This window comes from Setaria viridis, chromosome 2, assembly GCF_005286985.2.
Source record: "Setaria viridis chromosome 2, Setaria_viridis_v4.0, whole genome shotgun sequence".
Classification (NCBI taxonomy): Eukaryota; Viridiplantae; Streptophyta; class Magnoliopsida; order Poales; family Poaceae; genus Setaria; species Setaria viridis.
In genome coordinates this window covers 7,978,668-8,039,615 of record NC_048264.2, presented here as the reverse complement: position 1 = coordinate 8,039,615, position 60,948 = coordinate 7,978,668, and the positions used below count along the sequence as shown (strand labels likewise).

The following is a 60,948-nucleotide window of genomic DNA, read 5'->3' as shown; positions in this document are numbered from 1 at the left end:
TAAGGGTGTACATATTGCTTTATGTTGATGACATCCTTATTGCAGGAAAGAGTTGTTCTACCATTGATGAAACAAAGGCCATGCTCAAGGGTGAGTTTGCGATGAAGGATTTGGGTGCAGCAAAGGGGTTGTTGGGTATAGATATTTGCCGTGACAGGTCTATGGGCAAACTTTGCCTTTCACAGAGTCAATATATTGAGAAGGTTCTGCATCGGTTTCACATGTCACAAGCGAAACCTATTGCTACTCATTTGGCACCACATTTCAGGTTGTCTACTTCATCAGAGCCATTAGATACAGAGGAGGAAAGGTACATGTCTAGAGTTCCTTATGCTTGTGCTGTTGGCAGTTTGATGTATGCTATGTTTGCACACATCCGGATATTGCACATGCAGTTAGTGTTGTGAGCCATTTTATGTCAAATCCAAGCAAAGAACATTGGAAGATAGTACAATGGATCCTAAGATATCTTAGAGGCACAAGCAAATATGGTTTGATGTTCGATAAGAGGGCAACAAATCCAGGACAAGTTGTTGGTTATTCTGATTCTGATTTTGCTGGGGATCGTGATGAGAGGCGCTCCCTCACTGGTTATGTGTTTCAGCTTTGTGGGTCTTGTGTTAGCTGGAGGGCAACCTTGCAGCATACAGTTGCTTTATCTACCACAGAAGCTGAGTTTATATTTTTAACTGAGGCAGTGAAGGAGGCTATTTGGTTGCATGGTTTTCTTGGTGATTTGGGCATTGAGCAAGTTGATCGTGTTGTCTTTTTTGATAGTAAAAGTGCAATTCACCTTGCAAAAGATGAAAAGTTTCATGAGAGAACCAAGCATATTGATGTGTGAAATTTCTTTATTCGGATTCATGTGAAAAAGAAAGCTTTGTATGTTGAGAAAATTGGTAGAAAAGACAACACGGCTAATATGTTAACCAAGGTGGTCCCAAAGACCAAGTTTGAGCATTGCTTAAACTTGGTTGGTATTTGTTCTTGCCCAAGTTAGCTCCCAAGTGGAGCATTGGTGGCGGTGAGTTTGTTGCATGTTGAATTATTCACTTGAAGATGAAGCATTTGAAGATTGAACTTTTAGCATCAAGGAGCTTGATGTGTTTGCTCTATGGTTCATTCGTCGCTGAGGTGGAGAATTGTGATGTCCAGCTCCTAATTTCACAATTTTGGAAGCCCATTAGCTCATTTGTTATGGCAAACATTGCCTATACATGTTGTATGTTGAAATTGGGGTTGTTTGTGATAATCTGCAACTCTGGGGCCTCTTTACAAGTCTGCCATTTTAAGGGGCAGCCCCAACTCAAACCAGAAGAGAGTGTTTTGTTATGTTCTTCACCTTGGGAGGGAGCTAGGGTTAAGGAGAGGAGAGGAAAGGCTTAGATCCACCAAATCCATCCAATAAAAAGTGAAATCTGTGGGGGATTTGGAGCCTCCCCATCCTTGTTGGCTCCCACCTCCTGTATTGTTTCTTCATACAGTGGATTGCTCGCCGCCACCCGTGGTTTTTTTCTGCTAGGGGTTTCCACGTAAATCTTGGTGTCTACCCTCGATTTGGTATTTTCTTTGCCATATGTGTTGATTAAGTCACCATCTTGCTTGCTATTGATCCATATGTGAAGTGGTTGCTTGTATAGATGAGTTGGCATGAGAGACATATGTGTGTTCTTTGATATATTGATATGAGATGATGGGGATTGATATTCTAGTGAGCTAGCTGCTGCAAGTATTTTGTTATCAAATCATTAGACAGCTTGTGGTTTAAAAGTTTGAAGCATAGTTGCTGTTTTGTTCATGTTCATAAGGTGTTCGGTGAAATGCTTGTGATAAGTTAGTTTGCTAATTTGATTATTTCGCTGCTGCATTGTTATCACTTTAAGTAATTTCTAGCATGGTGTGCAGTAGGCACGCATGAGTGTTTAAGTGCTTTGCGTCCCCCAAAATGATCTGATAAAAAGTCTTGTTTTCTGCGTGTGATGAATTAGGGAAAATTTTCCTCACAGTTTGGGGTTATGACTTATGAGCCGTTGTCAGCGTCTCCGGCATCATCCAACTAGTGCAGTTTTGGTGGGAGAAAGCGTTGTTTGCCTCCATCTTTTTTTCTCGGCAGACCGTGTGTTAGGTTGGATCCGATATCATCGTGGCGTGCTTACGTGTTCGCCAGGCCGAGTCGCCTGCGGCTTTCTTGCACTGGCAGATGTGGACACTTGGACAGTGTGCACCATCTGTACTTCCATTCCATGCAGGAAAGTAATAGTTGCATGGATAACTGGCTCAGCTTTTGAGACCTTTTTTACGTTCGTATCTTGGTCGGTTGTCTTCGTCACTTCATCCTTGCGTCTCAAATTAACGATTATGGCTCGGAAAAAAGTGCTCGTCGTCCATGGAATCTTCCTCCAACAGTAGGTGGGGTACTGTACTGCCAAGGAGGAAGAGGAATCGATCAGTTGTGGAATGGTCCTTGGATATCTGGCGCAGCTCTGGCCTGCAGCAAAGCTACTAGAATGACATGAAAAAGGTATAGCACACGTTTATTATTTGGTTTGAAAATCTAAACATCATTTTGTATATTTTTTCCTTGAAAATGAATCACTTTCATAATAGTCTGATAATAAATATGTATATCTAGTAATATATTCTGATTAAAAAAAGGACAAAGTTAAAACTAGAAACCACAAAAGTTCGACGACATCAAGTACTCCCTCCGTCCCAAATTATAGGTCATTTAGCTTTTATAGATTAATAGATTTTGCAATGCATCTAGATATATATTATGTTAGCAAAATTATGAATTTAGAAAAGTTAAAACAACAGGAAGTAGTTATGATCGAAGTTAGGACTACACCCTCCGCCCAAAAAAAAGTCGTACCAAGAATTTTAGGACAGATTAATAAGATATAAAATGACTTTGATTACCCCTATTTAGGACATATTTGTTTGAGCTGCAGGTTTTGAGCTTTTCTAAAAAGCTAATGCTGGCTTTTTGCTTCTGAAAAACTAACACTAGTTTTTAGAAGATGCATTTAGCTTTCTGAGCTCAAAAAGCTACTAAAAGCTCACGAAACTGAGTTTTCCAACTTTCTATGGCCCTGTTTGGAACCGCAGCCGGGAGAAGCGTTTCTTAGATAAGCTGTATAAATATTGAAATAACGCTTATTTAAGAAGCGGGTCTGAACTAGCTTCTACGTTTTTAGTACGAATGGATGTGGTGGGGAGAAGCGCGGCCAATTCCATAGATTAAAAGAAATATACTCATCAGGGCTAAAAAAAAAGGAAAGACTAGCAGAAAGAATATCGAACCCCCTCGTAGAGGATTATAAAAAAAGGAAGAGACTTCGAGTCAGCGTATAAAGAATGGAATGGTACATTACCATCATTATTAGTTAGAAATCCATACCATTAACTGAAGCACAGGCCCAAGATCGAGCGCCAGGGTCAAAGCCTTGATGACCGGAGGGGTCGGCATAAGATTCTATAAGACTCGCTTGGTCCATCAATGATAGAAAGAGAGAGAATTAGGCAGAACCACCTATCAGCATTCAGACTTAAGAACACAAAAGTTCCTACCAAGATGAGGCATCTTTAGATGGAGAAAGAGAAAGTCTGGCAATGACCAGGCTTATAATAAAAGAATGGTTAAAAGAGTGAAAAAAAGGTCGAAGGACAAAGGAGTGCAATATAAAAATGCTATAGATGCATACATCCAACTTTACATGCAAAAGGCACGCCGTCTAACTTCTAGTTTCAGCTTATTTTAATCATAAGTTGGATTTAAATTGTTCCAAATAAGATCTATAAAAACTCAACTTTTCTGGACTTCCTGCTTTTCGGAAGGTACACGAGAAGATCGTTATTTGTTTGAGCTTCTGGCTTTTCACGCTGAAAAGCTGTCGGGAATCTCAAACAAACATGACATTATTAGCCATATTTGGTGTTAATTGACTACTGAATGCTCACATGCACACGCACACATGTCAAATTAAGGGGGTGTTTGGATACGAGGTGTTAAACTTTAACAGTATCACATCGAATGTTCGGATGCTAATTAGGAGAACTAAATATGAGCTAATTATAAAACTAATTGCAGAACCATGTGCTAATTCGCGAGACAAATCTATTAAGTCTAGTTAATCCATCATTAGCAAATGGTTACTGTAGCACCACATTATCAACTCATGGACTAATTAGGCTTAATAGATTCGTCTCGCGAATTACACTCCATCTGTGCAATTAGTTTTGTAATTAGCCTATATTTAATACTTCTAATTAGCATCCAAACATCCGATGTGACGGGTGTTAAACTTTAACACCTTGTTACCAAACAGGCCCTAAGTATAATGACTTATTTCTTAGGATAAATTTTGAATCGAATAATGATTTATTTTTGGGACGGAGGGAGTATATCTTAGCAACGGAAGAATAATGCGGCACGATCATCCCACTAAAATTCCTTAAATCTCGGATTCTGATTCCTAACACCAAGGAAAAACACAAAAGATTAGGCTACGTAGTGATGGGCTGATTCCTTGATGGGCCTGTCAACAGCCTGCTCGCTCCCTGCGCGTTTCCATGGTATGGCCAGGGCCCAAGGCCACTTCATCTCATCTCGCTCTGGAGTCTGAGAGTCCTGGACTCAATAATGAGCACTCTGAAATGGACCAATATAGCATATGCACATATGCTGATCCAAGATAGACTACATACAGTCAAACAAAAAGTAGTGCACTCATTTTAGTTCATTATAAACCAAAGACAGAATTGAATCTCTTGTTACAACCATATATAATCTTATCCTAATCCAGCACATGGTTTCCTAAAGAATCACAATATTCCTATAAACAAGTATTGCAGGGATCAATTAGTGTATATATAACAGGACAGACGGATAGTACAACCAATTTATACAAGTACAGTCTAGTTGGATGTATAGCAGGGTTCCACAGAATTATTTAGCTTGATCAATGGACTAAATAACGAATACTTCATGGTAGATGGTTCAAGTCACTCATCACATTAGGAAAGAGACCATTTTTTTCTACCAGCCGAGGCAAGTCCTAATAACAAAAAGAAAAGAAAGAAAAATTCTGTACATGCTGCTGCTGGACCAAGAGAATAACGAATAGGATTCGCAGCAAGTCTAAATCTCTCAGGGGATCGATCTGGCTCTGCACTCTAAACTGGCTACCACCAAGGAATACCTACAGTACAAAATGCAATGTCCTCTGGAAATGCAATTGCCCTTCCTAACTCTACCAAGTACCAACCATCCTGTGGCCTCAGGCCTGCTCTATTGCATCGACCACCTTCGAGTTATCCACGATCCATCCACCCCGTGCTCAATTCGCTGTGCTCTCATCAGGAGTTAGGACTGCGACCTCGCGGACAGTCCTGACTCTCTTCGATCACTGCTTATCTCGAACTCGCTTGAGCTTGCCTTAGACTCGCTGTCCGCATTGCTGCTGTGGCCCCTCCGGCTCCGACGGTCCTTTGCAGGATTAAAAGACAAGGTTCAGACTTAATGCACAAGAATGGTTGTATCAGGGGGGGTGGTCATCAGAGGAGAAGTGAAACCTCTCGCGACGGGACATCTTCTGCCTCGAGCATCCGTACAACCTGACCCATAGTGGGTCTTTTCTCAGCATCTGGGTCGACACACCGCAATGCCACCAGAAGAGCACGCTTCAGAGCCCGAGTGGCTGGTTTCAACTCCATGTCCGGATCCACTGCTTCCTCAGCTCTCCTCGTGCCAACCATCATTTTGAGCCACTCCACCAGATGCACCTGCCATCCATGTTATAGCTGATTAACATTCAGAGCTGACAAGGCATTGTTGCTTACCCAAAAAAAAAAAACTTGCTATAAAATGGCTACTAGGCATAAAGAGAAAATTCCTTATTTGCCATCGAAATTTACATCGCTTCCTTATTTGCCACTGAAAAAGTTTGGCTTCCTTATTTGCCATCGGCTCAAAAATGCATTCCCTATTTGCCATCAACAGAGTTAAGTTGACACAAAAAGACAGTTTTACCCTTATGATATAGGGACATATTGTTGTAAAATTTGACCGGCTGCATATGCATGGAATCAACATCTTTAAGAAACATTGGGCTGATACAAAGAAAGCAAAACCAGTTGCAATGCAAATTTTACAATGATGTGTCCCAATGTTGGGTAAAACCATCTTTTCATGTCCAACTTAACACTGTTGATGGCATATAGGGAATGCAATTTTGAATAGATGGCAAATAAGGAATTTTCTCAGGCATATATGCAAGATTATCTGTACAGCTGTAATATAGTGTCTCCCACTCCCTCTCCCCAGTCGATAGATGCTATTTTGCTGTGAAACAAAAGGTCACAGTATGGGCTGCTTTACCATGCATGACATGATAGCAGATGCTCACCTCATTAGCAGGTCGAGCATAGTCAACTGGATCCCTCCCAGTCACTGCTTCCAGTAGTAGCACCCCGAAACTGTAGACATCGCTTCTTTCATTTAACAGACCTGTGTTGGCATATTCAGGGGCCACATACCTGAAACAGTAACAAAATAAAAGATGGATAGTTGTTCCATGTGAAGCTCCATAAACCTAATCGCTCCTAAAACATTAAAAACGAAGCTCTCAACTTGTAAATTTTCCTACTGTTAGTGAATATGGCATGTTCCAATTAGTGCGATACTACAAAAATGAAAGAATAACAAGCAAACAACATACCCGAAAGTTCCCATAACTCGAGTTGTGATATGGCTCTTCCCTGCACCCAGGAGCTTGGCCAATCCAAAATCAGAAAGTTTGCCATTGAATTCTTCATCAATTAGGATATTACTTGATTTGATATCACGGTGCACAACTTTTGGTTCTATGGCTTCATGTAAATAAGCAAGCCTGTATATCATCAATTATAAAAAATGCCTTAAATAACTAAGCATATGCATAATAGAAGAGGCAAAGTGATGAGTGGTTCATTTCTTACGCCTTAGCAATTCCAAGAATGATTTTCATCCGGGCTTCCCAAGTAAGAACACCGTGTTGACGCATGGCACCATGAAGCCACTGTTCTAAATTCCCATTATTCACGTACTCATACACAAGCATCCTGGAGTAAGAGGATATGATGAGGAGAACACTCAAATAGATGAAAAAGCTACATATGATGTGACATATGAAACAGATAGATTTTCATAGTTTACATTAACCACTTCAAGTGTTCAACGGAACTGAATCTCGATCGATAATGCAAAATAAACGTTAACAGCATCAAGGTTTTTTTTCAATACCCAAACTAAAATCAAGTGTTCTCGTAGAAAAATGTCTAACACTACCAAGAATCAAAGGCCACTGTTAAAAGCTGAAACCAAGGACAGGAGTATGATTCTTCTGCCTTCAATTCACATAAACTGAATAACTAACACTGTTGTTTACAACAGTTCTCAGCTCATTGCCATGAATATACATTTTCTTTTGTTTTTTGAGAGGTGGAAAAGCATATATCATTAGAAGGCACAGCAACTTGATTCATTTATTTAATCAGATGTGAAGCTAAAATTAGAGAGTAAAAATGTTGCCAAATGAGAATTTTTCTTTAAAAATAAAAATGGTGCCAAATGAGAATTTTTCTTTAAAAATAAAAATGGTGCCAAATGAGAATTTTCTTTCAAAAATTAGAAATCAGGATATCACAACTTTAGTTGTAAAAAGCCATGTAACATGTGGTAGCAAGTAGTAAAGTGCAGCAATATGTGTGACTAACTGGGCTGCCTGGGTTGTGTAGATATGACGCTGCCAAGACGCGTGACTCCTATCATCCACACAACATGGAGTTTAGTTCATCGATTCCATGCCTAAGGCTGGCACCGATGGCCGGCGTGGCCTCAGTAGTCACTAGAAGCCTTTCAATTGCATAAAACCTACACCAACATTGGCTGGCAATGCAACATTGTCAGTTTGGGACACATGGATGAAGGAGATGATCCATGTCCTATTAATTGGCTGGCTTGTGTAGATAGTGCCAAGAGCAGCAATAGAGACAAGATGCTGTGGCCAACCTTCATACATCTCAAATGCCAGACAAGAAGTTATATATGGCATCGATGCACCTCTCCTTTAAATTATCAATTTTGCTTATCTACCAAATTAGTTTCCTTGGAGCATGTTCTCATGGATTTGCTCTGAGATTCATTGATTTTTGTTGTGCCCACAGGGTGCAGTAGTATAAAAGCATACATGGTTTAACATAAAATTCCATGATTCCATTTAAAATATTTAGATACCACAAAAGCATCAGCAGGCACAAACAAATCCAATGAATAATACAGCTGTCAGTGCTTTGTATATCTGCGCAATTTGCTTGGCTGATTGCTATTTCTATGGTGTATTAGAGCTAATCCTCTGAGCAAAGCCCTGTCATACTTAGGGCCCAGTGGTAGGATTAACACGAGACACGGACAGAGTGTAGGAAGAAGGCACATAAAACACCTGTATGATAGGTACTGAGTGGGAGGTACAGAGCAAAATTGGGAAACTAGGCAATGCTAAACTAGTAATATGGGCCAGCATTGTCATATGTTTGCAAACCAGTTTGTCAATAGTACTATAGAGGCAATATTCCCTAATGATTGTGAATTTGTGATCTGATGGATAAAAATCATCCTATTAGAGCACGTGCACCCAAAGTGATGAAGTGTTAGATTTTGTGAGGGTTTAAACTTTAAAGTTCAAGATTTTATCATGAACCTAGAGTGAAATTATATATGTACCAGTAGTCATCCTATGCAAGTACATATATATCATAGTTGAGACAAAAGCTTAGCCACAAAGTCAGTGTGATGAATCAGAAATTAGCTTCACCTGTGGATTCCCTCAACGCAATATCCTAGAAGGCGCACAAGATTCTTATGCCTGACATGTCCAATTGCCTCAACTTCAACCCTGAACTCCTTTTCTGCTTGACCCCTACAGTGACAAATCAAACACAATGAATAGGCTGAGACAATGAAAGAGGGCAGAACAGTATTCGAGTTCTATATGGAAGGTGTCCTTTAGGTAAAAATAAATTTCAGAGGTCCATACATGTTATTAAGAAGCTTTTTTATTGCAACATCAGTCCCATTTATGAGCCGGCCACGGTAAACTACTCCATATCCACCTTCTCCAATGACATTCTCCTTAGAGAACCGATTCGTTGCATGCTCCAAATCCCTCAAAGTAAACCAATGGCCCCAACCCAGATGCGAAAACTCCGGGAGACCAACTAACGGAGATGCAGAGACAGTTGCATACTGAGGATACTGCCTCCTAGCATTGCCCGAGCTGCCCTCATCGCCAGAATACGAACTCCCAGCCCTTTCACAGTGGTACGCGGAGCTGCATTGGCTCATATTATCAGCATCACTCGACTTGCTCCTGACCAAGTGCGCCAACATTTTCCCCGAATCCTTTTCGTAGTGCTTCTCCTGCACTGCCACTGCCAGCGCATGGCTTTCTTGCACTTGGAAGCTTTGAACCACAGCATGCTCACGCACTTCGTCGACCGCAATCTCCTTGGAGACATCCGGAATCTGAGACACCGGAATCTTGTCGAATGACTTGCTCGGCTTCCTCCGGTGCACAGACCAGAAGCACAGGAAGCCTAGGATAAACAAGATTACAACCCAGATACAGATGCCAATCACAATCCATAGCCTCAGGCCGAAAGGCGGCGTCCTGGAAGATAGCTCTGCCCTCAAGATTTCCGCAGCGGACATCTTTATTCCTCAGCAACCTACGCACTAGCAGCAGTAACGTAGTGTTAATTTAGCACTTCACCAAAAGACGGAAACGAAGACAAGCTCTTCACCAATGGACGGAAAACAAGACAAGCTAAAACTAAGACAAGAACAAGGGTAATTTCTGAAAAACTCGAAGCTAGTAGGTATTACTCAATCGGGTCAGATCCGAATACAAGTAGCTCGCATTAAGGTTTGAGGCGCTCGATTTCGCAGAGAGGGAAGGGAAGGGAAGGGAAGGGAAGGAGACCGTGTACCTGGTGGACGCTCGTCGCCGGCGAAGGGCCTGACGAAGACCTGGGCGAAAGGGCGGCGCGCTCGCCCGGTCCGCCGCCGCCAGGAAAGGAAGCCCACTAGAGAGGAGTGAGAGTGAACGGGAGAAAGGAAAAGGAGAGGAGGGGTGAACGCGGACAAAAGCCGAGTAATCCTCTGCAGTTGCAAGGCAATGGCAACGTGTGGCGTTCTCCCCAATCTAAGCCATCCACATCTAAATCAATGGTTACGGGTAGGACTCCATCACGCATCAGCCGTCAAACTTTGAGCTTTGTTCTTCTCACCTCCTGCAATCGAGGCGACTGAAAATGAGATGCTTCTCATACGATCAAACTTTAATTGAGCTTTCTTTTTAGACTTGTTACAGGATAGTATGTATATATATAATCGATGTGATTGAATGCGCACGTTTTCCCTCTTTAGCGCTATTGTTATTTCTAGGCTTGAAAAAATCACCAGCCAATAAGTTGGTTTGACGGTGAGGAGGTAAGTCAGCCAGAACATTGCTAGCCACATGTCACAGAGGATTATTGGATGGACTGAGTTGGGACGAGAAGCAATGGCGATGCAGTTTAGTGAAGTAACAGACAACAATGACACATAGTCGAAGATGGTAAAAGACAAGAAAGGAATTCAATCCAACCTATCTTAGAGGAAAAGAAACGACATCGGATAAAAAAAGAGTCTACGAATAAGTCACACGATTTAGGCCGTAGTGCCTTCCAAGGCGAAGCATCCTCAATGTGAACCAAAACCAAAAGAAAGCTGGGATTTTTGGCTCAGATCATCTGCTTAGTTAACATGTGAAAAGTCCTTTGATGCCGCCTAGAGGGAGGTGAATAGATGTTTCTAAAAAATTAAACACAATACACAACGGATAGTACAAACCCGGCTCAGCCGGGTCAAGTCGGCTCAGCCGACTTTGACTTGGAGCGCCGGGTGGTGAGCTGACTTTGTCGTGCGGGCACTAGTTCAAAACCGGCTCACTTGATTCAACTTAGCTCAGCCAACTTTGAACTGGCGCAGCTGAGAAAATGATTTCAAAAACCACAAAGATTTAGCCAGTAAAATTTAGATCTACGAGTTGCCACGACCTTATGAGGATGTATACTTATAGATCCGTGGAACACTTATACTTAAATCACACTCAATAAAGAGATCGTGCTATGAGTCCTAAAGTCAACTAGAGCAAGAATATGAATAAGATGAACTACAAGAATTCAGAACAACCAAACTGAGAGTGGAGACACGTCGATTTGTTTACCAAAGTTTGGCTACTTCCACGGAAGCACCTACTCTCAATTGAGGGGCTCAGTAGCTTTTGAGCCGGGTCTCTTTCAACCCTTTTCTTCACTTCAATATCTTGATCTTTTACCTTGCGGAAGGCAAGATCGATGCCTTCACAAACTTCCCGTAGCTCACCACAAAGTTTGGGAGCTCATGAGCAATGCCTAGCCGTCTAGGAGGCTTCACCTCCAAAAGTAACAAATGCTTCACGAATTTCTTGATGAAGTCCACAAGTGCTCAAGGATGGGAATGGCTCACTCTTACTTTCAATCACCCAATTTTTCACTCTCTCAACCCAACTCGCAAGATTTCTCAAGGGAACTCACAAAGAGAGAGTGGGGAGAGCTCTAATGGCCTCCAGAGGTGTGTTCTTCGTGTTAGAGTGGCTACCAAAGAAGGAGGGGGTGAGGGGGTATAAATACCTGCAGCCCCCGAAACTAGCCGTTGGTATACAAACCCAGCTGACCCGACCTGCAAAGGTCAACCAAAGTCAACACCAACCTCAAAAATATCTTCAAAGACGAACTAGTCAAAGTTAATTCAAAACCGGCTCACCCGATAATGTCGGCTGACCCGGCTTTGAATGGACACCAGCACGACCAGAGCAGCGCACAACCTAGTGCAGCAACTCAAAGTCTGACCCGAGTCATCTCGGCTCACCCAACTTGACAGCATGGAGCCAACTTAAAATGGTCATAACTTTTCGTTCCGGAACCCAATTTAGGTAATTTTGGACTCTATGAAAAGCTTATTCAGAGAACTATCCAACCCAAGCAAGAACAAGCACCAAGATAGACAAGTGTATGTGTTGTGCTAAGTGTTTCTCTCAAGTTAGCACTTGGGTTTTGTTAGTTTGAGCACCTGAGACTAGTCAAACCATTCAATGTCATATCCCTCTTGATAGAGCGGCATATCTGTACTCAAGATTAAAGATAAAATCTAATTCAACCACTTGAGAAAATTGAGTCTTGCCACTTTTCTTCAATTCTCACTTCATGAGGGTGCAACCTATCTTTCTCTTGAGCACACCATCCTTGAGCTAGTGACTTAAAATTTTCCATCGTATATGACCAAAGTCACATTCTCCAATCCTTAAGTCACTCCATTTTATCAACCATAATAGATTAGATGCATTACATTGCTTCCCTCGGTAAGACTTAGATATGATACTTCGAAACTCCCCGGATACTAGCCACTTCACCTTAGCAAAATGCACATGGTCCAAGCCGTCGCTTAACCAAAGCTTGCTTAGTCCCTCGCTCTAGTATCTCACTTGATTTCTTCACCTATTATTGCCACTTTGAGTTTAGCTTTGCTTTTGACATCAACAATGAATTCTCATTTGAAATCCTCTTCAAATGCTTATTCTTGATTGATAATAAAATGTCCCATGAATTGCAAGCTTCCAATAATTGAGACCGATATGTAACCCATAAGCACAAGTCTCTATCTATATCATGTACACAAAGTCTTGCAATGTCCATTTGTAAATCTCAATATTCTTTAGTTAATGATCCTTTTACTTATCAATCAAACTATCACACGGTTTGAAGGCTTATAGATCAATCATGATAACATATCCTCAATTGCACTTTACTCTTGCTTGTCATTGATCATACGTTTGCATCACGGGATCATATACTTGCTTGCTATCTTCATTGTGAGCCATATAATACACATTCAACTTATGAGATAATATCACATAAAAAATGAGAATAAAATCCTTCTTACAATCTTAAACAAACAATTGTCCTTTAATTATTTTATCATTAATTCATCAAAACCCACTTAGAGGCTTAGATGCACTTTCAACATGGGGTAGAGATGAAATGGCAAGAAGATGCTAGCTGGCTCCAAGGAGAGGAAGGCAATGCTAGGATGGATGGGCAGGGAGGAGAGAAAGGAGAAATCGTGCAGCGAAAGGAGGTAGAATCACGTTGCTATACTAAGTGCAGAGAGAATCGCGAGGCAATAAAACAAAACAATTGTATACGGGAATGCGGATGGCCAGCGCATGGTAGCTAATTTGGATGTTCTTTATGCAAGGTTCAGATAGTCTTCATTATTTTTTGCATTGAAAATGTAGACACATATAGCGACGATGAACATGTGGTTACATATTTACAAGTCAAATTCATAGTATATTTAACTAACACCCATAATAAGTATTTTAATAATTTTATTAGAAATGAAAAAAAATAAGTGAGCAGTGCCCCTTCCAAGTCCGAAGTCAAATAATAATTTAAATGCTCATATAAAAAGAAAGTTAAGGCGTGAACAAAATAATGCATGGCTTTGCAGTACATTATATATTTTGTTAAGAACATAATATTTAGGGCTACAATGTGATGTTTGACGCGGTCGAGTGCGGTAACATGGATGCGTATACAAAAAAATCCGAAAAAATTTGATAGGCTCGAGGAAATCTTATATGTATTTGTGAGAACTTAGTGCAGCCACAATGGGGAAGTATATGGGCTGGCTCACCACAATGGAGCATGACGGTAAGAAATGAAATAGCTAAAGGTAGCCATAGCGCTATGACCTAGCCATATGGAATAAAGTAATATTTCTCTCTCATCTTCTCTCCTGTACCCAGCGGAAGCTCAGGGCAGTTGAACTGCCGCGGTTGCTCGGATCGATGTCGCGCGGCCTCCTTGTGCTCGCAAGCTCATATAGGCCGGTTGGTCTAGATACATTGTTGCTGCCACGCTGAAGTACATTTCATAACTTGATGATACATTTTCATCCATGTCATCACGTGGCTAAGGTGGAGTTCAAGGCTGCACTCTACCGGGTGCACGGAGCTATAAAAGTTGGGCTTTGCCGCAGGGATGACAGAGAGCAACACCGACGCAGGCGAGGAAAAAGGCTTTGGGCACCACACAGCTCGCTCACTGCTCACGCACACGCAGCGTGCTGTGCGCACGCAACCGACGATCAAACGGTCCACGCGCAGCGGAAATGACAAGAAGGCCCATGGTTCGCAACGGCTAGCTCCCGCCTCCCGGGTTGACGTTGTTGGCTGGCTTCCTGGGCTCCTGGCTCGGCGGTCGGCTTGGCGCAGGATGCTGCAAGTTGTTTCCATCCACAAGTTTAATCCGGACTACGAAGCGAAGGGGAACACGCATGCAACAGAGCAAGCGCAGCATGCAGAGGCAGGTGGGCACCACTCACAAGTCTGCATGGGACACGTGTCGCAACAATATAGGAAGGGGTTGGATGGGTGGGTAAACGAGTTTCAAACTTCAAACGATCTTTTCTCTTAAATCCTGTATTCAATTTTAAATCCGTTTGAACCATAGTGTTTGTTAGAATTAATGTAATAAAATTAGATCCAATATATTATTTTATATTTTTATTTTTAATATTTTAACATTTCAATATACTAGTTCAACATTTTCAATATGTTGTTTTCAACATTGTTTATATATTATCTCAACATTTTTCAAAAAAAATATTGAGTTAGTTTTTTTATAAATTTTTAAAAAATGTTGAATATGTTTTACAGGATTTAGATTAAAAAACAAAAGAAAAATAAGAACGAGGCTTATTCTCCCTCTCTAGTGATAAAACGGGGATGCAAGTGAGTACGTGACAACTGATAAGGAGCATCGGCAGCTTGCTGCTTGCTTCTCTGCTAGAGTGCACTACCCGCTGCTGTTTGCTTTTGGGCCGTAAGCGACTGACCGCATATGGCTTATTGCTTTTGGGCCGTAAGCGACTGGATAGATGGGCTGTGATGGACCGCATATGGCTTGTGCAGCTTCCGGAAGCTACATAGGGACCCCTGCTGCACAGGCTGGAGTAGAGTTCATGCTGACTCGTTACCGGCTGGAAAAAATGGTGAGGAATGCATGAGGGTGTTCGGTTTTCCTGCCACATTTTTTCATGCCTATTTTTAAGCAAGTTTGATCAAGTTGGGAACAGTTTGATTGGACAACTAACATTTAGCAAGATTTTTTAAGCTTCACATGTTATAGAAACAAAAAGTATGGCAAGATTTCTTTTGCCATGGTAAAGTGTGGCTTCAAATTTCTTTACCACACTTTTTTAGCTCGCCACACTTACCAAAGGTTAATTTAGCAAATGGTGGCTAGCAACCAAACATGTTGTATTATTTAACAGGATCTGATCTATAAAATGCAAATTTATGGATAATTTTTTTCTAATTGCATATGAATCTATTATTTGAAATATATGAATTAACTTCCCATCAATTACTAGCTTCCATCGCATTATGATGTCAAGTTCGATGAACCTCACCTCTTGGAGCCTAGAGAGGCACCTCATCTTCCTCTCACACGTGCAAAACATTAATACTCTCAGGTAGTCTTGTTCAGGAGACCTCTCTCTTTTCTCCCTCACTGTTTTTTTGCTGCAACCTTGCATTCCCATCGTTAGCACTGCGCGCACAGTTCTGGCAAGAGCAAAGCCTCCGTAACCATGATCGTCACTGAAGATCCTCCAGAACCACGACTACTCGCTCCCTGTTCGACTACTTCCTCTACGTCCTGGTAGGCGAACGACTATTTAATCTACGTCCGGCCGAATGACTACTTTATCTACGTCCAGTCGAACAACTACATCCTGCTAATACTACAATAAGGCCATTTGAGGGACTGTACTGCATTCCTCTTACTGCATTAGCTTGTACGACGACATCAATTGAGGTCACCCCACGATTAGTATGACTAATCCAGGTGGTAACGGCGTATCGATGCCTCCGGCACTAGCTCCGCCCTAGGGTACATCCTGAACCTCTTTTGGTTCCGTTTGTTCTTGTTTATTGGGAGATTAAACTTGAACACTTACACATATCATGCTGTCACTGAGTCACTCAACATATTCATGATAATATTTTACATGGTTAATTTTAAAATTAAAATGTACTGACATATACCTAAATTTCTAACATATTTCATTGATAAAAAAAGATACATATACACACTACCAGAAAATAGATGGTTCATGTCGACCATGGATAAAGACATACATGAAGAATCTTCCATGATTTGTAGATCTGCATGCATGCATGGAAGATAATTACTATTTCACAAGTAACAAATCTTTTTTGTTTTTTATTTTTTAAATTGATTTATCCCTAAAAAATCTGGTGGCTCGGCTTCAGTTGAGATCTTACCTCCTACAAGGTAACGTGAGTACCTTAGCATAACCTCTCAGTAATAAGTTTTTACACAAATTTGTGTTATTAGACTCATGCAAAAAAAAATTTATGGCTATGGTTACGTATACTGTAAATGCTATATTGATCGAGCCTTGTGTTAACCAACGAAATACGCCATGTAATTAAATTTCAAAGGAGGGAGCAGCAAATGTTTTACTTTTGTAACACTATATTTCAGGATAGATCTACTCTTATCATTTTCGAACATCTTTAATTGACACCTAGAGAGCGTAATTTATAACCAACCATTATTTTTTGAATTGTTGACTTGAAGGCAACCCCAAAGTGAGTCTTAATTATGGATAGGGTAGTATTTCGTCTGATGGTAGTAAGGCACCGACAACATGCAACATCTCGATGAGCAACTGGTTTTGATCAGGCTGGGGATTAGATTAGCCATATAGTCAATCATCAACCGTCTTGTTTCCTTCAGGACGTGAGGCAGAGGGAGAAACGTTAAACCATCGCGTGCAGTGCAGTGCAGCCGTGCGGGACTCGCGCCTGCGATGGCGGATCGATCTAGCTGCCCGGCGCATCGCATCGCATGGGCGTCAGCGTCAGTGGCTCACATTCATCGGGCGTGACTGCAACTGCAACCCGACGACCCCGGCCGGCGAACTCTGTCCTCCGTCCGAGGAAGGATCATCCTGGAGCAGCTTCTTCACCCACGCACGCTGCCGGTGGCGCCGGCGAACCACTGCCATGTGTAGTGCCCGTGGCCGGCGGCAGTCAGAGGTGGCCCGTTCCTGATCCTTCTTACCGAGCTTTGGATCCACCTTCAGTATCCTCAGCACACATTGGCCAATCAAATTCGTCCGCTTCTTCTGCTGCATTTGAGAATGAGAGAGAAACCGTGAAGCCTGGCCCAATAACACTAACAGGCCTAATTGATGAGTTGAGCCTTTTGCCCACGCAGGAAATTTGGGCCCAGCAAAGCCCACACTCGCGTCTTCGACGTAACACGTGTCCCCACTGCCCCCCGCGCAACGTCTCTTTCTCTCCCTCCTTCCGCAGACACACTCCAACGGTCAAATCATCCCCCACAAATCTCCCCCTTTCTCTCTCCAGAAAAATCTGCGGACGGAATCACACGCGCCGGCGGCGCAGAGAGGAGAGAGAGAGAGAATCCAGAATCCATGGCCAGGAGGGGAGGCTGGAGGCCGAGGAGGAGGAAGGCCTCGTCCTCAGCGGCGGACGGCGACGGCGATGCCGGCGGCGCGGCGGAAGGCGGGCGCCCGCCACCGAAGGGACAGGGGGCCGCCACAGCTGCCGGCGGCGGGTTCTTCTGCTGCTACCTGCTCCGGTCCCTGTGCCCGCGCAGCAAGAGCCGGACGTACATCGGGTTCACGGTGAACCCGCGCCGGAGGATCCGGCAGCACAACGGCGAGATCGCCAGCGGCGCGTGGCGGACGCGCCGCGGGCGGCCGTGGGAGATGGTGCTCTGCATCTACGGCTTCCCCTCCAACGTCGCCGCGCTCCAGGTACGCCCTGCTCCCGTTCTTGCATCGCAGCCTCGAACCGATTGGGATTTGAGAGCTCAAAAGATCCCCTTTTTTTTTTTCCCGGGTCGTGAGCGCGGTTGCTCTGTTCTTGCTGATCTAACTGAAAAGCCCTGTTTCTCTGTGTCCGCTTGTGCAGTTCGAGTGGGCGTGGCAGCACCCGGCGGAGTCCCTCGCCGTGCGCAAGGCCGCGGCCGAGTTCAAGTCGCTCGGCGGCATCGGCAACAAGGTCAAGCTCGCCTACACCATGCTGAACCTCCCCTCATGGGAAAGGTAAGAAAAGCCACTTCCTTTATTCTTTATTGGATGGTGTTGATGTGAAGTGCGATGTTTCTATGTTTCAGCTTGAACCTGACGGTGAATTTCTTCTCCTCGAAGAACACCAAGTTCACCGCCGGCTGCCCGTCGCTTCCGAGCCAGATGAAGACTGTCGTCTGCGCGATGGAGGATCTGCAGTGCAGTCCCGAGGGCCCCTCATCTGAGGACGACGACTTAAGCCAGGATCCTCAAGACCAGCAAGAACAGTCTGATTCGCCTCTCCAAGATGACGAACACTCTCAACATTGTTGGCAGCAACCGTCTGATTCACCTCTCCGATACGAACACTCTGAACTTTGTTGGCAGCAACCGTCCTCTGATGAAGATGAACAGTCTGGACATTGTTGGCAGCAACCGTCCTCTGATGAAGATGAACAGTCTGGACATTGTTGGCAGCAACCGTCCTCTGATCAAGCGCAGCCAATGGTTGGGCAAACAGGAATTGCAGGACCTGATGTTGAGGAAGCCATTGACGGGTTTGGTCCAAGAAAATGGAGCGAAATCCTTGACATAAGAACAGAAGTGGATGAACCAAGAACATCGCCTCGATGTTCCTTGAGCCTGAGTGGCGATGATTGTGGAACAGCCATGGAAGATGAGCCAGGACACCTGTCCCCATTGCTGATGTTCGGTGCTGCTGGTTCAGATGATGGTGGTGGCCATATCCTCGATGGAAGTGCTGATGTGGTGGACCTGGTTACCCCAACCCCTGTAGGCCGGCTGCGGAGAAGAGGCTGCGTCGCCAGCGTTTGCCCAAAGATCATTGATCTGACGTCATCACCTGTTGTTATTCAGTTGTAGTGCCTTGCTGCATTCCAGATTTCCAGTGTGCTGAACCTATCTTGTAATAGTTACTCCTGCATTGTTACATGATGAATAAGTTAAAGAGTGTATGTTGTATAATTACGGGAGAAAGAGCATTCTTTTACGAGGATCTTGCAATTGGTGGTATGTTACTCAGCAAGGCATATGAGGGAGTGGAAGTACCTGGCATATTTTCCTTGAAAGAAATCGGATCATCGATGTTGTGAAAACAAAGATGGAGCATGATTGTTCTCCGAAAATGGTAATTTTCTTTTACGAGTTGCTTGCCGTGCCCAGCTTTTCAAGTCACTCAGCGGCGTCGGCAGCAAGCCCAAGCTTTCTCATAATGTCGTTTTCTTTATCGGTTCTCAACTTCATTACAAGTTGGTGGTTTCACAGAATTGCAACAAAAGCTTACTACTAACAGCGGTCCCGTGGTGAGATCCAAAAACCTTTGTTCTTCTGATAGTCCAGTTTTTCTTGAGTGGAACAATTTTCCTTCCCAGGTAGAACATTTCGTTCTGGAACCTTTTTTTCCCTCCAAAACAACTTCATCCTACATATAATAGATAAAAACATGTACTGATATTATGGATTTATAAAATATGCAGTGTACAACTGATTAAATATGATTGTTATGTTTTATGGTACATTTGCAATGTAAACATCTATTGGAGTGGTGCTGCTAAATTCTATATCATGGATGTAATTATCTGTTGGAGTGGCACTGCTAAATTCTGATTCCTATATTTTCAATCATGGTTCATCCATGAGGGTCCCAAAAACACCTTCATCCTACATATAATAGAAAAAAATTATACTGATATTTTGAATTCATAAATCTTATACTGATATTATGAATTCATAAAATATGCAATGCTCAAGTGATCAAATATGATACTCCCTCCGTCCCAGAATATAACTACGTTTAGATTTTTTCGAAGTCAAATATTTTCAACTTTGACTGCGAATTGAGAAATAATCACATAGACTAATAACATAAAAATAATGTTAGTAGATTTATCATGAAACCAGATATTATAATATGTAACATTTTCTATTTGAAAATTTATTTTTAGAGGTATTGTTGGTCAAAGTTAAACTGATTTGATTTTTGAAAAAGCTAAACGTAGCTATATTTTGGGATAGAGGGAGTAGTTATGTTTTATACTAGTTTGACTATGTAAACATTTATTGGAGTGGCACTGCTAAATTCTATCATCTTTGTAATTTTCCTTATTCATATAACCCAAGTACCCCATTTAGCTAATAGGCAGTTAGAATCCACCACAAGAGAGGTCCAGCGTACCAGGTGCTAACACTCATCATGGAAGCAAACTTGTCACTACCAGAGAAATGGCCTTTCGTCCAACCCCTTAGTGCCGGTTGCAATTGGACCCGGTACTAATGTGAGCATTAATACCAGGCCTAAGAGATAGTTCCCGAGATGCCCCATGACCCACTTTAGTACCGGGTGGAGCCTCCACCCGGTACTAAAGGCCCACAGGCACTTTAGTATCGGGTGGGAGCTCCACCCAGTACTACCCTTTAGTGAAGCTCCCACCCGGTACTAAAGCTCCCATTTGCCACCTCCCCCCTCCTCTCTCTCTCTCTGCCGCTTCTTATCCATCCATCCATCCGTCTCCCCCCCTCCTTTATCTCTCTCTCTCTCTCTCTCTCTCTCTCTCTCTCCCTCTCTCTCGGCACCCTCACCCTTCCTCTCCTCCTCTGCCTCCCCTCCCCTCACCCCTCCGCTCGCCCCTCACTGGCAGTGAGGAGCAGCGGTGGGGCGAGGCGAGGTGAGGCGGCGGTGGCAACAGCGGGCGCGCGGCAAGGAGGGCGAGCGGGCGGGGGCGGTGGGATCGGCGGCGGGGCGGGAGGGCGGTGGCGGCAGGGGGCGGCGGCGGGGTGGGGGTGGCGAGGGCCGTCGGGAGGACGAAGGGCGGCGGGGCCAGCAGGAGGGCAGTGTGGGTCGGGCCGGTGGGAGGCTAGATTTTTTTAATACTTTTTAGTACCGGCTATTTGACCCCTTTAGTACCTTTAGTATCGAACTAGTAGTAACAGTTACGAAACCGATATTAAGGGGGTTCCCAACCAATACATAAGGCCATTTCCCTAGTAGCGGGTGGTACAACCCTATAGGCTCCCTCCCTTGCTCCATTCCTGGATCAGCCAGTGTGAACTGATGGAACATAATTGGCTTTGAGGTGCCCACCTTGGAATCATAATCAGCTTTAGCTAGGGTGACGCTTTAAGCTACACTCTTCTTTTGTAGATATCACTATGGTTTGCCGGAGCGTGTTGTCAAGTTGATGTCCACAAAAGCTATATTCCTTTAGCAATTATTGCTAGTTTGCTCCAACCTTCACCCCAAGGCAAAGGGCAGCAAGGGAAACAGCCTCAGTCAGCTCCACTCTCCTTTGGATGGTCGCCGCTGCTGGCAGCTGGGTAGGAGACAGCGAGAGATCAACCAGCAAGATGGCTCCACTGGATGGCGTCGAGTCTTTTCAGTAGAGGGACGCACAGGTTAGCACGATTCCTTGCATCTCAGTTCTTTATTTATTTTTTGGATGCACATTTCCTCCGAAACAACATGAGTTTACTTGGATTTCCTCTGGATTATTTCCCAATGTTTCCTTCGCTTCAGAATCTTGTGCTAGATTAAACAAGGTAACGTTAGAGAGGTTATGTAGACTCTTTTCTTTTTATACTACTTCTACGGTGTAAATGGTAACTAAAGCGGAGTGTAGACATGTGGTGATGTTTTAGTTCAGCAGGTATTTTGTTTTATATTTGTGTACCTATAATATTTTCTGCATGATGATAATTTTTGTTTACTTAATATATTAGTCGATCGTGATAATCTTTACATCTATTGCCATATGGTTAGCTACTGTTTACAACCTTTCATTGTTTAGTCTCCCACTACTAGGGAAATGGCCTTTCATCCAGCACCTTTATACCGATTGGAATTGGACCTGGTACTAATGTGAGCATTAGTACCGGGCCTAACGACTAGTCTCCCAGGCCGGCCTCGTAGTCCCCTTTAGTACCGGGTGGCACCCGGTACTAAAGGGGTCACGAGTACATTTAATTCGCGTCTCTCCTCTCCCCGGGGTAGCTTATCTCTTTCCCTCTTCTCTCTCACGATAGCTTATCTCTTTCTTCTCTCTCACGCAGGAGGCGGCGGGAGCGGCAGCGGGGGCGCGGGAGGGCGGGGGCGGTGGGGTGGGAGGGTGGGGATAGGGTCGGTAGCGGCCGCGGGAAGAAGGGCGGGTAGGGGTGGCGGTAGGAGGGAGATGGCTTGACGGCGGCGAAATCGGTGGTGAGCTCCGGTGGCTGAAGCTTGGGCGGGACTGTGAAGAGGGCGGGTGAGCTTCCGGTGGGGTCGTTTTGGTACTTATCCGGAGCGGAGAAGGTCGGGAAGGGGGTCCTCACCGTGGGGTGTTGATGGTTGGCGGCAGAATAAGGGAGGGGTCACAGCGGCGCTGTGGTCGGGCGAGGAGTGGCTGGGGTGCTCGGAAGGGTGTCACGGAACGGCGGGTGAGCAGGCGGGTGGGGGCGGGAGTGGCGGGCGGGAGGGATGCCGGGGGCGGCGGTGGCAGGGGGCGGGTGGGCGGGCATGGGAGGCTGGGGGTGGGGGCTGGGATTTCTTTTTTTATTTTTAATAGCCATTTAGTACCGGTTATTTGAACCGATATTAAATACCCCCTTAGTACCGAACTAGCAGTACCGGTTGCGAAACCGGTAACCGGTACTAAGGGGTTCCAACCGGTACAGAAGGCATTTCTCTAGTAGTGCTCCCTCCCTGGCTTTGAAGCGTACACCTTGGAGTCGTATTCATGCTAAAGCTAGAGATATGGATCAACTGCTTTAGGGTGCCCCCACAAAAAAAGGTGTCACCACTTTGGGTTGCCGGAGCACGTTGTGAAGTTGACATCCAAAAAAGATATATTTCCTAAGCAATTATTGCTAATTGCGTCTGTCTTCACTCCAAGGCAATGGGCAGCAGCATCAGCTGCACCCTCTAGGGGGGGAAAAGAACTTGGCTTGTCTCTCAGCTGCGAGGTACGGTGGTGAGGTCAGTCACAGCCGCTGGCAGCTGGCTAGGATTAGCACGGTGAGAAACCCACCAGAGAGATGGCTGCACTGGATGGTGTCGAGGCTTTTCAGTAAAGGGGACGCAAAGGTCTGCATGATTCCATCCAGGTAAGCTTTCCCTTGCATCCCAGTTCTTTACTTATTTTTTCCCAATGTTTCCTTCGCTGCAGCATCTGAGGCTAGATTAAACAAGGTAATGCTCACTAGTATGTCTGCGTTCAATAATCGATCTAGTTTTGGTTTGATGCTGGAATCCAATGTTTGATCGCCTTTAATTTTGTCTTCCGCATGGTTTTCTGCTTTGTTTATTCAGGAGTTCAGTCGGCTGTAAATTAGTTATTCAAGGTGTGCAGAGATTCCAAAGTTGTGTACGCAAGAAGTGCTTTCCACAAAAGAAGCTGGGCCAAGATGGACATCACCACAGGGGCAATGAACACACCCTCCTCCCAAGCTTACGGAGCTGGTGGTGGGTGAATACAACCTGCAGAAAGGTGTCAAGGGAGAGATTTAGGAACTCGAGAAAGAGCTGACATGCATAACCGCAGCCCTCCGCAAGGTGTCTAAGGTGCCGGCAGACCAGCTTGATGAGCAGATCAAGATCTGGGCCGGTGATGCGAGGGAGCTATCCTATGACATCGAGGATGCTGTCGACACCTTCATGTTGCGCGGCAAGGGGCATGAGCATACCAAGTCATTCAGCTTCAAGGAGCTCATTGCTAAGACCACCAATTTGTACAAGAAGGCCAGGACTAACCATAAGGTCCATAATGTTATCAAAGACATCATGGACCAGGTCAAGAAGGTTAGTGAGCACCGTAATAGGTACAAGGTTGACAACATTGCTGCCAGGGCAACTTTGGAGCCTGTTGATCCTCGCTTAGAAGGTATGTACAGGAAGGCAACTGAGCTTGTTGGTATTGATGAGCCAAAGAATAAGATAGTCAAGAGACTTATGGATGAGGACAGCTCTTCGTTGCAGCAGCCAAAGATTATTTCTATTGTTGGATTCGGAGGCTTGGGGAAGACAATTCTTGCCAATTCATTGCTACATTGTCACATCCTGAAATTTTTGAATTTCAGGAGGTGATTAAAAAGAATAATTAAATAATGATTTTCTCATAATTTAAAAAATTTTCCAACATTTATTTTTTTTCTTTACAGGAAATTTAGTATAGGAAAAATAATTATTTATTTTTCTAAATTAAATAAGGTTGTTCCATGTGTTGCATTCATGCCGATGTATTTTGGTGTTTCATGAGTGCAAATATTTTAAAAAACGAGTATAGATAATGATTAGATTCTTTCGAGAATTTTCCAGCATTTCCTGGAATTTATTCTCATTTTCTAAGAGCTAAATCCAATTTTTGGAAGGATCTAGAATCCTTTTCACGAGCTCCGAGTATTTTATTTGAATTCCTGTGTTCTAGTCTATCTCTAGGAATTTTCCTGAAATTTTTGGGATTTTCAGAGTATTTTTTTCGTAGCTTAAATAAATTATCTAGATTTTCTGGATTTTTATTTACACGGGAAATGATTACTGAAAAAAGGGAAAACCTCCTAACGGGCCGATCCCGTGGGCCCGACCCGCGTCAGCCGTTCCGGCCCGTCCCAGCCGGCCCGCTCAGACCCAGCCCATCTGGGCCTAACACCGAGCGGCCGGGCTCACCTGGCGCCGCCTGCTCTTGGCGTCGTGCCACGCACGCTAGGGTGCGCCCCGCGCCTATAAAACTTGTTGTCCCGGGCGCCCGCGATTCCCTGCTGCATCGCCACCACCTGCGCCACGCTCGCCCCCGCTCGCCTCGCGCCGCGCGTCGCCACCTGGCCTGCGTCGCACCACCGCCGCCATCCAGCCTCCTGCGCCGCGCCGCCTTGCGTCGCTGCCTCCCCAGGCCGTCTCGCGCGCTCCTGCGCCTAGCGCTGCCGCCGAGCACTACAGCCGCGCGAGCCGCCCCGACCCCGGCCACCACCGCTGGCAAGTCTGTCCGGCCAAGTGGATAGGTGAGGAAGAAGATAAGCCCTTTTGTGGTTTAGACCCCGAGAAAAGTCATAACCCCGAGATCTAGTTTAAGTTTGTAATGCGTTTAAGCCCTTAGTTTTCGCAGTTAAGCCCCTAAATAGATTAGATCCTTTCAACCTAGCCTAAGCCATGATGTTTAACAAATCTAACACTATCCTTTGGGCTTTTTGCGAGCACTGTCCCTGGCAGGTGGTGGCGTGGGGGCGTGGCCGCGTGGTCGGCGGGGCCACGGGGGGTAAGGGCGACCAACGAGGCGGCGACCTGGCGGGTGGCGGCGGCGGGGCGCACGGCCGACGGGGGTGCGGGGCCGGGGGTGAAGGCGAGTGCGAACGGGAGGCGCAGGAGGCGGCGCGGCGTGACGAGTGCGGACGGGAGGCGCGTGGGCAGCCAGACAGTGCTAGGTTCCGACCTGCTGGGCTCACCTCGCGTCGGGGTGGGCTAATAGGCTGCTTGACCTTTTTATGACATTTTTATAAAACTTGTTCCCAATTTTTTTAGGCCTCGCCCCGAGCTGCAGCCCGGGGCCCAAATCCGCCCCTGTTACATTTTCCACGAGATCTATTGACAAGTTGGTGCTAAACTCAAATAGTTTTATAACTATTCATCCATGCGTGTCAGGAATAATTACTTTCAGCATCATGTACGTTTTATTGTAATTGAGGACGGATTATCAGCGTGACCTACTTTGGACATTTCATCCACATGCTGTATCAAGCTATTCAATTCGGAGGATCGAGACTGAATTAATGTTTTTCTTTCATAAGGAATTAATGTTTGATATAAACTTACCAATTCCAATTGTGACCCAATAAGTGACCATGCATCTTGAGGTAGTTTGAAATATTGCAAAGGGACAAAATTTACTCTTGGTTTGCATGCCCCGGACCACGGCCTGGGTGGATGCATCAGCATATCTGCTGCGGGTGACCCTAATTTTTTTTATGTATTGAATGCCTAATGTCATTTTGACTTTTTAAAAAAAAACCAAACTCATTTAATAAAAATGGTTACGGGTGATCTCATTTCTACTCCATCCGTTTTAAATTGTAGGTCATTTTGTCAAAACGATTTACAATTTGGGACGGACAATTTGGGACGGAGAGAGTAGAAAGTTGGCAGGAATACGCTACCTGGATCACGAAAGCGCTAGCCCAAAATTCATATTATTTTATTTTTAACTGTCACAACAAGTTATAATTTATATCAGTATTTTTTTTGAAAGGATCAATATTATTAATTGAACGACACCATAAATCTAAAAATAAATGGAGCAGTGAACTAAGCCCAGACCCCAGAGAAACATTAGGCCCACGAAGGCCCGGAATGGCCCGCCCCAGCGAGCCGCGATACAACAAGTCCACCCACTAGGCACCACCCTCCACCCGCCGTCTCGCCAAAACCCTAGCAGCTGCTAAGCTCCCTCCTCCCCTCCCAGGTGGCGGCGCGCTCCTGTCACTTCTTCTTCCTCCCATCTCTCTTGCTAATCTCTACTAACCTTTCGCTTGCCTGCTCCAGATCTACCTTCGCATCCGACCAGGGTCCCCTTCGCAGCGCGGGAGATGGCGTAAGTTCCCCCCATCGAAATCTTTGTAGCTGCCCGTTTCTTAAATCTTGGTTTCGCGAACGGTGAAAGAAGTTTTAGGTCCTGGTTGCTTTGGTGCGAGATCGTTCTAGATGTTTTGCGCTGAACTGTTGCCGGTCTTTTGCGATATGCCTGCTCTATTTTGAGAGTGTCGTGGTAGTAGTTCGGTAGATTTAGTTGCAGTCTGTGCCGAATGTACTGCTTGGGATGGAAAGTTTCTGTTTGGTCTCCGTTCCAACCGTGAGTGATTGAATTCGTGCACAACCATCGCACCGGTAGAGCTGTGTAATGGCGCGCTAGTCCTGTTTATTTGGTGGAAGCCTGGAGGGACGTTTTCTGGCAGAGTGCATCGATGTTTCTTGGATGTTGGGTGATAAGTATTTTATCTTGCTGTAGTTTCTAGCATAGAATTCCAAATCACTTCATTGTGCAATTTAAACTTCTAGTTGCTGGCACACAAGAAATAGCTGGTTTTGACTACTAATTGGGTGGCTGATTGGGTTCGATTTACACCTGGATCATGTTTACATATGGTAAGACTTGCCTCAAATTTAGTGTACCAGTTTAACCAATCGTGAGAGATGAATGTGGTATCTTTGTTGATTTGAGATAACAAGACTGGTAGCCTACTAATAAGTGTAGCAATGGGCTTAAACCATATATTTAAGTTCTTACCGCCCTGTGCCTCTTTCCCTGTTGCTTGTTGATTAGAGCTGAGCAGCCTAATAACAGATACAAGCGGTTTGAGTTATGGCTTGGCAATCAACTCACCAAGATTTTATGATTTGGCAGGGATCAGGAGGCTCCGGTTGCAGTTGAGGCACCTACCCCGGTTCTTGGAGAGCCGATGGACTTGATGACTGCTCTGCAGCTCGTGATGAAGAAGTCAAGCGCTCACGATGGGCTCGTGAAGGGTCTTCGTGAGGCTGCCAAGGCCATTGAGAAGCATGTCGCTCAGCTCTGCGTGCTTGCTGAGGACTGCGACCAGCCTGATTATGTCAAGCTGGTGAAGGCACTCTGCGCTGAGCACAATGTGCACCTGGTCACTGTGCCTGCCTCTAAAACTCTTGGCGAGTGGGCTGGGGTAAGTTAGAAAATCCTTCTGTAGAGCATCTGCTTCTTTCTACATAGTATTGCTATTGCTGCCTAGATGGTGTTACTGGATTATTAATTACAGCATTCATTATGTGGCTTACAATTCTCCACCTCCTATTGACAGGGGAATTTTACTAATTGTTTGTGAATTTCATGCTTTACAGTTCGTTTTTATTTTGTTCAGTTGCTTCAATTTTCTCAAGCATGCCATTCTCCGCCATGCTGTGTGCTGCTATTCTACTGCATTCTGTTGTACGAAGTTGAGTCTTGATTGTAACAAGATTCACCTTATGGTGCTTTGCAGCTTTGCAAGATTGACTCTGAGGGCAAGGCAAGGAAGGTTGTTGGCTGCTCCTGTGTCGTTGTCAAGGTAACATGTCAATCACTTACTGTCCTGTCCTATTGCAAGTAACTATTTTGGTTTACGTAGGCAGAAAACATGACATCTTGCTGCTTTGTTTTGATTACCAGGACTATGGTGAAGAATCTGAGGGCCTTAACATAGTGCAGGAGTATGTCAAATCGCACTAGATATAGCATGTTTCAGTGATGTTCTGCATTTTGGACCTGGGCTTAATGTTATGCTTGATTGCTTGGTTCTGGGGCTTGCTAGTTGCTAGGAGAATTAGAACACTTTACTAGGTGAGCCAAGAGGGTACGAGCAATTTGGACATCTGATTTTTTTTGTTTATGGTGCTGTCATCTGGTTTTGAATGAAAATCATCAAGAGCTAATGCTATCTTTTGGTCTTTACATCCGCGTCGGTGTCAACTGGTTATACTGGTTGCAGTTGCATGGTCTGCGGTTTGGCCGTGTTGCATTTGATATGAACGAATCTGTATGTGGTATTCTCCTTATGAAAAAGTGTCACTTTCAATTTCCTGGTATGTTTGCTCGTATATGGTTTGCATAAAGTGGTTATGAAAGCGTAATGAGTGGTTTTGTGAATTAGGTTGTATTCCACCTGAAACCACATTGCAAATGCGGCTAGGAAAAGGCTTTTGTGCGGCGTAGCAGGTAAATTATGCCTGAGCTGTCATTTCTGGAAACTGGAGCTTGGAAAAAGAAGAGGAGGGAAACCATTATCGGGTTACAAAAATTGATCAGTTGCAAAGCTAATCCAGGGCATCTGATGAAGTGGTCACTATCCAACCGGACCAAAAAAGAAGCGTTTCTGCGTAACAAAATTGTTACATGTAAATGGTTTCTACGCCACCGTAAATAGTTTACTTTAGGTTACCCAGCCTTGCAGAACCGAATCAGAATAACCTAGTAAAAAACCATGAAGTTGAATAACCAAGGCTGAAGCACAGGGTAGAAAATGCTCAGGTAAATATAGTCTTTTAAAAAAAAGAGAAGAAAGAGAAGAAAAGAAAAGAAATGAAATGAAAACACAGAGAAAGAAGCGAAGCTGCAAAAGGCGGGAACGGATAAGATAACAAAACGAGGCCGCGCAAAATTGCCCTCTCTCCGACTCTCCGTTCCGATGGCCGCCGCCGCCGCCGCCACCACCTTCCTCCCTCCCATCCCGACACCTCGCCCCCGCCTCGCCGCCGCCGTCCGCCGCCCTCCTCCCATCTTCACGGGCGCCGCCGATGCCGTGCCGCTGCCGGATGACGAGGACTCCAGCGACGACGACGACGGCGACGCCGCCGCGCCGCGCAGGAGCGCGCGCAAGGACCGCCGCCGCGCGGTGCGCATCGCGTGGGAGAAGCTGGTCCGGTGGTCCCGCTTCTGGCGCCGCCGCAACCGCAGCGACGTCCTCGAGAGCACGCGTAAGGTTAGGCTCGCGCGCGCGCTCTCCGGGCCGGGATGCTTCACTTCCTTTGCATTGCAGGATCTGATTGGGAGAGGCTGACTGGGTGTGGGTGGGTTTTGCAGCTGGTGGTTCTCGGGGGAGGGTCGTTCGGGACGGCCATGGCGGCGCACGTGGCGGCCAAGAAGGCCGACCTCGAGGTGTCCATGCTGGTCAGGGACGATTTCGTCTGCCGGTCCATCAACCACAGCCATATCAATTGGTTCGTAAACGTTGCTGCCCCCATTGAACCTTTCTTGATAGGTGCGGGGAAACAGTTTGTTACATTCTTGTTTTACTCTCGGAGCATCTGCCATTAAATTATAGGAAAGATACTTATTTCTATTAATCAAAATTTAGATTCTTGATCAGCACCCATGGCACGGGGAGTTTGAGATCATCCCATTCTTATGATGAACATCGGCCGGATTGAGAAAACTAAGTACACAAGCGTTCAGCATCAATTTTGACTGTGCATTCCCATTGATGTTGTTCCTGAAAGTGCAATAGTCCTAGATTAAAAATATATCTGATGGACATTGTTGCTGAGGAATGAGAATGTTCAAATATTCCACATTTGATTTAAACTGACTTGAATTCAAGAGCACATATAACTGTGTGCCAACTTATTTATCCTAAATGTCCATTTTGCTAGCAACATGGAGATGAATTTTGATATATATATATATATATATATATATGGAGAATATGCTAAATTGCAATTCATGTAGATATACTATTTGGCCTCCCGTAAAAGAGAAAATGATAAAACTATTTTACTCATGTTTATAAATACCTGTTTTCATTTCTATGGGAAAATATTATGAGTGCGTCTGCATTACAACTTGTCATTTTACTGCAGCAAATACTTACCGGAACACAGATTGCCAGAAAATATTGTTGCAACAACAAGTGCTGCTGATGCTTTAGCAGGAGCTGATTTCTGCTTCCATGCTGTTCCGGTTCAGGTATTCACATTTCTTTATGAAGCATTGTGCTTTCTGCAGGGATTTCGTCCTTTTTGACTCTGATATTTTTTGCGGCAGTTCAGTTCATCCTTTCTTGAAAGTATTTCAACACATGTTGATCCAAAGTTGCCATTCATATCACTTAGCAAAGGGCTGGAACTCAATACCCTTCGGACAATGTCTAAAATCATCCCACGAGCATTGGGAAACCGCCGCCAACCATTTATTGTTCTATCAGGACCTTCTTTTGCAGTAGAACTAATGAACAAATTGCCTACAGGTTTGCTGTCATTTTTCATATTGTTAACCTGTTTTATCTTTTTCAGGCTCTATGTTGATTGATGGTAATATATTTCTACATGAATTCTTTTAAACTTTTCTTTTCACATATCTGTATATGAAGTATGAACACAAATTTGGCACCATAATAATGCTAAGAATCAGAAAATCTGAAGGGGGGCCGGGGGGGGGGGGGGGGGTGATGAAAGAATCCAAGAGCCTCATCAATCGAGAGCAAACAGAGAGTCTGGCTACTTATTCTGTTGCGACCATATTGTACTGTAAATATAGTAAATGCAACTACACTTTTATTACAGTATTTTTAACAAATAACAAAGATCTTGTACAACTTCACCTTTGATCATAGGTGTGAAATCTAGCCATACAATTAAACAAGCTATCCTACTAGTATTTAATAATATATGTGTAACTAGCCTTTTTTATTTCTTCCTTTAATTAAGAACTTTGAATCTGCTAATTTGGATTGATGATCATGGTTATTTAACTTTGAAATTGCAGCGATGGTGGTGGCATCAAAAGACAAAAAGTTGGCAAGTTCTGTTCAGCAGCTGTTAGCTTCCCCAAATTTGAGGATAAGCACATCAAGGTAAAAATGCCTAGTTCCAAGACTTAATCACCAAGGGTATGACAACCAACTTTATAACATGCAAAACCTTTTCTTTTACAAAAAAATGACTTCTTTTTATGGAAATTAGTAGAGAAGATGAGATGAGAGAGGCAAGCATGAATGAAATAGTGAATCTGTGATCATCTGTTTACAGTACTCTTTGATTTCTATGTTAAGAAAACACAGAAAATGACCCATATGCTAAATTCAGAGGAATAAAAACAATACTATAGATCCTTTTTTTTAAAAAAAAATACTATAATCTGTGCAATTTTTTTTCCTAAGTGTGGTACTTGCTGAGTTCCAGAACGTCATTCAATAGTACAGAAAGAAAAGCTCAAGGATTTTTCCTCAGCTTTCAGCTAAAATTAAACTAGTAGTCTAAAATTTACGACTAATATATTCCACATGGAAGAGTTACCTTAGTAGAGCTATTATATTGTAACATCAGAAGAATATTTGAATGTGACCTATGGTACTTCAGTGATGTTACAGGAGTAGAAATTGCAGGTGCGCTGAAGAATGTTCTTGCTATAGCAGCAGGTATAGTGGAAGGTATGAATCTTGGGAATAATTGTATGGCTGCCCTTGTTGCTCAAGGTTGTTCAGAAATACGATGGCTGGCAACAAAGGTCCGCAATATCTATCATCTGCATTTCTCTTGCTTGTGAAGTCTGAAAACTTGCCACATTCACTGAGATGAACTTCTTAAATTGAAGATGGGAGCGAAGCCGATAACTCTTTCTGGTTTGTCTGGGTCGGGTGACATCATGCTTACATGTTTTGTCAATCTTTCACGGAATAGAAATGTGGGACTGCGTCTTGGTTCAGGCGAAAAACTCGACCAAATCATGAGTTCGATGAATCAGGTGGGCTGCATTCTTTCTATGACATCAAATGTGACCTGTATGATTTTGATTTGTAATTCACTGTATTCTTCTGCCTTTAGGTTGCTGAAGGTGTATCAACTGCTGGGGCTGTCATTGCGTTAGCTCAGAAGTACAATGTCAAAATGCCTGTCCTGACTGCGGTAGCGCGGATAATTGATAATGAATTGACTCCGAAGAAGGCGGTTATGGAGTTGATGAATCTTCCTCAGGTAAACCATTTGATGTAACATTTGATTCACTGTACCAAATTTACTTTATTCCGCAGACAGCCTTCAAATTCTTGCTGTATTTCAAATTGCTGTCCAAAGTTGTCCTAATGACTTCACAGTTTTTAAGTTAATACATTTCAAATAGGCAATTTTTGGTTCCCATTTCACCAAGCCGTTGTTCGTGCTTGGCTAACAAACCTGAAGCAATGATTTACCAATTTGTCTAAGCAGCCAAATTATCTCAAAAACAAACAAACCAAGATCCTTTTGCAAGTTTCTTCATGTAATGCTCAGTGTCATTTGTAAGGTTCCAGCAACATATTTTGACCATGAGGATAGGCATTCTTATTGATTCTTTTGACTAAACAACCTGCTGTTCGTTTCAATGTGATGCCTTTAGTTGTAAGGATATTTTACCTGAAACACTGATGAAGTCTTTTCAGTAATTATGCTGGCAGAAAGGTTCCTGACCTGCTATCTGCATATTTTAGCAACTCTGCCTGTCTTGTTCGCATAAATAATGAATGACAACGTGTAAAACTTCTATTTTACAGGTCGAGGAAGTCTAACAAGGATAAGAATGGAGTTATGCTCCGTTTGTCTGGACTGGAAGTGTAGTTTGGGGCCGACCATATGAAAATCTGCTAAAGACCACTATAGTCTTATAATGTTCTCTGTGGGCAGGCTGTTTTCACTTCATAGTCTGTACTGACAAATTATTCGATTATTAATGCGGACGTGATTTCCAGCTTTCGGGGAACAACAATAGTGGTCTTTTGCCAGTTCGGAGTTTTTGTAGCTTTTCTAATTTTTCTATACACTGGTAAAATCATTCCCACTAGATTTTTTTCCAAAGGAAAAATTAGTTTCAAGTGCTGGCATAACTGGAGATGGGCACTATCTTGGCAGCACTGAAGGAGATGAACTCATTGAGATGCATTTTACTCGTAATGATGTTACATGTAATGCAATCAGCGACTGCAGCTGCTAATGTAAGTATTTAAAGCATCATTTCTGTGCGATGTTGAACAACATAAAATTCGTTGTCAGTTTGTGCCACAAAAGGTTACTGTTTACTCGTGAGTTTTTTTTTGTTTTGCAATTCCAGCAAGAACCCGTCTCTACAACTTGGAACAGTATGTTTGGAAGGTGTTTGTGTAGTGCCTAAGCCGCTAAGCGAGTATCACATGATGTTCACATCAGGAAACTTCGATTTTCCAAGAAACAAAAATGGAGAAACGGAAAAATGCAACGGTACGGGGATATGAAAGATTTATGAAAAATTCTTTCCTAACAGTAAATCTCGCTCAAGCTGAGACATGAGATTTGATACGGTAATTTAGTTATAACATGCAAATCATGGGACACATGAGAAGCAAAGAGGATTCAGGATTCTGAATTTCTGACCAGTATCACGCGGGCGGAACCTGCCAAGAATATCACGCGACGCCGTTGGCCGGCGCGGAACGGAACGGAACAGAAGCGAGGCCACTACCCCGCACACGTGTCGCCTCCTCCGCCGTTACACCCGTTAAGACCCCGGCACAAAAAACTAAAAACCCAGCCCACACCCTTCACACTTGACCACACTGCCGCCGCAGCCCGACGCCGGCGAGCCGCCCACCCACTCTCTCCTCTCCACTATGGCGGCGGCCGCGAGGTGCGCTTCCGCGGCGCGCTCCCCTCTCCTCATCCACCAACACCGCCGCGTCCCCAAGGTAAGCCCGCGGCCCGTCTCGCCCCACCTCTCCCCTCTTCTCTCATCTCGCCATTTCACACGAGAGTCTGCGTTCAGCTGCTCCGGATTCCATTGGCGCTGGAGCGAGGTTTTCTTCGAGTAGATTGCGTGACGCGGCTGGCGGATTGACTGGGGTCTGTTGCAGGTGCCGTCCGGCGGGGGAGGCTCGCTCCGTGTGGGTGGGGCCGGGATTGGGGCCGGACGCGGACGGGAGGGGCGGAGGCGGGCCCAGGTCGGGGTCAGGGTTTTCGCGCGCTACTCCCAGGCCCAGGACTTATCCACGCGCCTCCAAGGTAATCAATTGATTTTGATTCATCCCCGTGGCTGTAGTTACTACCTGGCGTACCTCGTCTTCTGCTAAAACTGATTCTGTAATTTCTGTATCCATGACATATAGTTTGCTAGGTAGGAGAGTGTCAGAGTGATGTGAAATGAAGATGGGGATCCGTTGGGTGGAGTGGCAAGGGGATGACTGTGTGGATTTCAAGTTTGTTTGTTCTTTGCTAAAAACTGATTCTGTTATTTCCGTATAAATGTCATCTAGTTTGCTAGGAGGGAGGGTGTCAGAGTGATGGGAAATGAAGATGTTGAATATCATATGTATGTGGTGGTTGGCACTGTTGATAGTATAGATGGGATCTGTTGGGTGGAGTGAAAAGGAGATGAATGTGTGGATTTCAAGTTTGTTTGTTCTTTGTGAGCTTAACATCCCATACTTCGCTCTTTTTTTTTTCATTTAAATGCAGATAGAGTTGGTGAGTTACCTAAATTAGTCGAGGACCTTCTCCAGACATCAATTAGCACAGGACCTCGAGGTGCTTTCAGGATGGCGCAAGGGATCCAAGCTGTGCTTGGGGTTGGTGGGGAGTGGCTGAATGATTTCTCAAAGGTTCGAACATTTTCCTGTTTTGTGCTTTAGTATTGTCTTCGCATATCTTCTGGTGTGATTGAACCTGCAAATGTTCTTGTAGGCCTCCCAAAAGGGAGGGAATCATTAGATGAAAGGTCTCTTGTGAAATAAAGGAAATGCTGATTTAAGAAAATCACACATGCACGCATCTATGGCGCGCACATTCCAACATTCACACCCATTTGGATACATGCTTGTACGTTGAGGGGTCAAAGAGTCATAGCGGATTGTGGTAGGATCAGCACCAAACTGTTACCGAACTTATTGAATGAGTTGGGTGAGCTTTTAGGGACATTAGTAGGGTTGAGATGGAATTTTGGTTTCATCGTTGCAAGTTACCCAGAGTCTGAGTTTTGAGTAACTCATATTTTACTGAGATCTTATCAGTGATTTGGATTTTAATTTCAGCAGGAATATAATTTTGTTCTCTTAATCTATTGCAGACAGCTAATGCATCAGCAGGAATTCCAGCTCAGATGCAGCTTGGTTTGCTTTCTCCCCTTTACCTTAGAAGACTTTTTGAGCGCATGGGTGCAACTTATATCAAGCTAGGCCAGGTAAGGGCATCTTCGAACTTTGTTCTATGATTGATGGCAATCCCTAATATATTAGATAACCAATAGAAATGTTTTAAATTTCTTAATGTGTAATGACATTCTTAGTTGTAATAATTATGTATACACGGTAAATGAAAGAACTTCTTAATGAACAAGAACAAGATCATGCAAAATAGCATCCTTAGATGATCACTAGACTTGAATTGAAGTCAACATATTACCTTCTCTTGGATGGTCTTTTGAGGGGGTGCGGGGGTTGAGTCTGAATAATTTTCTGATTCCATGGTTATGTACCGTTTCTGCTCCATTGAAAAAGATGTACAATTTCTGTTTATTTGGGTATTGATAGTCAACGGACTGTGTGATGGTGCAGTTCATAGCATCTGCACCAACTTTGTTTCCTGCAGAATATGTCGAGGAATTCCAGAACTGCTTTGACCGAGCACCAGCTGTCCCATATGACGTGATTGAGTCAATATTGCGTGAGGAGTTGCAGCGGCCATTAGATAGTGTATATGAATACATCGATCATGTGCCAATAGCCTCTGCCTCAATTGCACAGGTTTCTCCCAGAACCTATTGGATTACATTATGCAGTCTTGCAGTCTGCTGTTGAAGCATTGAGATAATTCATTGTCATTCAGGTTCATGGGGCTAGGTTGAAGAGTTCTCAGAAGGATGTGGTGATTAAAGTTCTAAAGCCTGGTATTGAAGACACTTTGGTCGCTGATCTGAATTTTATCTATGTTGTTGCACGCATTTTGGAGTTCTTGAACCCTGAGCTACAGAGGACATCACTGGTAAATGCTCTCCTAATCATGAAGTTCATGTGCGATCAGATACTTGACTGTTTCATAACATTATATTTTTTCTTTAATCAGATGCTCTTCCTTCAATTTGCTTTCTTTAGTTGAAGTAACAAAAATCATTATCAGCATTGAACCATATGTTATTGTACAAAACAATCTCTGGACCAAATGGTTCTTGGAGCATGCAGGGATTTATATTCTGAAGAGCAATGTAGCTGAATTCATCATCAAATTATTATCGTGCTAGAATCTGTGCATATAAGTGCATCAAGCAATACACAAAAAGTTAACAGATCTTGAGTATAAACATTGAATAGAGTTGTTTAATTAGGGATGTTGCATGAGGATAATAATAGATATCGAGGCTGTATCAAGACAAAACTAAAGGGATTGTGAAGAAAGTTGGGGAATGACTGAACTAAAGTGCTGCCTTGACCTCCAACATGGTTTCAATTTAGTCTGGCATGTAATAAGATAGTTTGCTTGGTTCATCCTTTTGTGTGGCTTCATAGTGTAACTGCCAACCCCAGAAGTTTGTGAATTTTCATAAACCTGTTATTGCTTTCAATAAAAGCATAGTGGTCTCCTTTCCCAAAAAAAAAAGATAGATATTGAGGCTGCGTCCAGGCAGAAATGTAACAACTTCCATGATATGCACAATATAATCAGAAATCAAGAAAACTTAGTTCATATGTATGGAAGTTTGAAGTGGGGCTGTCTTACCCCCCTCACCCCCCCCCCCCCAGGTCGAGTTTTTTTTGTATTGAAGTGGGGCCAGCAAGCATTATGAAATCTGCTTTATATTTTGCTAAGTTTTGTTAAGAAAAAAGAAAATTCAGCCTTCATATTGTCATTCAATGAATTAGACAAACTGCAAAGTGTATAATTAATAAACATCATCTTGACTAAGAAAATTATTATAGGTAGGCATTGTCAAGGATATAAAGGAATCAATGCTTGAAGAAGTTGATTTTAGAAAAGAGGCTGCAAATATTCAGGCTTTTCAGGGATACATAGATGCTATGGGATTTGACAGGCAGGCAAAAGCCCCATTTGTGTATCAACACTGTAGCACAAAACGTGTGTTGACTATGGAAAGATTGTACGGAGTTCCGCTTACTGACCTTGATTCTATAAGGTCTCTTGTTCCTGATCCTGAGTTGACTTTAGTCACTGCCCTTAATGTCTGGTAAGCTACACAGCTGCTTCACTTTATCTTGTGATGTCATACAATTTTGAGTTTTTTTTCCCTTTTGAACTTTGTAATGCCATGGTTTGAGCTTCTGAAAAATGCAAAAATATCGCAGGTTTGGAAGCTTGATTTCGTGTGAATCCTTCCATGCCGATGTGCATGCTGGGAACCTTTGGTTGCTCCGTGATGGGCGAATTGGTTTCATTGATTTCGGTATGCTTTAGCCATTTCTCCCAGTAGTAGTTTTTACATTGGCTGATTATCTACATTGTAAATGTAATGGAGCGTGAACCATGCCACACAACTTAGGGTTGTCTTTTACCTCTCAATACCATGGTTTTAAATAGCGGGCTATAGAGTTTAGCGGCAGTCTTCTCCAAAAGCTATATGCAGCTATAGCGGGCTAAGCTATTTAGCGGATTACATAAATATAAAAAATAAATGAATAAATATGCATGAAATTAGAAGGCCAAAACCAGCAATACAACTGTACACGTACATACAACAACTGTAAATCATTTTGCTGGGCTTGGGTTCATGGGCCTTATCCAGTTTCTTGCACGGCCTGCTACTGGTCTACTGCTAGTCATTATCTGCCTTCCGTTACTCCCTGTCGCAGTGCTGCTGCACCTTCATTGACCTTGCGCCCCCTTTTGATGGGATCCCTTTTGATGTGCTGCTCTCTCCCTGCCTCCTGCCCCCTGCCGCTGCTCCACCCCTCAGCCCCCATGGCCATCTTCCTGGCGGACTGCGGCCTGACCTTGGAGGACCTCCAACGGTGAGCAGAGGCGGGACTGCAGGAACTCGGAGCCCCATGGCCATCTTCCTGGTGGACTCCGGCCTCACCTTGACGGCCTCCATTGGTGAGCAGAGGATGAGCTATAGGACATCGGACAGCAGTACAGCTCCTTGGAACAGCGGAGTAGCAGTGGGCGGAGGCAGATTCAGGCGTAGCGGTGCTAAATGACTGCAATCGCTAAGCAACATAGCGCCGCTAAATCGCGATTTAGCTGTCATAGCTGCAATAGCGGTGCAAAGTGCCTTATCCTAGCGGGAACCCTCTGCAACGCTAATAGCGGGCTATAGCGGCGCTATAGCCCGCTATTTAAAATCTTGCTCAATACACTAAAATTCCTAGCACTCTAGGTTGATTTTGGTATTGTGCTACTTTATTCAACTTTCTTCATTAGTTGTATAATTATATTAAAATTAATTCTTTTCAGGTATTGTTGGTCGCATATCTCCAAGGACTTGGGCTGCTATGGAGGTCTTCTTGGCTTCTTTCGCAGCTGAGGATTATGATGCTATGGCCTCTGCCCTTTCTGAAATGGGTGCTACAGGGAATGATATAAATATTGATGAATTTGCAAAGGACTTGCGAAAGATATTCTCATCAATACAGGTAATGTTTCCAAACGACAGTAGGCTATTTATTAATATCCTGAAGGCTCGATCAACCTTTTTTAGAAGAAAAGGGCTTGAGGAAATTATGAACCATCTTCTGAGTGACCTAAATCAACTGTTACTCTGTTAGTGCTGTGCTGTTTTCTGGAGAAACATTTTGCTGAAACTGTATTTAAGTTAATACCATAGGAAACATGATCTTGCAGTTGTAACAGTTACATCTCATATCCTCAATTAAGATGCAAATGATAGGCAACTAATGCACTTCAATGTTATGTGACTAGTTTTATATTTATGGAGGTTCTTGTCTTCTTAGTTTGTGTTGTACTTAGTACCCCATTCTTAGCTTATTTGGCATGGAAAAATGCACTAATGTTTTTTGTTTGTTAAGCAGGACTTGGATACTGAAATCATAGTCGCAACAGCAAGAGGTCCTGATGCTACAGCTGTATCTGCTAATGTTGTCCTTGATGAGAGACAGATGAATGCTCTGTTTCTTGATCTGGTGAGTTACTTTCTTTGGCCATTCTGTCTAGAGCAGAAGAATGGTACTGGCGTACTGCCAGGGGCGAGGGTATAGTCAAATTAGGGGGTGCTAATGCACCCACAAAAATTTGCAAAAACAGTTGTTAGGTCCAAATTTTCACCATATATGCACCCCCTACAACTCAACTTTATGCACCCACAAGGCAAGCACACCCCCCCCCTTCAATTTGCTCTAGCTTCGCCACTGCGTACTGCTACTGCAAGAAAAAGATTACATAGGATAATAAGCTGTGATAATGTTATTGCTCCTACTGTTCAATTTTTTCTTTAACTCAGAAGTTTTTTTTTACGTTCACTAGTTGGGTTAATATGTGGGCATATTGAAGTTTCTAAAATGGATTTCTCAAAGGATTGGGGCCCAGCCATATCTTAGTGTGTTGGCCTGTCGATAATTCGGCTGTCATGATGGAGTACATGATTAGCTGACATACTGTTTATGTATTGTTTTTCATGATTGCAATAGTTGTCTTGATGTGGTGCATGTTGCTATCTAAAATTGAAAGGTGGCACTGTTTAGATTTTAATTTATTCGCCATGCTTTCATGAATTTTCCTAAGCTATGCGTAATATTTTTGAGAAACTAAGGAATAGAAAATGAAAGCTGACACTCATGTTACCGCATCTCCCAGGTGAGAGTTAGCGAGTCTTACGGGCTGAAATTTCCCCGGGAATTCGCTCTTCTCATGAAGCAGCTACTGTATTTTGATCGCTACACAAGGTTGTTAGCTCCCAGCATGAACATGCTTCGAGACGAGAGGATCAACATCTCCACCGATCGGCAACCCAGAAGAACGGATCGATTTCAATGAGGCCACTTCATTAATCGTTAGCAATATGCTAGAGTTCTTTTGTGATTGGGTGATATTAGCAAGCTCATGTAACCAAAACACTGTATATAGTTTTGCCAATAGAAATGGACCACACATGACACATCAGAAAATCTTGTACACTTGTTAGTGTCAGAGAATTTGGCTTATACCATAGCAACTAGGCAGCATGTTAAATATGTATGTATGTCACGATCCGGTTGACTGAGTTTTTAAATATATATGCTATACTAGTAGAGCCAGAGTCAAGTTAAGATGCAGCTGTACTGCAGGCAACTGTCAACAGAGAAAATGATTGTGCACTGCAGGTGTATCATGTGCTAAACAAGGTCGGCTAAAGGGCACAATGTTTTGTTGCATTTCTCAGGGTCACAACGAGCTTAGGGGATTCTACTAGGACTGTGCAAAGTGACTTTTCTGGTCCCATTACATCGAATGAAAATATCGGCTCAGGTTCTAGCTTTGTGGGATAAAATTTAAATGTAAAAAAACACTTATTTTGCAATGGAGAGAGTATGTCTGAATGCAGTCACGCATGTGTTTACATGAAAATTATCCAATGTGTTCGTATAAAAAATGAAAAGTATATAGCCCTAATCCTAGAGGGAGAGCAAACAGCCAAAGGTTAGAAGCAGCTCCGGGCTTTTAGGTCCTATAGACAAATAAAAAGTTGGTTGAAGCCTAGGCTGCCTTTTGTTGGTGAAGTGGTCCCACTGAGTTTTTTTAAAATATAATATTTTAATAGTAAAGGTGTTGCGATCACCAAACTCATAAACACTACCCACACTGCCTTTTAAACAGGTAATATCAAGGAGAAACAAGGCAGTCTTATTTTCAATTAAAAAACAAGTAAGAAGGTGCTACCCATGTTTAGCCCACTTTAGTCCCTCGACTAAACTAAACTTTAGTCCCTGTTTGTTAACGCAGATGAACAAAGATGATAATACCCCTAATCATTCACTGTGTACCCTCCCGTTCCTCTTCATCACGCACCTTCGGCGGCTGGTGCCGGTGGCGGAGGTCACGCCGCCGCCTCTCAGCTGGAGCTTCTTCAACTCCGGTGCTTGAACCCCAGGCAGGAAGAAAGGGGGGAGGCAAGGCGAGGCACAGCCGGGGGGCTTGGTGCGGGCTGCAGGGAGGGAGAGAGGTGAGGCACGGCAGGCGGCGGCCAGGAGGCGTGGCGCAGGCTGCAGGGAGAGAGGGAGGTGAGGCTTGGCGGGTTGCGACCGGGGACTGGCCGAGCTCCGACGTGGCCGATGGGGTAGCGCGGCTGAGCTATGGAGGCGGATGCAAGCAGGGAGGGGAGAGAGTGGCGGGGAGAAAGGGTTCGGGATGGGTGGGATGGGCAGTAAATGAGGAGCAGGGGTGTCTTCCAAAGTTTTTAGTTCACTTTAGTCCACGCCCCTTGGACTAGAGGACTAAAAGGTTTAGTTCACATTTTAGTCTACATGTTTGGTATTTTAGGAATTAAAAAGGATCAAAATGAATGGACTAAAGTTTAGTTCAGGGTAACCGAACTGGAGAACTAATTCTTATATTACCTTTCTTTTTTTTTCGAAAAGGACATGCTGAGTACTAGCCTTCGAGCACGAACATTTGTCAGTTTTCACCCATTTACATTTTTCGCACATATAAACATACGATTTCCCATTTTGCCCTCACGAGATATATCCTAGTCCCAAGTCCCCAACCCCTCTGAAGTTGAGGTGTCCATGTCAAATCATTTAGACACCTGATTCTGCTCATTTATTTGGAAGGGCATTTTGGCCATCTTATATACTCAAACAGATCTTAGTTGCTACGATAATATTACATGATTAAACTAGTGACCCGCATCTAATTATGTAACGGGGGAGCACGTATTTCTTTCTTTTCAAGGTTTGCCAAGTTCTTGAAGCACAAGTTGAACCTGCCGTTCTTCAGGCTGGAGCCGAGCCTGTTCAAGCCCAGCAGTTTCAGCAGCTTCTAGAAACGGTCCCCTCCCTGAAAACTCCCACACGCACCCCTAACCGGTTTTAACCCCCGTTTGAAATTTGAACCCACCCGAATATTCGAGATCCGAACCCAACCAAGGGGGCACCCCCGTCATTCCGCCCTCCCCCGCCTCCCCTCCTCCCGTTCCCAAGCGAATATGCCCCGCACGGCGACCGCCCCGCCACGTGGGCACCCCACGCCCTGAGGCGGAGATTCCTTGCAAGGCACCCCCACCGCGGAATTACCGAAGCGCCCCTGCCCCTGTTGAGCTAAAATGCCTCTTCCCCTTCCTCGCCTCCTCGAGTCTGTCCCCAATTTCCCCTTTGCTTTCTCTTCTTCCCGCTCGCCTCCCGAAATTCGCCGCGCCCGCCGATTTGTTGCTTGCCGGAGCAGATCGGAGCCCTAGCCCTAGCTGAGGCGCGCCCCTGGCCGCCGCGATGGTGCGCTGAGCCGGTGGTGAGAGCGGTGTGTATGGGGTGAGGAGAGGGTGCCGAGGCGTGGGGATGGACCCTACTAGCCTGAAGGTGAAGGAGGAGATGAAGGCGGAAGCGGAGGTGGGGGAGGTGGAGGTGAAGGAGGTGGCGAGGGCTGCTGCTACCGCGGCGGCGCCGAGGTGCCGGGTGGTGCGGATCATCGTGCACGACGAGGACGCCACCGACTCGTCGTCCAGCGAGGACGAGGACGACGACGAGGAGGGCGAGGGGGAGGCGGTGAGCGTGAAGCGCAGCCGCGTCCTGCTCCAGACCGGCGGCGGAGGAGGGGAGGAGGAGGAGGACGCGGTGGAGGGGGTGCGGTTCAGGGGCGTGCGGCGGCGGCCGTGGGGCAAATTCGCGGCGGAGATTCGCGATCCACAGCGCGGCCGCCGCGTCTGGCTCGGCACCTTCGACACCGCCGAGGAGGCTGCGGCCGCGTACGACGCCGCGCGCCTCCGCATCCGCGGGCCCGGCGCCGCCTCCACCAACCCGCCGACCTCCGCCGACAGCGACCCGCTCCGTCCGCCCGCTACTGCGCTTCTTCCGCCTCCGCCCGCGGCTTCCCTGCCCCCTCGCCCCCCTCGTCCCCCTCCGCCCGCTGCGCCCCTGCCCCCTCGCCCGCCGCCGCCACGCCTACCTCTGCGGGAGCAGCAGCCCACGCTGCCGCCGCTACTTCCGCCGAAGAAGCAGTACCTGCCGCCGCCGCCGCCGCCCCTGCTCCCGCCGAAGAAGCGGCTGCCCTCCCCGCCGCTGCCGCCGGAAACAGGGAAGCCGGGGTGGGCGGCCTCCTCGTCCCCGCCGGCGCCGCCGCCGTTCACCCCGCTGCCGGTGTGGGCGCTGCTGTCCGGGAAGCGCAAGAAGCGGTCGGGCTGCGGCGGGCGCGTCCCCGCCCTCCGCACCCCCGCCGCCGAGGAAGCCAGCCGCGCCTGAGACGCCCACCAACCCCCCCCCCCCCCCCCCCCCCCCCCCCCCCCCCCCCCCCCCCCACCGTTCCATTGGGTACCAATCTGAAATCCTTGATGATTCTCGATGATACTAATGTGAAGAATCTCTCTGTAACTTCTCTGATTCATGAACTGATGATGATGCTGTACATACGCTGCTCTGCTGTCTGCTGCTGCTGATGATGTTAGAAAGCGCAGCAGCGTGATGAACTGATCTGTAAAACCTGATGAACCCTTCGATGTGTGATAAATAATATTTGTTGACAATTTTTTTTCGTTCTTTCGATCCGGACAAGGTTGTTTGCCGTGGAGATTGCGAAGATTTGTTGCCAGTGCCACCAACCTTGTTGTGGTTTTTATTGTTGGAGAAATCCTCTCGCAGGGTTTGGTGGCAGGGTTGTTTTGGACTTGGCACTGTACATGTGATCCTGGCGTGTGTGGTCGAGCGGTTAACCTGCGCACGTGCAGGCTTACACTTTCTGTCAGCTCACGCTCCCTGACACCGGTATCCAAAGAATCTACCTCCGCATCTAGAATGTCGTTGCGTGCCAACGCTCGCAGCGAAGAAAGTGAGAACGGAACAGTTACCAGGTGGTAGGCGGACCCGAAAATTTGGACAAAAGTCGTTGCCCCAAAATGAAAGATAATCTTTTTTACCGGTTTGCCCGAAATGAGAGATACTGATCTATGTTTTACCGGTTCGCAAGAGCTAGAAGGAGCCGAAGCCTTGCTCTGAGCACTCTTTAGTTCCTCTCTTTTCAAACTTTCTAAGGGATAGCATCATGACTGATTGGAACGTTGTTTTGGAGCACCCATGTAACTTTTTTTCTATCTCACGAATTTATATGATCATACCATATGAACATAGTAATTCTACAAACTACAAAGGCTTCTCTCTTTTCTTCTTCCTTGTCTTCTTCCTATCCTTTCCTCTTTCCTCTTTCTCTTCATCCTCCTGCTGGTATCTTCTCTCCACGGGTAGGGGGGGCTCATGCGGGTTCGAACCTGGTGACTGTACGGTGGTGGCGGTTGAGCCATAAATATATTATTTGCATGCATGGAGTGGTGGGATAGCTCTTCTCCGCTACCGGCTGCATCACCTCACCCGTCGTCCCGTGGGCACGGTCGGGGACTCGTGACGTTGCCTTATCCATGCCTAGCACGAAACAGGAAATATCAAGAGGCCAACTTGGACGAGTCGGCGTATCCAAAACAAAAAAGAAAAGAAAAGGACGAGTCGGTCGGAAACCACGGGCACGAACGGCGCCTTCGGCAGGTTGCACAGCTTTCTCTGTTTTGTCCTGGCACCAACTGCCGCCAAACCAAAGGGTCCCTATTCCCTACCACGGCGAAGCTAGTAGTCCCCGACACGCCGACGGCCGCCGCTGCTGCCGCCGCCGCCGCCGACAACGGAGAAGGCGTGATGGTAGGCCCGTAGGTCCTTTTTTCCTGTAGGTGCTGCGGATGCTGTCATCACGCATTCCGAGGACGGCACCGGGTTGGGACTACCTCCTGTCCTTCGGTTAACACCTCGTCAGTCGTCACTTCATTTGTAATTGTACCCATGTGTCAGATGACTATCACGGCGATTGAACTTTTCTACTACAGTAATTACTCCCTCCCTCCCTTCTCTTTTGATACTCCGCGATAATCATCTGACATAATAAGTAGATTGCAGAGTAAGTAGATTTCCTTGACATAATATAGTTTGCTATGCTTTAATTTATAAACATATACATGCCAACAACAAACATTTTAGCCAAAGTTGTATTTGGAAAACCATCTCAATGACCAAAACATCATTTACTTTTTATCAAATATACAAGAGAGTAGCGCATCATATCACTAAAGAAGAAAGATCAAATACAAAGGAAGAAAAATTTAAAGAAAGCCCCTGCCATTTTTTGTGGGACTGAAGGGAGCACTGCATGGGCAAGTAAAGATACACACCAACTTATCCTGGTCAAAAGATGCATATCAACTTAACAACCCAAATTTAATTTGTAGAATGACACCTAGTCGTTTGTTTGTTTCAAAATCCACATTACTTGAATGCCCATGGATCCCATTTATACTGTAACCAAATTCGCATACTATGCGAGTACAATGCATTTTGAGTTCACATGGTTCATTCAAAGCTTCCATCATCAAACTATCATAAAGTGGAGTGCACCATGATCTTCGTTTTTTTTTGCAACTCCATAATGTAACAGGGGACTAATACAAGCTAATTAAACAGTCAGGTTTACCTAGTCTCCCCTGAAACCACCTATCCTCAGCATCACAAGCTACTTAGGGTTAAACAGTCAATAACGAATAAAATGAATGTCCATGACCTTACAAGTTACAACAACATGCCTCGATCCACAAAAAGATCAAGACGGTTCAACAACCATGATTTCTCCTTATCCGAAGGAGAAAATGCGCTTGATACCAGACTAACCATCCAGCAAACGCATACCTTTTCTTACACAAGCACCCACGCAGCGCAGGCTCAAGTGCCCCTTGTTGATGATGCACGCCTGCAACAAGAAGGACTGAAGGATGGAGAAGCAGCTTCTCTACTGACTCGGTTTTGCGCGTTTCATGCCACCGTTACTGAAAGGAGAGACGCTTCCAGGATGAGGACTATCTTCTCTCAGAGTTGAGTTTAGCATGGCCAGTTCCCTCAGCTGTTGCCTTTTGTAGAAATCTTGTGACTCGTCCTACATACAAGGAAAATAACTATTTAGTTCTGAATATAAGGAGTATATGGAAATTGGAAGACACTCATAACTATACGGATTTTCTAAATAAGTTATAGGAGTAAAGTATAAGGAAAATACAATATATGCACATTACAATGCATGAGAAGTGGAACCTATTTACAGAAACATTGAGCGAAAAGGCAATAATTGCTCCTAAAGAACAAACAGCAGGTGGCTCACAGCAAAAAAAACTAGCTTATAAAATAATATAAGAACCAAGTAAATCAACGACATCAGATTTTAGCATGCCATTTCTTCTTGGGCTCTCTCAAGCGAATAGCCATGTGTTCTCTACTGAACCTATTAATACCCCACAAGCCAAACATAATTAAGTGGTATTTGACATGTTCTCTGTACCTTTGACACCATAATATCCTTAGGCAGATACATGCATTTAAGCAACGTATGTCCAATCCAAATATACACAACCATATTGTCACACCCTGAAATTTTTGGATTTCAGGATGTGATTAAAAAGAATAATTAAACAATGATTTTCTCATAATTTTAAAATTTTTCCAACATTTATTTCCTTGACAGGAAATGTAGTATAGGAAGAACAATGGGTTGTTTTTCTAAATTAAATAGTGTTGTTCTGTGTGTGTTGTATTCATGCCGATGCATCTTGGTGTTTCTTGAGTGCAAAAGGTTTTAATATGCATTTAGACGATGTCCAGACCCTTCTGATTTTCCAGCTCTTTCTAGGAGTTGTTCTCATTTTTCCTAGAGCTAAATCTATTTATTATAAGGCTCTAGAATCTTTTTCACAAGCTCAAAATAGTTCATTTGAACTCCTCATGCCCCAAACTATCTCCGAGATTTTTCCTGGATTTTTTAGGATTTTCCTGATTTTTTTGTGCTCTAAAAACATTATCTAGAATATTCTGGATTAGTTTTCGCACTGAAAATTATATTTGGAAAATAAAACAAAACCCTAAATCCTTGTCAGGCTAGATCCAACCAAACCAAACCCAACCCGCTATCCTACCCAAACCCATACCAATCCTCCTCTCTCCCTGCAGGTAGACCCCCTGCCCTTTGGGCCGAGCCTGCGAGCCCAGCCCAGCCAGCTCGGCCTAGCCGAGGCCCATCTGGGCCAACAGCCTCAGCTCCTACGACCGCTGGGCAGCATACCGCCGCCGGCCTTGGCGTGCGCACCAAGCCGTGGGGCCTGCTCCGTGCTCCTATAAAACACACCGCCTGACCCTGCACGCCCCTGCTGCCTTGCCTTGCACCCTCACCTTTGTGCCACGCTCCCGCCGTCGAGCGAGCCGCCTGGAAGTAGAGCGCCGTCAGCCTTGTTCGCCCGATTCACCGCCAGGGACGCCCGCCGGAGCAAGCCAGCACCCCTAGGGGCTCGACGATGTCGAGGCGCAGCTGCGCCACTAGTCCTCATTGCCAATGCCCTATCGAAGCACCGCGCACACATGAAGACCCGAGCCGCCGCCGAGCTTCTTCGCCATCCGCCGTCAGAATTTCTCGGCCGCTGAACCACCTCCCCGTCACCGGTGAGCATCCCTGTGAGTCAACCGTGACCTCCCGTACCTCCTGCGCCTCTTCATCCCTACCCTACCCCGTCGGACCACCGTCGATTTGAATCAGCCAGAGGCCATCCGCCATGGCTATCAACTCTTTGAGCTTTTTGCAGATAGCCCCTCGAGCTAATATACAATTTTAGGTCGAATCTCTTGTATCTTGCCAATTTTATAGAAAGCACCCGGAAAGTTTAGTTTCCTTTAAGCCAATCCAATATGAGCACTTTAACAGATCTAACCCTATGCTTTGACCTAATGGCGAGCACTATTCCATGTGTCTTGTCTATCTTCCTTGTCAGCCCTCCAGATCTACGGTTAATCACATCTAGATCCCTTAAACCTTGTTTAACCTATCCCTTCTTCGTTTCAGCACCGTTTATATCCGTCCAAGTTGCGTTAGGTTCATGATAACATAAATTACATGTTAGTGGTGATGTTTTCCATCATGCATGTTTTGAAAATGAATTCAAATTTAATTTGATTAATACCTGATAAACATGTCTTCTTTAAATAAAAGCTACTTAGCGTTATACCTCGCTTTCATAATTAAATGTTAATTTGATTAATGCTTGCATCATATGCTTTTCTAAATAAAAGCTAATATATATATATATATATATCGATTTTTCATAAACTAATATTAATTTGATTAATGCTCAGTATCGAATCAACTTTTCTAAATAAAAGTTGACTAGGCTTTTACATCCGTTTTTTTTATAAATAAATTAACTTGATTAATACCAACGTGAATATGTTTTCAATAACAATTTAATCCACTAGAATCATAAAGTATACGCTTAGATGTTTCACATAGTTTAGCCTTTTCTAAAGTTAAATATTTAAATGATATAATTTATACCCCAATATTTAGAATTAAATATGGTTAAGTTATAACTTGGTTTTTCTTAATGATTGATAAAATGACTAATGCCAATATGAATATGTTTTCTAAATAAGTTTTGTTTAGCCCAACACAACATGTATTAAATCGATTAGCTGTTTTCACTTTTCTAAAGTTAAGTGTGTAATTGGTATAATTTATATATGAACATTTATGAATAAAACTTGATTAGGATTTACCTCGATCTTTGCAAATAAAGTATAACTTGCATTAATTCCAACTTAGTTAATTCCAACTTAGGGTATTTTCTTTCCGAAATATCCTTTACATATATTTTGCTAATTAAAATAAACCTAGCTTATAGTCTTTTGTGCTCTCATAAATGCGAATAGTTTGATAGCTGTTCTTTGTCAGCGTTAGCTCAGTCTCTTTTGTAAATCAAGTCTTCTGTAAAGCTTTAGATCTTCCCAGCCCCAGCTCGGACCCTGTTTCTTTTATAAATCTAACCAGGCCTTTCCTTTTCAAGCATAGTTTGTGCGTTTTAGTGAGCCAAATAGTTTATCTTAGAGTTTCTATTCTGCTTAGTAGTCTTATAATGTTTGTTTCCTATTCCTCTAAGAATCATGTTTGTAGGATCCAATTCATAGCTGTCTTATCTCAGTTGTCTCTTTGTGAGCCACCTTTGTTCTTTTAGTTCTTTGTGCCCAAACCTTTCGCAGCCATCTCTTTAGAGCCAATCTTGTTATTAGTTCGTTTCTCTACCGACTAGTTCAGTTTAGCTTTTGCTAGTTTGTTGTCCCTGCAACTTAGTTGATCTCTTTGTAGACTAGCCTTTCCTAAACCATAGTTTACGCTTTCCTTCTACGCTCTAGAGTAGTCTGTTTTTGTTGTTCTTATTCGTTTAACCTTACCTTATGCGTTAGCAGTGTGTATTACTTGTTGCTTGTTTTTAACATCAAAATTAAATGTGAACTTGACTAATTCTTATTCAATTAGTTTTCTAAATAAAAGTTGGTTAGGTTCTATCCCGTTTTTCATAAATTAAGGTTTAATTGATTAATTTCTATTTATAACTAGCTTTTCTAAATAAAAGTTATCTAGTGTTATACATCGGTTTTCATGAATAAAGTTTATATGCTTAATGATATTATAAATGCTTTTTCAATATTAATATGTTTAGTTGAACACGAAATAAAAAGTTGTTTGATTATGTCTTTTACATATGCTCTGTGTTTCTAAAGTTAATTGTTAAATTGGCATAACTTCTACTTGAATATTTATAAATAAAATCTGATCAAGTTTATCACGTTGTCAACGTTCAACCTTATTTTCTGATAATTCCAAATAGGGTATTTCTCTAAAATAACCTATGTGCATGATTTTATTTAATTAAAATGGATCAAGCATATAGTCTTTTTATTTCTTTTATAAATCAAACCTCTCGATAGTTTTGCCTTGTCAACCATAGTTCCGTTCCCAGCGTTTCTTGCGTTCGAGTGACCATAGAATCGAGCCCTACCCTTTTCTACGCTCTTTTAAAGCCTTTCTTAATTGGTGTATTGTTCTTAGTTATACTTGTTTGTTTGCTTTGTATGGTTGTGCCCAATGATTGCTTCGAGTAGAAGGATTGATGTTCGAAAGGTTTGAAGATTAAGAGCTTCAAGAAAGCATGAGCTGAAGAGCAGTAAGAGTAACTTTTCTTTGGAGAAAGGCAAGTGTCTCTAACCATCCTTCTATCTATGCTTATTTTACAAGAATACCATGTATTAATTGGAACATGGAACGACCACCCAAGAAAATAGTGCAACCACGAGAACTACATGGCTCTGGTCTTGGCTAATTAATTAGAGACTCTATTTTGGGGTAATCTTACCGAAAAGGCAAGAGGGGGGACTGAGTCGTTGTATAGCCATGTCCTCTTGGGAAGTGGGCTTTGTTAAGACACTATGCCCATTAGGGAGGTTTACGCACGCCAGACACTAAAACCTTAGCGGGTTACCACTTATTAGGGAATTTTTTTAAAGGCCTCGTAGCGTCCCTATGCGGTCACACCTCGGTAGTGTGATAAGTGCCTACTTTCGCATTGCATGGTTGGGTCCAAAGTTCTTCTGAACTTACGCGGCTTGTGGTAAAAGTGTATAACCTCTACAGAGTGTAAAACTGATATATCAGCCGTGCTCACGATCAAGAGCGCCTGGACCTTCACATGATTAATAAACTTGAAGATGGACTTAAATCGTTATTCTGATTATTTCTTGTGGCCTTGCTAAGTACCAACCATAAGTGTACTCACCCTTGCTAACCGCCGCTCAGAAGAAGGGGTTGCTATGAAGTTTGCTGAAGATGATGCTGAGTTCTAGGCGTACGCGAACCCCAGTCGATTGCCTGTGAAGTTTGGAGCCTTCGTTTCCAGGATTAAGCTGTATATCTCTGATAGACTCGTAAGTCATTATTTATATTCCTTTACGTGATATTGTTACTGTTATTCACTGATGATGTCATTATATGTATGAAACTTGATTCTAGCACAGATATAGGTAGCACTTGGTTTTGTTTTAAAACCGGGTGTGACACATATAGATATATCCCAAAATGTGACTTATCTTTACTTCAGGAATATTATGATTTAATTGCAGTTGAAATTTTTTCCGAAAAAAAGTGTGAATGTTTTGTATTTTGAGAAAATTTCCACTGAATGGATGCACTACAACGCCTTCAAGTTTTGGGATATACATTTCTTTTCATTGTAGACTTTTTTTTTGAAGAAAACATTGTATTGCAAAGATACATAAAACAGAACAATGTAGGGTTTGTTTTAGCTGCAATTAGTCACTGGATACAAAGTGATGCAAAGTTTGACACTAGCCTTTAACAGCAATTTACCAACTAAATGAAGTTTTACAAGTACTGGAAGTGATAAATATCCAAATTTCAAAATAAAGTAATGCATAGATCATGTGTTCTTGCACGGCATTTGCCAATTCAAATAAGAGTACCCCTACAAACTCCTAGCTTTGGCAGATGAGGACCAATAAATGCAGAATTTTATTATACATTAGAATAACTTACCACTGGCTTTAGCAGTTCTTCCATGACTTCTTGTGCCTGTCTGAGTCTTGTATCAATGATATTCGCTGGTAACTCAGCCTCGATTAATATATGCAGTGGCTCATTTAGATGTTCATAGCCAGGTTTTCCTTTAAGCTTCTCTTCCTAAAGCAATAAAAGCACATATGTGTAACTGTGTATTCTTGGGGAACTAAGAAGAAGAGAGAAAATGGAAGCAGTAGGACCATATGAGTTCTAAATATGCACTAACAAAGATTAAATGATTAGAATGAGAAATACAACTTCTTGATTATCACAATAATGGTGTAATGACAATAATAAGTTAAGGAGGTAAGACTGCCTTCCCAAAGATTACCACATAGCCACTGCAAGCAGAAAAACACAGAAATCTGAAAAAGACTAATATATGATATCCAGATATATGTAACAACATTCATCACTGAATATCATGAGTTCATACCAACACATTTGACCAATTCTAGTGTGTTTGGGTCTCTATATGACTCGTTCTTCTCCTATTAATACAATGATACGCAGCTCTCCTGCGTGTTCGAGAAAAAAAAACATTTGACCAAAAGACATAACTAGATGCTACCATTTTTACAAGGTACCGAATGTCTAAGTCATGGGATAGTGAGGGAAAATAACAGAAAATGGATGTTATTCTTCCAAGTCTTCATCAACAGAGGGCTCTAATAGGGTTACTGGATATTCATAATACAGATGCATCTAGGATTGAACACCCAAGATGTACAGAGTTAGTTTGAGAAAAGGATGTACAGAGTTGGACAATATGTTATGATCTGTAACAAAAACATATGGACTTTCTAGAGCAAAAGCAAACAATTAGTCCAGTAGAAAGGGACCCCACATGTTAGGAACTGTTTCTGGCAATTCTGTGAGCATAATTTCCTACAGAGCTACAGGTAAATATTAGCATTAAAATTAAAAAAAACATGACACAATAATTCAGCATGCTAATACAAAGGAAGATTTCAAACTCTTCTTTGGACAACCCTTTTTCTTCCTCAATTCTAATTGTCATATTCCATCCAATTCAATGAACAAAAGGCAAACAGCAAAGCCCAGGAAAAAGAAATCTAAAGAATGCTCGATTTCACAGTAGGCTGTGGCAAGAAAGGGAGAGTCCGTTGAAGTTCTATGTTAAAAATTATAGCACACCTTGGTTTGACTTAATGCCATAAATAAAAAATGGCAAAACTAATGATGCTTCAACGGCACTACAGAAAAAAAGGCTGCAAAATTGTGATGGCAGATGAAGAATAGGATATTACTTAGTGGAAAATAAAATAATTCCCCACACAAATCATTCCTTAAGGTACGCCCTTAGTCATCATAGTGCTGATCTTTCACAGAGTCCTCCTATGGGAACATTTGGATCTTGAGCAGGACATTCTGTCACTCGGTCCCAAGCCATCTATGAGCAAGGCAGCATGCATAGGTGATCTGCCTTGAACAGCACCTATGGGTTAATCCAAAAAAAAAAAGTTGTGCCTGTCCTTATATGTTGTAGTTTTGCTGGTCAAGTCAGGCGAGAATTTGAAGATCATGATACCAAAATTAGATCCATTGCAGTGATAGCAAAGGTCAGAGGCAAGACTAGTTGAATAACATTAGGGTTACAAGTCAGGAAATAAAACTTAAGTGTTGCATGTAGTTCACAGAGTTCCATGACGCGACATTACATTAGATATGACAAATAAGCTCCATGACCCAACAGGCTATAAAACCTTTCTAAACTTAAGATATTATAAATTAAACAAGCACATAAGTGGGATGCGATTAACAAATATAACATTTTGGATACCTTCTCTGTATCTTTGATGGAACCCTTCCCTCTAATAAAAACACGGCAGCCAGTTGAAGCTTCCACCCGCTTTAGAGAATTACCTCTAGGACCTAGAATGCGCCCCACAAAATTGAACTGGAGAAATTTGAAACCGGAACATATTAGAACTAGAACATCATTCAGTACTAACTACATAGGTTGTGGGAGGCAATACATTAGGGTAGGAATCAACGGGAACTTCCAAGCGTATAATCTTCTTCACAATATAGGAGCCAGGACTTGGTGGTGCTCCTTGCCAGTCCATACTTGTTCCAGGAGGAGGAAAGCCCAATCTCTGTTATATTAAAAAAACTAATCACTGATTCTGAAATAGAGTTGCAAATCCAAAAAATATCACATAAAAAAGATGGTTATTGAAGAAATCTTGTCAAAAGAGGAACTTTATTAAAGTGATCAACATATTATGCCTACCTCTTGGGGCATCCCATTCCAAGGACCAAATCCATTGCCATGCAGATTAGGGCGGACAATTGGCGAAGACATAGGACTGGGACTTCTAAACCGACGCCTGTCAAAATCGCTGAATCCATGGTCGTGAACCATGCTTGATACCCGCATGATTTCTAAGTAACACAAATGATGAAAGAAAAAGAATCAGCCAACCTACTAGTCAGAATGGGGAAGGGTTCAAGAATTTGCTACAAAATGTTAATGCTTGCTGTAATCAAATCAATTGCAGTATGTAGCAAAAGAGTGGAAGCGGAAAAATATGTGACATACGATCGAGAGTGTCATATATACTTCTGTGGTCAACTAAATTGCATACTTCCGTCTGGTCGGTGCCTTCAACTTTCCTTTTTGATAGATAGTGTGATGGGTTTTGTCAAAAATCCATATATGCACCAGGCAGAGGAAAATCCTAATCTAAAATAAGATAAAATATTCATTCTTTTAATACTGAAGATGAAAGGAGAAAAACCCTTTTCAGAAGTAGCACCGCATGACTTTAACAGCTCAATCATTTTGAGGGGAGCCCAAAGGTTCAGTTTCTGCAAGAGGTGTCTAGTCTTTATATCTAAATCCAGCTATCTTACAGTATACTAAAGTTCTCTCTACACAATTTTTAATTATCATTCTAAAAAGGCCAGTTTGGCCCTATAAAAGGTCATATTAAAGGAAAAGATCACTTCCCGTTTTGAAAATTGAAAAAAGGGCAACTGTAAAGGTTAAAGTGGCTACAAGGGATATGTGGTTAATAAGAAAAGGACTTTGCTACACATACGATCAGGTCACCAGGATGTATGGCCTGTGCTTGCGGCCAACGGACCAAGTCACAGCCCACTGCTCAGTGCAGAAAAGGTAACAGTGCCTGTGCTGGTTGTACGGGGTCGTGCAATCCAGCCGTATGCACAGTCCATTTACTTAGGTAAAACTGTAGGCCATGCTTGAAAAACATTAGAGGAGATAAATCCTCATGCATGATAAAAATATGTATTCAACATTTATGGATAATTACGGAAAGCTCCAGCCTTCGTGCATAGAGAGAAGATGCACTAGGTGATCCACAAGCACCACACAGAAAGATAAAAGAAACATCTCAAATACTAGCTAATGATTTTCCCAAATGAAAACAAATTATTTTTGTTAAACAAGATGATCAAAATCCAATGCATTGCAAAGTAGTATGACATACAACCAACCTAATAACTCTGCACAATGCAAGCGATGAAGATGCAATCAACAATGGATGTCATCCCCAAAATGAACCTTCCCCAATTATTGGGCTGACCGCTGTTTTCAGCTACAGATGCTCTATCAACCAGTATCAAGTAACAAACTACAAAAGTTGCTATAGCAAGACCATAAAAAAAGTCACTGCATCACTCAAAGGCCAATTCATTGGCAATCCCCAATCGGGTATTCGGGTCAATAAGACTAATAAGGTTCTTGTATGCCGGCTACGAAAAAAATCAATGGCGGCTTGCCAACTCTATCCCATCACCACACATACTATCTCCCCCAACACATCAGCTGCCGGAAAAGATCAGCAGCCATCCGAGCATTGGAGCCAAGCGATTCCCCAATCTCGATTGCAGACGAACCCTCTCCGATAGTCTGACACTCATCCGCAAAAAGATTTCTCACCAATCCGCAAGCAACAGTAAGCGAGGGATCAAAAAGATCTCACCTTGGTTGAGCAGCCGGCTGCATATCGGCAGCACCTGCATGAAGGGCCCCAGCTTCTGATGCTCGGCGAGAAGCTCGGCCAAGTACTGGCTGCGAAGAAGCGAAGCAAGAATCGCGCCACCAATCAATCGCAAGGGTAAGTGGGGGAAAAGAAGCAGCTGGAGTTGCAATCTTCGGATCAAGAATCAGTGGAGAGAAATCGGGTCAGAAATTAGCAGTACCTGTCAGCATCGGGGTTGCTCCTAATCTGGGGGGAGAGGGTTCTTGCAGGGGAGAAGCCCTGGCTGTAGAGGCCTGACATGGTGGCGGCCGGGAGGAGAGTGCTGGGGGAGAGAGGTTTTTTTGCCTTCCAGAGGAAGGAGGGTGATGATAGAGAGAGGAGGGAGGGTCCCAGTCCAGAAGAGGAAAACAAATAAGAAAGGGGATGATGGTGTGAGGTGGTAGAAAGGTCTTGCTGCTTTTGGTTGTAGCCTGCAGGTGTTGCTGCATAAAGTGAAGCTGCTCAGATGTAAAAACAAGAGAGGTTGCTCAAGTAGGAAAAGGCCAGCCCTGCCCGGGAATACTGCCTTGCTCAGTTGCTTGCTCCTATGTGCTCCCTCAGCCGGGGTTTTCTCTCTCAGTGAAGTAATCGTGTAGACATCTACTAACAATTATACTTCTTTAACACCATCATACATAGATTATTATCAATAATATTATTTTATTTCTAAACAATTGAGTAATAATATTGTCACTGATCCATGATTATCTGCCAGATTATCGTGAACCCTAGATTAATAACATACTTATTATATCACTACATCATAATTTCCTTGGCTGTTCTTAGGACGTATTTGATTTTGACACGGCGTCACCTTGCTAACCATAGGCACGCCCACACGTGGACGGTCGATTCCTATGCCCCTAATGTGCCAACCCATGGGAGGGGGAAATGAACCGCGCGCAATACCAATGCGGACACACATAGTTTGGCATGCCACCACACTGCCAGTAAAACCAAGTGGCAGCCAAATCAGTGCGGCCGCATCCGCATTTGGCAGGGTACCTTTTGCAAGCAAACCAAACGTGCCTTTAACCTTTCTATCATGCTCTCTTGCATCTATGAACTAACCTTGCTCACGGCACACTATATGATCTTTGTATCTTAGGGTGCGTTTGGTTGGGAGACAATGTAGAACGGGACGATCCCGTCCCAGTTTTTCGGGATGGGATGATCCCATTTCTTGTTTGGTTGAATGGGATGGGGTCGTCCTAATTTTTTGTTTGGTTGGAGAGATTGCGACAGACGGGATGAGCACCGTTTTCTTCTTCCGTTAGACACCGTTTGTGGGGCCCACTCGTCATACTAACAACGTCTTCTTCTTCCTCCCTATCTTCTCCTTATCTTCTCCCACCGGCCTTATCTTCTCCCGCCGGCCTCCTCCGGTCCTCTCCCGCAGCTCGGGACCTCGCCCCCGCCGACGTCGGGCCCCGACCGCGCCGCCCAGGGCGCTCGCCCCCACCGGCCGAGGGCCCCAGCCGCCCCAGAGCCGCCGCCGCCGCCGCCCCTGCTCCACCCCGCCTCCCCTGCTCCATGCCCGCCGACGTCGCGCCCCGGCCGCGTCCGCCCGCGCCGGCCGCGCTCGCCCGCGCCGGCCGCGCCCGCCCGCGCCGGCCGCGGCGGAGCGTCCGCCCGCGCCGGAGCTCCCGCCCGCGCCGGGCGCGCCCGCCCGCGCCGGCCGCGGCGGAGCTCCCGGCCGCGCCCGCCCGCGCCGGCGGCGGCGGCGGAGCTCCCGGCCGCGCCCGCCCGCGCCGGCCGCGCCGGAGCTCCCGCCCGCGCCGGCTGCGCTCGCCCGGAGCTCACCCGCGCAAACGGCGCGTGACGGGGGCGAAGTGGGATGCCCCCGTCCGCTCGTTTTGGTGGGATGGGGGCATCCCGCATCTGGAGGGTATATTCCCTCATAGGGATGTCCCCATCCCACCTGTCTCCAAACCAAACACGGGACGAAGTGGGATCGTCCCGTCCCGTCCCACTTCGTCCCTCGAACCAAACGCACCCTTAGGTTTTTATGAATGAAGAGAAAGAAGCAAGTTTATTTATACTCTTTGAATTGTGTGAGACTTGTAGCAAGGATTTTTCATCACCACAAACAAGTAGTGGTTCTTATTCGGTATGTAGCAATACCATTTTTCCACTAGACTTACTGGAATGAAATAATGGATTCTTATGAAAAGAATTAAATAAAAAATACAAAACTAGGCTACTTAACACCTGCTCGCCAAAGGCCCAAGGGCAGTCTGAGCTTCAGGCCGGCCCTTAAGCTAGAAAAGAGGCGCTACTTTGGCCCATGTAGTCCCTATGTGCCCATCTCAGCCCACGTACGAGTACGACTACCACGCGGACACAAAGACAACAAATCCAGGGACAAAACAAAAGAGAAAGAAAAAGGGAAAGATTTCAGATCTGAGACTGGATCCTAAGCTCAGAGTAACTAAACTTGATACTCTTTGCCAAAGGCACGTTGACCTGGAGGTGTTGGAGAATTACCGAAAATAAAATTTCTGACGAAAATTAAGTTGCCAAATGCCCAAATGCGAGTTCACCAGGATGGCAGGCTTGTCATTGGAAATACAGACGGTGAAGTCCAGGGAGCAAATTAAAAACGAGAAAGCTTAGCTAACAAATATTGTGGGTCTCATGTATTTCGAAGCTGAAGCATGCTCCTCAATTTGACGCAGCCAAAATGGGGATGTGGAGAATCATCGAACATTCGAACTGAAACACACTACACATGTGTCGTGCCAGTCGTGGCACCTGTATAAGCACATCTATTTGCCTCCTGAAACTGCGACACATGATGATGTACCATAGAAACAATGAGGAAGAACGCCCATGTCCAAAAGTTAGCGTCATGTGCTCGCTTTTTAATATCTTCTTCCTCATCGCTTAGAGCCTCTCAATCTTCATCATTATCATATCCAAATACTATGAATCCTTCTAAAGTATCCGGATCTCTCACCTCTATGGAGAAGTCACCTTCTGCATCCCACTCTTCTTCCTTTTCTTCAACGCTATTTGATGGAGTTTCACCTTCTGTCAAGTCTTCCACGAAGTAAGTTCCATCATCTTCAATTGTGGCTGCTGCCACACCATCCCACTCTTCTTCGCTTAGCCACCCACTCAGGATAACTTTTTTTGGTTGTAGCCACGTTTCCTTCTGAGTACCTTCGTAGACTCCAGTAGTCCCATGCACGATGCCCTTTCTTGCCACAGTTGCCACAGTTGAAGCACTCACCTCTTCTTCTCCTCTCGTTCTTGACCAACTCTTCATCATCTTCGTCATTGCTCTCTTGTTGAGTATGGCGGAACCGTCCGAGTTAAATTGGCTTAAGTGTGCCTAATCGCTGTCGGAATAGCAATTATACGAAACACACTTAAAACAGTAAGTCCGGTAGTCCGTTGAGTGTCCATAGGACACCTCAAAACATCCACAACGTGTTTCATAGCCATACATTAGGATCGCTTCCACGAAGGGAAAGCATCTATAAATATTACATTTTTACATACATACAGAAGGTACGAATTATTACAAACTGTAGATTGAAATAAACTTAACAGTGCCATAATAGACCATTGCTAGGAGTTTTAAACATAAAACTAGTCTAAGAAAACGTAATTATACAACTAGGTTTTATTCTAGGGTATTATGAGACTTTTAGATACCCTAGTTCTTCGGAACTTCTTCTTTGGTTGTCCCCTGCTGTGCTTCTGAAAACAACAACAAGGGATCCCTTGAGTACGAGGGTATTCAACAAGACTGACCCGACAAACCAATATAGGAAGGTTAATAAAAAAATATTGTATGATAGCTTTATGGTGTACTGGCTGATTCACATTTTACGAAAAAGCTTACTATTAGTGGGACCTTACTTTTATCATTTTATTTCATATTAGTTCTTGCCTAACCGTTTTAGGTGAATTAAAACATTTTTAAGCAAACAAATGAAACTAAGTCATACAACATATTAATTCCAGGAAAAACATTATATTCAACTTGATTATTCTACAATGCTTAAGCGATGATCAAGTGCATTCATAACCGAGAATTGCGGCGATCCGGACTGATTTACATCCTGTAGGAGATACCTCATCACCAGCTATGCACAATAGATCATGTTGTGTATAATGATTTAAATATGAAAATAGGAATTAAATCTATTTTCTAAAAATTAAAACTAACATTATCCCGAACCCCCTCTCTTTGGACTTTTCTTACTCACCCACAGCCTACCCCCACACGCTGACACGGGGCCCCCCGGGTAAACAGACCCAAGCCCGGTCTTGACTGAGGACCAGCCGGTGGGTAATCGCAGCGGCTCGTCGCTGGCGAGGTCTCCGACAATGGGGACCGCACCACTAAACTTGCCTAGACCATGGGCACCTACTGGTGGTGTTCTTGGGGTGGATTGGGTGGACGACGACGGCGATAGGCAGACGACGGTGCGGGCGGCGCTAGGCGAACGGCAGCGCAAAGCTTGCTGGCGGCAGCCTTAAGGCAACAAGCGGCACCGGCAGCTCTACTACGGCCCTATCAACATAGCACGCCCTCGAACCGAAGCACCCCGCGGCGGGAGCAGAAGGCTCCACGGCGGCGGCCATAGCCAAAGCTTGGCGCATGGCAGCGTGAGTGTTCCGGCCAAGCC

At 44.1% G+C, this 60,948-nt stretch overlaps 7 protein-coding genes and 1 pseudogene across 11 annotated transcripts; 6 read left to right on the top strand and 2 right to left on the bottom strand.

The window, feature by feature from the left end:
* Positions 1 to 4,938: 4,938 nt before the first annotated feature.
* On the bottom strand, positions 4,939 to 10,186 carry LOC117845710 (probable receptor-like protein kinase At2g42960). 2 transcript variants are annotated; one of them, XM_034726772.2, is made up of 8 exons: positions 10,027 to 10,186; positions 9,075 to 9,772; positions 8,853 to 8,957; positions 6,979 to 7,101; positions 6,720 to 6,890; positions 6,408 to 6,537; positions 5,575 to 5,784; positions 4,939 to 5,488 (listed from the first exon to the last, which is right to left on the bottom strand). In XM_034726772.2, the coding sequence occupies exons 2-8, from the start codon at positions 9,746 to 9,748 to the stop codon at positions 5,366 to 5,368; spliced, it is 1,536 nt and encodes a 511-aa protein (XP_034582663.1). In that variant the 5' UTR covers positions 9,749 to 9,772; positions 10,027 to 10,186; the 3' UTR covers positions 4,939 to 5,365. The 2 variants fall into 2 exon arrangements, with proteins under 2 accessions (XP_034582663.1, XP_034582664.1); XM_034726773.2 differs by having other exon boundaries at positions 9,075 to 9,765; positions 10,027 to 10,172.
* Positions 10,187 to 17,546: 7,360 nt separating this feature from the next.
* Positions 17,547 to 19,262, top strand: LOC117843259 (uncharacterized). Its single transcript, XM_034723831.2, has 3 exons — positions 17,547 to 17,998; positions 18,156 to 18,289; positions 18,361 to 19,262. Exons 1-3 carry the CDS (start codon positions 17,654 to 17,656, stop codon positions 19,133 to 19,135), a joined length of 1,254 nt encoding a protein of 417 aa, XP_034579722.1. The 5' UTR covers positions 17,547 to 17,653; the 3' UTR covers positions 19,136 to 19,262.
* A 3,519-nt stretch (positions 19,263 to 22,781) lies between these two features.
* LOC117843261 (disease resistance protein Pik-2-like) lies at positions 22,782 to 24,361 on the top strand (annotated as a pseudogene).
* Positions 24,362 to 26,580: 2,219 nt separating this feature from the next.
* On the top strand, positions 26,581 to 28,686 carry LOC117843262 (small ribosomal subunit protein eS12). Of its 2 annotated transcripts, XM_034723833.2 has the most exons (5): positions 26,581 to 26,691; positions 26,772 to 26,820; positions 27,631 to 27,922; positions 28,238 to 28,303; positions 28,405 to 28,686. In XM_034723833.2, exons 2-5 carry the CDS (start codon positions 26,816 to 26,818, stop codon positions 28,462 to 28,464), a joined length of 423 nt encoding a protein of 140 aa, XP_034579724.1. In that variant the 5' UTR covers positions 26,581 to 26,691; positions 26,772 to 26,815; the 3' UTR covers positions 28,465 to 28,686. The 2 variants fall into 2 exon arrangements, with proteins under 2 accessions (XP_034579724.1, XP_034579725.1); XM_034723834.2 differs by having other exon boundaries at positions 26,680 to 26,820.
* Positions 28,687 to 29,373: 687 nt separating this feature from the next.
* LOC117843258 (glycerol-3-phosphate dehydrogenase [NAD(+)], chloroplastic) lies at positions 29,374 to 33,713 on the top strand. Its single transcript, XM_034723830.2, has 9 exons — positions 29,374 to 29,713; positions 29,815 to 29,951; positions 30,591 to 30,696; positions 30,775 to 30,976; positions 31,495 to 31,582; positions 32,088 to 32,235; positions 32,323 to 32,472; positions 32,553 to 32,702; positions 33,257 to 33,713. The coding sequence occupies exons 1-9, from the start codon at positions 29,420 to 29,422 to the stop codon at positions 33,269 to 33,271; spliced, it is 1,290 nt and encodes a 429-aa protein (XP_034579721.1). The 5' UTR covers positions 29,374 to 29,419; the 3' UTR covers positions 33,272 to 33,713.
* Positions 33,714 to 34,271: 558 nt separating this feature from the next.
* On the top strand, positions 34,272 to 40,939 carry LOC117843257 (uncharacterized aarF domain-containing protein kinase At5g05200, chloroplastic). Its single transcript, XM_034723829.2, has 11 exons — positions 34,272 to 34,420; positions 34,586 to 34,733; positions 35,187 to 35,329; positions 35,794 to 35,907; positions 36,281 to 36,469; positions 36,552 to 36,707; positions 37,640 to 37,905; positions 38,024 to 38,121; positions 39,132 to 39,310; positions 39,707 to 39,817; positions 40,488 to 40,939. The coding sequence occupies exons 1-11, from the start codon at positions 34,346 to 34,348 to the stop codon at positions 40,665 to 40,667; spliced, it is 1,659 nt and encodes a 552-aa protein (XP_034579720.1). The 5' UTR covers positions 34,272 to 34,345; the 3' UTR covers positions 40,668 to 40,939.
* Positions 40,940 to 42,880: 1,941 nt separating this feature from the next.
* LOC117843263 (uncharacterized) lies at positions 42,881 to 44,077 on the top strand. The gene has a single exon (XM_034723835.2). It carries the CDS (start codon positions 43,163 to 43,165, stop codon positions 44,060 to 44,062), a length of 900 nt encoding a protein of 299 aa, XP_034579726.2. The 5' UTR covers positions 42,881 to 43,162; the 3' UTR covers positions 44,063 to 44,077.
* Positions 44,078 to 46,120: 2,043 nt separating this feature from the next.
* Positions 46,121 to 56,723, bottom strand: LOC117843260 (KH domain-containing protein SPIN1). 3 transcript variants are annotated; one of them, XM_072292077.1, is made up of 8 exons: positions 56,487 to 56,723; positions 56,267 to 56,355; positions 54,550 to 54,701; positions 54,293 to 54,412; positions 54,097 to 54,213; positions 52,269 to 52,412; positions 51,493 to 51,619; positions 46,641 to 46,781 (listed from the first exon to the last, which is right to left on the bottom strand). In XM_072292077.1, exons 1-7 carry the CDS (start codon positions 56,564 to 56,566, stop codon positions 51,509 to 51,511), a joined length of 813 nt encoding a protein of 270 aa, XP_072148178.1. In that variant the 5' UTR covers positions 56,567 to 56,723; the 3' UTR covers positions 46,641 to 46,781; positions 51,493 to 51,508. The 3 variants fall into 3 exon arrangements, with proteins under 3 accessions (XP_034579723.1, XP_072148178.1, XP_072148179.1); XM_034723832.2 differs by lacking the exon at positions 51,493 to 51,619 and having other exon boundaries at positions 46,121 to 46,781; positions 56,487 to 56,704; XM_072292078.1 differs by lacking the exon at positions 46,641 to 46,781 and having other exon boundaries at positions 51,492 to 51,629; positions 56,487 to 56,717.
* Positions 56,724 to 60,948: the final 4,225 nt, after the last annotated feature.

Excerpts from the sequence above, each read along its gene's own strand:
- LOC117843262 (XM_034723833.2), top strand. Across the intron at positions 27,923-28,237 it reads CTCTTGGCGAGTGGGCTGGG|CTTTGCAAGATTGACTCTGA; the intron begins GTAAGTTAGAAA and ends GGTGCTTTGCAG. Across the intron at positions 28,304-28,404 it reads GCTCCTGTGTCGTTGTCAAG|GACTATGGTGAAGAATCTGA; the intron begins GTAACATGTCAA and ends TTTGATTACCAG.
- LOC117843257 (XM_034723829.2), top strand. The coding sequence starts at position 34,346 with ATGGCGGCGGCCGCGAGGTGCGCTTCCGCGGCGCGCTCCCCTCTCCTC. Across the intron at positions 38,122-39,131 it reads AATTGGTTTCATTGATTTCG|GTATTGTTGGTCGCATATCT; the intron begins GTATGCTTTAGC and ends AATTCTTTTCAG. Across the intron at positions 39,818-40,487 it reads ATGCTCTGTTTCTTGATCTG|GTGAGAGTTAGCGAGTCTTA; the intron begins GTGAGTTACTTT and ends CGCATCTCCCAG.
- LOC117843258 (XM_034723830.2), top strand. The coding sequence starts at position 29,420 with ATGGCCGCCGCCGCCGCCGCCACCACCTTCCTCCCTCCCATCCCGACA. Across the intron at positions 30,977-31,494 it reads AATGAACAAATTGCCTACAG|CGATGGTGGTGGCATCAAAA; the intron begins GTTTGCTGTCAT and ends TTGAAATTGCAG. Across the intron at positions 32,473-32,552 it reads TCATGAGTTCGATGAATCAG|GTTGCTGAAGGTGTATCAAC; the intron begins GTGGGCTGCATT and ends TTCTGCCTTTAG.
- LOC117843260 (XM_034723832.2), bottom strand. The coding sequence starts at position 56,566 with ATGTCAGGCCTCTACAGCCAGGGCTTCTCCCCTGCAAGAACCCTCTCC. Across the intron at positions 54,413-54,549 it reads GGAATGGGATGCCCCAAGAG|AGATTGGGCTTTCCTCCTCC; the intron begins GTAGGCATAATA and ends TTAATATAACAG. Across the intron at positions 54,214-54,292 it reads CCGTTGATTCCTACCCTAAT|TTCAATTTTGTGGGGCGCAT; the intron begins GTATTGCCTCCC and ends AAATTTCTCCAG.
- LOC117843263 (XM_034723835.2), top strand. The coding sequence starts at position 43,163 with ATGGACCCTACTAGCCTGAAGGTGAAGGAGGAGATGAAGGCGGAAGCG.
- LOC117843259 (XM_034723831.2), top strand. The coding sequence starts at position 17,654 with ATGGCCAGGAGGGGAGGCTGGAGGCCGAGGAGGAGGAAGGCCTCGTCC. Across the intron at positions 17,999-18,155 it reads CCAACGTCGCCGCGCTCCAG|TTCGAGTGGGCGTGGCAGCA; the intron begins GTACGCCCTGCT and ends CCGCTTGTGCAG. Across the intron at positions 18,290-18,360 it reads AACCTCCCCTCATGGGAAAG|CTTGAACCTGACGGTGAATT; the intron begins GTAAGAAAAGCC and ends TCTATGTTTCAG.
- LOC117845710 (XM_034726772.2), bottom strand. The coding sequence starts at position 9,748 with ATGTCCGCTGCGGAAATCTTGAGGGCAGAGCTATCTTCCAGGACGCCG. Across the intron at positions 7,102-8,852 it reads TGCGTTGAGGGAATCCACAG|GATGCTTGTGTATGAGTACG; the intron begins GTGAAGCTAATT and ends CTCTTACTCCAG. Across the intron at positions 5,489-5,574 it reads AAGATGTCCCGTCGCGAGAG|GACCGTCGGAGCCGGAGGGG; the intron begins GTTTCACTTCTC and ends AATCCTGCAAAG.